Below are 72,089 nucleotides of genomic sequence, written 5' to 3'. Positions count from 1 at the left end.
TAAATTAATCCTACTCCTACTCCTATCTATTAGACAACACAATGAGAATATGCATGAAAGGTAGAGATGCGATAATCCTTGACATGAAATAAATGTGTGGGAAAATAGATAAAATGCGGAGATGTTTTCATTGCAACACTTGAGAGTGATCGCAAGGGCAACTCTTGTCAACACAATCCATGCAATCATGCTACAACCATACACGGCAAGTCATTTTCCAATGGAAATGCAGCTGCTCCTAATTCTTAGGACGCATGTATGAACGCATAGTGTCCATAGAGGCTATTCCTAAGTCTTCTACTCTTGTCCAATGATGATGGATGCAAAATGCATAAAAAGAGTGATCGCATTCAATGTAACTTATCTTAGATGCATGTGATGCGTTATAATAAATAGTGCTCATTCCTAAGCGCACAATCTCGTATTATGATTCTAATCTAGCTCTCCTAGCCTAGATTCTACTGACCTCCAAGCCTAAATCCTCCTAACTACCTCTGAGTTCCTTAATGACGAATGAAAGATACATACAGACAATCACATAACTTCGCGACTAAGATGCTACTATCCTAATGAACAATGCAACCTTGCTTAATGCGTCCAACCACTACCTCTCGGGCAGTTGATATTGTGACTTCACTCATAGACAAGCAATGTATTAGCCCATAGACAGCATGCAGATGCTCACTAAGTAAATAGATACTCGATATACTTGCACAACAATACTCTCGGTGGTTGCTTCATACTCATATTCCTAATCCACATGATTAAGTATGTAATACCCAAGCAATCTCACTTATATTGCATGAAAGTAAGATGCTAAGCAAAGAGGAATGGAGATGAGTCGAAGGAATAGAGAATGATTTGAAAACACATTGTATTAATTTCTTAATTCAAAATGTCATACAATACATATAGGAAAAGAAAGGAAAAGAAATGACAGGTTGGAAGCAAATTTTCTCAGCGGATGTGCATCAAGGATGTCGGTGGGCCTGGATGGTGGAGAAGCTGCACTTTCGAATCTAGCTCCGGTCGAGGCTCAGTCGTCACTTGGAATGGATGAAGGAGGAAGAACCTTCAGCATCTTCTACGCGTTCGTCTGGATCATGGGAAAAATCCCCGGTTGAGGGATAATCTCTGGATAATCGAATTTTAGCCCTTCAGCCTCTATTTATAAAGTTTGGATCGCCAACAGCATTAATTGGACTGCTCTGAGCCTGACGTTCGGCGCGTTAGTCCTTTTCTGAACCTCTGCCACTAATGGCGTGGTAGGTGAAATGTCAACATCAGCTTTGGATTTTCTCGAGGTAGATACGTTGATGCGTTCATTCCACCTACCTTACATTGATCCCATTAGAATGTGTTGTCGCATAGCCGCAATCATTCAATGGCCGCATTCGCTTAACACTGCAACTCTACATGATGATCGCAATCGCTTGACGAGCGCAATTCCCAAGCGATGGACGCGTATGGCTAATTACCGCAACATCCATGCGTTAATCGATGCGTTTGCCTTACGATGGAGTGTTTCTCCGCATGCAGTCGTCTATGCGATGGTCCGGTTTCTGCATTTGTGTTCATTTCCTGCATTGGCTACAAAAATAGATCATTGAACGCATACTTAACACAAAATAACAGGTTAGCTGAGATTCGACATTCTAATCGACGCACGCTCATATTCTTGTGAATTCTTATCATGATCGACGCATATTCTGCCTAACAACCTTCATAATTCTAAGTAAAAGGCCTAATATGGCATGCATTTCTGCATGTCATCAATATCAAAACCTAAAAGGATTCTAAACTATCAAATAATCTTTGGATGCGGCAGGCTGACTGTAGTTGGCTAGGCACCGGGAACTTATTCACTATCTGGGGAAGAAAACATTTTGAAAACATGAGTTAGAAAGCCCAATGAGTGACTGGTTAAGTTTAAATATGCTTGGAAACATTAATAATCATGAGAAACCAAGAATAAGTTTTCAGAACTCAGAGTTTATATATATGCTTGAAAATTAAATGGCTTAGCAAAACCGACAACATCAAAAATCATTTCCATAATATCAAACTAGGAATATCAGAAAAATCCTGAAACATGGAGTATCATGCTTGTAAATCTCATAGTTCATAAAACATACATAAAACTTGTAAATCTTATAATTCATAAAGCATTCATAACACTTGTATCCTAAGCCTTAGTTGAGGTAGAGCAAGCTCAATACACTAAATGTTGACAACCTTAGCTGATGTAGAGTAATCTCAATCCAATCAGGATCGATAACTCTCATACGTGCATGTAGAAGTGCCACCAATTGGCTAAGCATCCTTATGCACGGCCCGAAGCCTATGTGTGTGTCAAGGAGAGTCTCAAAGACCTATATTATATATTTACTAACTTCTCTAGATACCTTCATCTTCTTGAGTATTGATTCCCGGATACCTTCATCTCATTAAGTTTCATTAATCGTTGAGCCAAGGTGCATAAGACAATACCTTGCGAAACCATACTTAAATACAACTCATTTATCATTTCATAAATAATGTAGCTGAGGAATAGGTAATCTTAAACATCATGCTTAAAATCATGCTTGGAATATTCATCATCACTAAAACCATGCTTAAAATATATTACTTGAAGAGAAACATATAAAACTCATGCTAAGTAAATTATTCTCAACATGACTTTTAGTTAAACAACTCACTTAAGAGGAAAATCATGCTTAAACATAACTTCAAAAAGATTTAAGACATCAAACTTTAGTCACATAACTCATATTCTGCACTTATCGGAAGAATCGGTTCTTTTCAAGTAAAATCATGCTTTGAAAACATTCAAGGAAATCATTTTAAATCATTTTATCACTCACTATAACCGATTTGTCCCCTTAGGTTTATATGCTTCACCTATCTTTGTTTGGCTTGAATATTAAATCACAAACCCAAGGTCACTCCCAACACAATTATTCCGCCAATACATTCCATAAATAATCCGTAACTTCAACTAAAACTCCCTCGAATCCCATTTAACTTCAAAATATTCTTAATTTAGGGTTTTAGTACCTATTTTAAAATATCCTAAAATTAGCTTAAGCCCCAAATTTATGCATTTCAATGTCAAAATATCCCAAAAACATCCAAATGCCCCTATAAATTACTTACAAGCTTTAAACAACTCAAATTAGGGCCAATGGGTGTCAAAAATGGTGGTTGGCGTGTGGTTGGGTGTGAGATAGGTGGCAAACCATGCCCACGAGCGTGTCGAGGCGCGCAGATGGACACTAGAGGCACAGCAGACACGTGCGAGGTGGGCAGATGAGGCACTGTAGTGCGCACGCAGAACAACGTATGTGACAGGGCAGGCGCACGCGGTTGGACACCCACTTCAGCCGACAACCTGTTGACCTCCCCTATTTCTCAACAACACACTCACACAATTTCAGCTCCAAATTGTTCGATTTTGAACCAAAGCCACCTTCATTGAAGGAGTTCGCCCAGTTTAGAGAGTTCACCATATAGACGATAGTTAGCCTTGTTCTTACTTTTCTTATATTTAGAAGGCAGAAGCGAGAAAAGGGAGAAGACGCCAGAAGATCATCCTGGTCAGCTCGAGAGAGTGCCAGGGAGCGTGGAAAGCAGAGAGAGGGGCACTCCAAATTTCCTTCATAAAACTTTAAATTCATGTTTTAACTAACTAACCTAAAGATTTGGAGCTCTAGAATTCCTTGGATACCTCAAAATCAACCTTAACAACTCAAAACCTCTAATTCTTGTAGATTCCTAAGCAACCTTTGGTTTTTCATCAAAAACATAAACTTCTTGTACTCCAATTGAACCGGCAACCCACATCGTCTTCCTACCTCAATCCTCTAGGTTTCTATTGAAGAAAATTGAAAATGGCACAGCTAAATTGCAAACATCGACCCTCTTGTCGGGTTAAAAAAAAACCACCAACTGCACCTCTTAAACTTCCAATGATGAGCTTCCACCTTCTACTTCAATGGATAACCCACTAATCTTTGTTTAACAATTTTTCCTTAATTTTCTCTATTTTAAATACTTTAATATGTCCATTTTAAAATTTCTTAAAATTTAATCAAATTAATCCATAAAATCTTCTTAATTTAATTTCTATAGAATTCCACAAATTTTCCTTTAAATTCCACATTTCATTCTTATTTGATCACTGCACTCCTCTAGATACTTAACCATATTCTATCTTCAATTCAATTGGCCAAATAGTAGCACTTAGAAAATTCTTCCCTTGATATTTACTCATTCTCCTACCTTAATTCCAACACTTAGACAATTCAATTTCCAATTTAGTATTTAGATTAACACTTCCTTTTTACTTTAATTTATGACTGATGAAATATAAGAAAAGAGAGACCAAGACACCGTTTACGTAGAAACCCTAGAACAGGGAAAAAAACTATGATACAGATCTTTTTCTTATTATTTTTAATTGATACACTGAATACAAGAGAACAGGGTGAATAAATAGACAGTAGAGAGCCCTAGGGTAGAACACAATTACAATAATACCCCTAGGGAAAAAATCCTACTTTCAACACTCCCCCTCAAGTTGGGGCATAAATATCAATAAGATCCAACTTGTTGATACAGTAGTCAAAATTTGGTCTAAGTAACCCCTTGGTGAGAACATCTGCCACTTGTTAACTTGAGGGAATATAGGGGACGCAAACGCTCCCATTATCCAGTCTTTCTTTAATGAAGTGTCTGTCAATCTCTACATGCTCGGTTTTATCATGCTAGACTGGATTGTTTGCGATGTTTATTGCTGCTTTATTATCACAAAAAAAACTTCATTGGAAGCTCACTATCTTGGTAAAGATCAGACAGCACCACCTTCAACCAGATTTCTTCACATATCCCTAAACTCATTGCCCTGTACTCAGCTTCAGCGCTACTCTTAGCCACCACTCCCTGTTTCTTACTTCGTCAGGTGACAAGGTTATCCCAGACAAAGGTGCAATACCCAGAGGTTGACTTTTTATCAACGACAAAGCCTGCCCAATCAGAATCGGTATATTCTTCAATAGTCTTTTTTTCAGACTTCCTGAACATCAGACCCTTACCAGAAGTCCCCTTCAAGTACCGAAGAATACGCACAACCGCAGTCATATGCTCCTCAAAGGGAGCTTGCATAAATTTGCTTACCACACTTACTACATATGAAATATCTGGTCTTGTATGGGACAGGTAGATCAACTTTCCAACCAACTTCTGATACCTTTCCTTGTTAACAGGAACTTTGTTGTTTATAACTCCAAGTTTTGCATTATACTCCATGGGTTGTCAGTGGGTTTACACCCAGTCATGCTAGTAAGTCCAGTGTATATTTTCGTTGCGATACTGAAATACCTTCTCTTGATCGAGCTACTTCTATTCCAAGGAAGTATCTCAACTTACCAAGGTCTTTAATCTCAAATTCTCTGGCCATTCTTGTTTTGAGCCTTGTAATTTCACCCTCATCATCGCAAGACAGAACAATATCATCAACATACAATATGAGGACGGCAATCTTCCCGGAGTCGGACCTTTTTATAAACAGTGTATGATCTGAGTGCCCTTGTTTGTATCACTGTGCTTTAACAAATGTGGTGAACCTATCAAACCAAGCCCTTAGAGACTGTTTCAGTCCATATAATGACTTTCTCAGTCTACAAACCCTATGCTTGAACTGACTCTCGAATCCAGGAGGAGGGCTCATATTCAAGTTCTCCATTCAGGAATGCACTTTTAACATCTAACTGGTGAAACGGCCAATCTTTGTTTACAGCAATCGACAACAAAACCCGAATAATGTTGAGTTTGGCCATGGGAGAGAATGTTTCAGAGTAATCAACTCTGTAGGTCTGGGTGAAACCTTTAGCAACCAATCTAGCCTTATATCGGTCAATTGTCCCATCTTATTTGTATTTTACAGTGAACACTCATTTACATCCAACTGTCTTGTACCCTTCAGATAAAGGCACCTGTTCCCACGTCCCATTTTTCTCAAAAGCCCTCATTTCTTCCATAACAGTCGTTTTCCATTCAGAACTCTCCATTGCTTCACGAATACTGCTTAGGACCATGATAGTGTCCAAGCTGGTAATGAGAGCTATAAATTCGAGAGACAGATTGCTATATGTCATGTAGCTGTGCATAGAGTACTTCGCACATGAACGAGTACCTTTCCTCAGTGCTATTGGAAGATCAAGAGAGGCATCATGATTTTCCAAATCTCTAGGTTTCTTAGCATGATCGGTCATCTATATATCAAGGATTTCAGTAGTATCTTCCACTTTCTTATCACAAACTGGCATTTTTCCTTTACTGCTATCATTCTTAGTTGTCTCCTCATCTGTCACATTTTCAGTATTGTCACCTCCTTCATTCTTATCTTCCCTGCGCTTGTCAGTCTCCATACATATATCAGCATCATTAATTTTAGGGATACACGTACCTGGACCAGATGCAAGGTCTGATTCATGGACCAAAGCCGGCTATTCATCAGATGGCGTCCCTTCCTTTCTAAGATTCTTCCTATAGTAAGTTATGCATGGAATCTTGTTGATAGGTTGGACAGAAAAGGCTTTTTCAGAACTAGGAGAAGGAATCGGGGCGGATTCCCCTAAAGGGATATCATAGGAGGACCAGTTAGTCTTTTCACGCAAACTCTCCCCCTGAAGATGACTAACGGGGAAGAAAAGCCGATCTTCAATGAAAGTAATGTCCATGCAGATAAAATACTTACGAGAGGACGGATGATAGATTTATACCCACGTTGGTGGAGAGGGTACCCAATAAAAAAACACATTTCTGAGCACGAGGGGTGAATTTTGTGCGATTTGGGCCATAAGAGTGGACACACGCGACACAGCCGAAGACACGGAGGGGTGGATCAGAAATCAGGCGAGTAGTTGAATAGGATTCTTTGAATAGGTCCAAGGGATTATGAAAGTCAAGGACAGGAGGACATGCGATTAATGAGGTGAGCAACAGTAAGAATGGCATCTCCCCACAGATAGGACGAAAGAGTGGTAGAAAACATTAAGAACAAGGAAACTTCCACCAAATGACGATTTTTACGCTCAGCTACTCCTTTCTGTTGGGGAGTATAAGCACACAAGCTCTGGTAGAAAATCCCCTTAGACACAAGAAAGTCATGGAAAGAGGTGTTAAAGAACTCCCATCCATTATCACTCCTCAAAATTCCAATCTTTGCATGGAACTGGGTTTCAACCATGGTATAAAATTGTTGAAAGATGGAAGACACCTCAGACTTATCAGCAAGTAAGAACACCCAAGTGAGACGTGTGTGGTCGTCTATGAAGGTGACGAATCAACGTTTACCAGTGGAGGTAGTAGTAGGTGAGGGTCCTCATACGTCACTATGAATGAGGGAGAAAGGACTGGACGGCTTATAAGGTTGAGAACGAAAAGTAATACGACTTTGTTTGGCACGAATACACAAATCACAATTTAGAGACGCTATATTAATATTGCAGAATAAATGCAGAAATAAATATTTCATATATTGAAAGTTTGAATGTCCTAAACGATAATGCCATAACATAAAGTCATTTTCGGAAGTAGAAAAATTTAAAGACATAAAACCAGTTCTATGATCCTCCCTAGAAGAAGCATCGTCAGAAAGAAAGTAGAGCCCTCTATCATGTCGGGCAGTGCCAATCGTCATCCCCGACTTCTGATCCTGAAACACAATAGAATCTGGTGAGAAAATGGCCTTACAATTCAGATCTCTTGTAATTTTACTAATCGATAAAAGATTATATGAAATTTTAGGCACGTGAAGTGTATCACGTAGTACTAAACCATCAAAAGGAGAGGTATTTCCTTTCCCTGCAACTAGGGAAAAAGACCCGTCTGCAATTCTAATACGTTCATTTCTCGCACTCGGACAGTATGAAACAAACAATTCTGAAGAACTGGTGAGATGATCTGTGGCCCCTGAATCTACAATCTAGGGTTTTTTGCCATTAATGCTAATAAGCCCAAAAGATGGAAATGTACCTAATTGTGCAATGGCACTCACCCCGACAGCAATCAAATTGGTTTTATTATTGGTTGAGGGCTGATGCTGTCTATTCTCATTAACTGAGTCACTTACGAGTGCACGCCCAAAGTTTGATTTGTCATGTGACTGTCGTTGCCTACTGTTTGGGGGCCTGCCGTGCAACTTCCAACATTGGTCCTTCGTATGCCATGGCTTCTTATAATGCTCACAAACAGGTGTGGGCTTTTTATCACTGTCGGCACTGGAAGCCTTTGTAACAAAGGCTAATGCATCAGTGGAAAAAACCACAGGATTATTCATAGCATGTGACCAATCCTCTTCCGGTTGAACCTCTGAACGAACTCCTTTAAAAGAAGGAGTAGGTCATTGACCCAATATGTGACTCTAAATACTGTCAAATTTTGGGATCAATCCAGCCAAACACACATACCTGATCTGCCTTTTCAAGTTTCAAGTACTAGGCCCCATCTTGTGCGTAGTTTCAGACAACCTCTCGGCAAAGGTCCATCTCTTGCCAATACACTGATAATTTATTAAAGTAGAAAGTAACATCCTTGGTCCCTTGTTTGCACTCATGGACCTATTTGTATAATGTGTACAACCGAGATACATTCTGTCGCTTTGAGTATAGATCCTTGGCTGCCTCTCAAATATCTCTAACAGTTGTTGCATACAGTAAGGGTCGGCCAATCTGTGGCTCCATACTACTGATGAGGACAGAACGTAATAGAGAATCTTCCCCTTTCCAGATCCTTTCTTGAGGATCGCCTAGGATAGGTTTCGAAATTTCTCCTGTCAGATACCTGAATTTGTGCCTTCCTTCTAGGGTCGTTCTGATCGACTGGGACCAGAAAAAATAATTCTTCCCATTCAGTTTTTCTCCTACCAGAAATCCTGCAGAATTTCCCATTGAGCCAATTAAGTAAGTTGTATTGGGCAAAATAGAGGACGAATTTATCGGATTCTCTGTGGTGACTAATTGAGGGTTTGGGCCAAGGGCCGTTTCCAAATCTGAAATCTGCATCAAACATTATCAGGGCACTGGGCCAAACCACCATGATTTGGTCCAACTGGAAAAGGGGCTTCGACCGACGGCTGGTTGTGAGAGGAACCAGTTGGGTATGCTGAAATCGGGGCGTCAGCCAGAGAGAGCACGAACTGAGGCTGTGTCTGTTCAGCAGATCAGATCGGCGCTTGGAAAGACTACGACGGCGTCGGGTCGGCAGCTCGGATCCGCACCTGGGAAAACTACAGTTGGATAGAGGCAGATGCGATCGGCTGCATCGGTTCATCTCCTCGGGTCGGCTCCCAAAGCGGTCGCGACTGGGCAGAGATAGGAATGGTCGGCGACTCGTGCAGCATGGTCACCACGAACGAGGGTTTTTGTGGTAGTCTGGGCCCATTCTCACGGTTCTGTCCTTCGAAGGAACCCTCGATCAACGTCGACGGCACCCCTTACGGTGGCTGGACGGCAGCTATGGTGGCTGGAAGAAGTTGCGGTAGGGCAGATTGGAGGTACTCTTTTACAGCTTCTTGGATAACAACTTTCATGTCCATGATTGGAGCTTCGTAGAAGATGTCTATGGTTGGTTCTTGTCAATGACGGCTAAGGTTTCGTCGCCATGCTCTGATACCATGATGAAATATAAGAAAAGAGAAACCAACACACAGTTTACGTGGAAACCCTAGAACAGGGAGAAAAACTACAATACAGATCTTTTTCTTATTATTTTTAATTGATACACTGAATACAAGAGAACAAGGTAAATAAATAGATAGTAGAGAGCCCTAGGGTAGAAGAAAATTATAATAATACCCCTATAGAAAAAACTCTACTTTCAACACTCACAAATTAATTCTAACTTTACCTTACAACACCTTCCTTTCACTTGATCAACACAATTAACAAGACTTAGAAAATTTCAAACTTCTATCTAATTAACCAATTTACACATATTTAGGACATTTTCAATTTAGTTTTAAACCTTTCCAACATTAACAATTCCCTCCAACTTTCATACTTCCAAATTTTCCTCAAACTTCCTTATGTTTAAATTTAGTCACCTACCTCAACCATCCTAAATTTCATTCAAGATACTTAGGTTGTTTAATCCCTAAATAAGACATTGAACATAACTTAAACTCAAAAATAAATATTAAGGATTTAGGGCTTACAGTAGGAATCTTAAGAAAACACCTACCCCCAGAGGATTTTGAGAATGGGGCTCATTTCAAGCACGAAACCCTAATCTTGAGATTGTGACCCAAAAATCGAAAACCCTAGCCCACGAACCCGTGTCATTTTTTTTTTCTTTTTGGCCCCAAAAATGGGTCTAAATGATCCAGGGCGTCTAGCCAAATGGCTTGTAGAGGGATTTCTCATTGGGGCTATTTTCATGTCCTAACGGCTTCTGGTCCCCATCGCAATGTCAGGAAGTCAATTTTTTGTGTGCAAACTTTCTATCTCAAGATTGGCCCGAAATGAACATAGTGGGTCAGAACCTTAAGAAAACACCTAACACTGGAGGATTTTGCAAACAAAGCTCATTTTGAGCACAAAACCCTCATCCCGAGATCGCGACTTAGAAACCAGAAACCCTAAACCCACGAAACGATGCCACTTTTTTTTGCCCCCGAAATGGGTCCACACGATTCTGGGCATCTATTTGGAAGGCATTGTAGGGGGGTTTCTAGTTTCGGGTACTTTTCGTATCCTAACGGCTATTGGTCCCCATCGGGGTGCCTGGAACATCAATTTTCATGCCTAAACTTTCTATCTCGGAATTGGCCCGAAACAAACATAGTGGGTCAGAACCTTAAGAAAACACCTGGCTTCGAAGGATTTTGTAAATAGAGTTCATTTCGAGTACGAAACCCTCATCCCAAGACCATGTCCCAGAAATCGAAAACCTTAAACCCACGAATCCGTTTCACTTTTTTTTTTTTGTCCCCGAAATGGGTCCAAATGATCCAGGACATTTAATGTGAAGGCCTCGTAGAGGGATTTCTCGTTTCGGACTCTTTTTGTGCCCTACCAGCTTCTGGTCCCCACCGAGGTGCTACGACGTCAATTTTCGTGTGCGAACTTTTTCTCCCGGAATTCACCCAAAACGAACACGGTGAGTCAAAATCTTAAGAAAACATCTACTCTTGGAGGATTTTTTCAAACGGAGCTCATTTTGACTACGAAACCCTCATCCCGAGACCGTGACCTAGAAATCGAAAACTCAAAACCCATGAATCTATTCCACTTTTCGTGCACAAACTATATTAGAAGTTATCGGAATGTGGACGAAACCCAAATAAAACCTCGTCTACGCTTATAATAAATAGCATCAACAAAACTATGGATCTCATTTTCATTATACCGATCTCTCCCATGAGAAGTTTCCAAAGTATGAGTAAGTTTCTACCTATAAGGGTTGTTGGATTCCTGCATCAATAACTATGTGTACAATCCGCAATAGCATCAACAAAACTATGGATCTCATTTTCATTATACCGATCTCTCCCATGAGANTGCATCAATAACTATGTGTACAATCCGCAATAGCATCAACAAAACTATGGATCTCATTTTCATTATACCGATCTCTCCCATGAGAAGTTTCCAAAATATGAGTAAGTTTCTACCTATAAGGGTTGTTGGATTCCTGCATCAATAACTATGTGTACAATCCGCAAAGTAAGATCTCTCCCACAAGCATAGTATTTCCTCTAGAGTTCTGAATGCAACTCCAAGTCCTACCTTATCCTCGATCTTCACCGCACCATTGTGAGAGTATTGTGCCATTGTTGATAATTGTCACTCCATGATATAAATGTTGTTTAAGTGGGTAGATTAATTAGATTGTTGATAATTAAAGATTAATTTGTAAGAAACTCAGTGATATAAATGCATCATGAATGTCACACTCCGCACACTAAGATAATGAAACGACATGACATGTGATTTTATTTAGGAGAATGTGGGACCAACAATGGTTTAAAAGTCTCATTAAATTTGGCTCAGTACATTACTTTCCTTATGGCACAGCAATGAAGGAATTATGGCCTTCATATCGGGCCACATGATTTCAAGTCCATACAATTTTAATTTTTCTAACTACTTTCAAACTACACTGTTCTATCATCAAATCATCATAAATTTTAAAGTAATCTTATTCTCTGTTAAATAAAGATAAATGAGTGAACAAACTAAAGATTGTTTCAAACTGCTATTTATAAAAAGAAAATTCATTACTCAATTTATCTTTTACTACCATATCTATATAAGTACGTAATTAAAAGGAATTTTATTTATTGGCATTTTTAGCAAATACACTTTTTTTTAACTTTTATTTATTCTTTTTTATTTAAGGAAGTCTTTCTGCTTTTTTAAATAAATTTTTAGTCTTTTGAATTTTTTTAGAATATGTTAAAAGGTCTTTGAATTAATTTTTTTTAATATTGAAAAAAATATATCTCTTCTCTCTAAATGTTTTTCTTATTTATAACGTCATATAATTACTTTAAAAAAATTTAAAAAGTGTTGCTTCTTGAATCCTCTAAACCTATTTTTAAAAATTTAGAGAATGATCGAAGGTTCATCATTTTGAAAATTCAAGGACTAGACACACTCATTCTTCAAAATTTGGGGCAATGCAAGACAAGGGGATTGGTAGAGCACATATATTCATTCACTCTCAATTATTCTAAATTTGTAATAATTAGGTTCCGTTTGGTGGGAAAATTAAGTCTATTAACATATTTTCACCTTCAAATTTCTTCTTTGTTATCTATTTTTTACCAATAGTTTAAAAATTAAGCAAAATTCTGAAAACTAAAAAAGTAGCTTTTAAAAATTTGTTCTTGTTGTTGGAATTTGGCTAAAAATTCAATCATTTTACTTAATAAAAATGCAAATCTTGATAAGAAATAGGGAGAAAATAGATTTAATTTTCAAAAATTAAAAAAAAAAAAATAGAATGGTTACCAAATGGTGTCGAGAGAGTGTTAATGCGAATTTGTGAAAGTGCAAATCTTTTTTATATTTACAAGAAATGTCTACAGGCCTTGGGAGATGACATATCCACCACTTAAGAGAGTTCAAATGTTGGTCCAAATACAAGGGTAAAATAACAATAGAGAAAGTATTTGATAAATGTAATTCTTGTATGTTTTCATTTGATTCTCACCCTTTTATACATAATACAGAAAGAGTTATATGAAAGAAATACAAGGGAATCAATTTACAATTAAGAACATAAATTAAAGAGATAATTGTATTTACACATAAAGGCATAAATCGAAGAGATGATCAAGGATGGAAGATGTTGGAATATTCTCTAATACCCTCCCTCAAACTGAAGATAGTGGAGAAGTCAAAAGTTTGTCCCACGGAGACAAGAAACTGTGAGATGACAAGGGCTTGGTAAGCAGATCTGCAAGTTGATCTTTAGATGAAATGCAACGAATAGAGATATCCTTGTGAACAACCTTTTCTAGAACAAAATGATAATCAATTTCAATGTGTTTGGTTCGAGCATGGAAGGCGGGGTTTTTTGCCAAAGAAATTGTGGAAATGTTGTCACGTCATAAGATTGGAGGAGTATGTAAACGAACGTGAAGATCATAGAGAAGTTGTTGTCTCCAATAAAGATCTGTAGTTGTTGTGAGGGATTGATATTTTGCTTCAATCGTTGAGCGAGAAACGGTGGGTTGCTTTTTAGTAGATCAGGAGATTGGACTGGATCCAAGGAAGGTAATGAAATCAGAAGTGGAATGACGATTAGATGTGTCGTCAGCCCAATCAAAGTCACAAAAGGCTTTGAGAGACAAATCACCTCTACAAAAAAAATAAACCAAGATGCTTAGTGCCACAAAGATACCGAAGAATGCATTTGAAAGCTGAAAAATGAACAACAATGGGGCAATGTATAAAGTAACTTGATTCACAAAAAAGGCAATGTCAAGACGAGTGAAGGTGAGATACTGTAAAGAACCAACAAGCTGAAGATAAAGTGTTTTGTCAATAAATAAAGGTGGTGATGCATAAAGATCAATTGTTGTGGACATTAGAGTGGAACATGTTTTAGCAAAAGACACTCCAGAGGTAGCAAGGATAATAATGAGATATTTGGCTTGATTGATAAAAATACCAATAGACAAAGAGTGAACTTCCAGGCCAAAGAAATATTTCAATGGTCCTAGATCGGAAATCTAAAATTCAACTGTCAGTCGTTGCTTAAGAACAGAGATATAAAAGGGGCCAAGACCAGTAACAATAATGTCATCCACATACAGCAACAAATAGGTCAAAGAAGATCCAATAGAGCAAATAAATAATGATGAGTCAGCAGCAGAAGCAACAAATCTTAATGTAAATAAATAAGTGGTGAAGTAGTCAAGCACATGCTCCGAGGGCCTGATTGAGGCCATAAAGGCTTTTGTGAAGAAGACATATATGATTAGGAGATGATTTATCCAGAAACCTAAAGGGTTGAGACATATAAACTGTTTCGTGAAGGAGATCATGGAGAAAAGAATTTTTTACATCCAATTGAGTTAAAGGCCAATTTTATTAAGCAACCAAACCAAGTATTGCTCGTATAGTTGGTTTCTTGACTAAGGTACTAAATGTATCCTGAAAATCCAAGCCTTCAACCTAATAGTAACCTTTAGCAACTAATCGAGCTTTATAACGATCCATTGAACCATCCGGATTATATTTGGTTCAAAAGACCCATTTAATGTTGGGTTTTATGTCCTAAAACTCGTGGTTTGTAAACAATAAAATTATTTTGTTAATCAATATAGATGTTATTGAAGTTTGATTCAATAAAATTGTTATTGAATGTTTGAATTGCTCATTTCGTTTTAGAAATAACCTAAATCCAATAAACTAAGATCCATAGCTATTACATGAGTACTTGAACTTTATGTAGAGATATAAGAGTGGATCAAGTTCAAGTAAATAGCCAAAATGGTCTATAGTATACGGATAAAGCTGGGTACCTTATTCTAGGGACACTCTCAGATGCGACCTACTTTGTAGATGTTACTATTGTTGTAAAATGCTACAAATGAAGTGATCTTGATTCATTCATGTGGAGACATACGAGTGAGGACGTCCTATACAAAGAGTTTGTATAAGATCGGACCAAGAAATAAGTCACTCTTACTTTATAATGTTGTTTACTATTTAAGACTTCCTATTTCAAAGCGATGATAGGTAACTTGGCCTTAATCATGGGCTAATTATGAACTCCTGTTTATTCGGGATTATCCTTAATTTTCATGAGTGAGGCTTGGCTCAATAAGCCTTCCATTTCAGAGGTAAGATCGGATAGATAGTTGGGGACATAGGGTGCAAGATGAAATTCGCTCCTACCCACTTTTAGGGATAATAGAGAGGTTGTTTCCTTAAGTGTTGACTCTGGGTCTTCAACAAGGAGCCACAACCTCTCATTGGCCCAAGAAGGAATCGATTGAGTGATTGAATCACAAACCAATTGTTCATTAGAGGATTAGTAGGACTTAAGGAACAAGATGTAATCTCGAGGTAAAACGGCTTTTGACCGAGCCGTTATTACAAACAACCAGTGCAGGGTTGACCCAGTCTTTAGACCCGAAGCCTAACCCGTGACCTAAACCAGATCCAAGATTCCACGTTGAGGATGAAGGAAATCAAACACGAGGATTTCCATGAGCAGCGGAAAGATCATTCCAAATTACAATCATATAGGAACTTTACAATTACAGTCATAAACAGAAACATATGGTTATGCAAACGTTATAGAAATTACAGCATGATACTACAAATAATCAAGGAGAAATGCTACACACATTTGTAAAATCATCGCCAAGGTCCTTGATCACGAACGTTCAAACACAGCAACCTCAAACACTCGTCCAACATGACCGCTACACTGCACGAACACCGCGCACTCGAACTCAAATATCACCTCGATCACGAACACCCCAACAGCACGAACAGCTTCCAGAGAACCTCGACGGTATCGAGTTGAGTATGACACCACCAAGAGGGCTACCTTGGTATTCTCAGCATGAGAATCCAGAGGGTGAGCTCTGTGTGGACTTGGTTTGAGGTAAAAGACGGAGGAAACAATAATCGTGTAAACGATTGAGCAAGTGGGAGAAGGCTGAACCTATCATATAGGTCGATGCCCAATCGTTTAGTAAAAACTAAGCGATCGTTTAGCTCATCACTTAGTTGTGTATCTGTCACCTACAAATACTACACGATCGTTTAGCTCGCTCCAAGTTGTCTCTTAGTAAATCCTATTTACTTGACAACTTCCATGAGATTATTTTCCGAGAGAGAAAATCTCAAATTCACAAAATTTAACATTACTAAAATTAGGAAAATAATTTTTCTTTTATCTCACGGTTACCATGAAACCACCAATAACCTCCCACTCAATTGGTTATTAGAGAAAAAGATTTAATTATCGTATAATTAATATTATTATATATATAAATGATAACCAACTTATAATACTATATTTATAACCTATAGTTTTAATATTTCATCTCATGAAACATATAAACCATGGATCTTTTTCTATTCCATGGTACTTAATGTAAATCTCATTTACATTAATTCTCCACTAGATGTATCTCATACATCATACCGATCATATCATAAATAAACGAATTATCTCTTGTCAATTTGAACATTTCAAATCAACACCAAGAATTGAGCCTCAACTGTCCATTGAGCTACCAATGGGACCTTATGGACCTGTAGCTCAAAGCTCCAACGATATGTGAATAATTAACTAAACTCTTTAGTCACGGGATCCACCATCCGTTAACTATCAAGCACTCCACTAAAGACCAACAGCTGAACTCTCCTTACTACAGATATATTATGTGTCTATCTTAACCAATCAGTAATGCGACAACCTTTCACAGATCGCTCGTAAGTACAGCTCGGCCAATAACCTTTATGCCCCTGTAGTTACATCTAACTCCTTAAGTACCACCGATCCCTCTAATAAACATAGTCATAGTCCTACTATGACTGAATCCTCTCTTCCAAAGAGAAGTTGTGGTCACTATGTTCAAGCCCCGAAATCAACCCTTAAGGGAGCAATCTCTCTACTTATCCCTACTATGGAAAAGGAGTGAATTCCATCTTGTGGGTTTAGTTCCCAGCTCCTAGATCAGACAAGTCCCTAAAAAGGTAGACATGTTGAGTTGGCAATCTGGCCACTCTCACCCATACTAATCAAAAGACCGCCCTCAAAAGCAAGAGTTCCCAAAATACTCAGGATTGAGATTGTGTCACCAATGGTCGTTTAGGTGCGATGTAAATCTCTAGTATCAACGGTGTTATATACAGAGTCTAATCATCTCGTAGTCCAGTCTTATACAAACTCTTTGTATAGGATAGCCCAGCTCGTACGTCTCCACATAAACGGTCAAGATCTACCATTTGTAGTAGCTTACAACATTTGCAAACCTCTACAAAGCGGGATGTATCCGTAGTGTCACAAGGATTAGGTATGTAAACCCCGAACTCTAAGTTTCCTAGATAAGCATGATTAGCCAAGGAAATGTTATATTAAATATTTAACAAGTGGAAATCTATGTTTATTAATAGGAGTTATGGAGGAAGGAAAGGAGAAACACGTTAAATGAGAAAGCTCACAAATTAGCTTCCCTGGAGGCACTAAGTATGGGGTGACGTGGCGGTTTAATCTTTGAACTCGGGAGGCAGCAGGAAGATTAAAAGGAAGAGGAACTTCAAAAGCTTGGTTTCGGCAATTAGCATAAGCAAATTTAGTGAAATCAGTGCCATTTGAAAGGTAGGAGAGTCTAGTTTTCGAGGTTGTCTTACTAGAGAAAGATTTTAGGAGAAGAAGAACAAAAAGTGAAGAATTTGTAGAAGAGGCAGAATCTCGGATTAATCAAGGCTCGAGGTGAAGATTGGAAGCTCCAGGCCAAACTACAAAGAATTTTCGGCTGCTATTTTAAGGTAAGAAAGCTAACTCAATTCTAAACAAGTTTGTAGAAGGATGTTTCTTGAAAAGAGTTATGAATTTTTGAAATTGAAACAGAGAATCTGTGCATAAGCAGACAGCTGCTCAGGAAGAACAAGCAAACCGCTCACCGTAGAGAGCGAGAGCGAGATAAGGAGGATGTGAATCTCGCTCAGGATGATAACATTGCTGATTTTTGTGCTAAATCTCACTCAAGAAGGAAATCTCGCTGGAAACTTGGGCTGAATCTCATTGGTGAGGAAGCAAAGCTTACTAGAAGAGGTAAGTATCGCTAGGTTGAAGTTTTGCTAGGAAAAAGCTTATCTCGCTCATGAGGATGAATTCACTCATGATGATTATCTCGCTAGTAATGTTGTTTTTGTTGATGAAAATTCCATTAGTGAACGAGCTATCTGGGTTATTTTGCTAAGAATTCTAAGGAATTTAACCGAGAATTATGTCCTTTCAGGCCGAGAAGATCTAGGAGAGGCGTATAAATCGTTAAGAGCAACGACGAGCTGTGAGTGACTAAATGAACTTAATATTTTCAATACTTATGCATATAAGGCCAAGTAAGTTATAGTGATGTTGAAGATAAATTTATACTTCCTCAAGCAACAAATGGTTAATGAATAGCTTAACGTATCTTCGCCGGCTTGTATTTGTTTTAAGGCAGGGCAAGGTATGTTGTGAAATCATTACAAAAGTTAAGTTTCTAATGTTGAAATATGCTTTCTAGAGGAAGGCTATGATAGAATGAGTCCTTGTCTAAATGACATGCAATGAAACTTAATTTGATGCTATGAAATAACCCGATACTGAAGGGCATGGAGAAGGTATCTGGGTAATAGTACCTAAGGTATTAACGGTACTTAGAAAACTCCACGTGTACGTAGGTAGTTCTGAATGAGAGGCCGAAGTATGAGTCTCCTTGCCGGTAACAGACGTTGGGAGCTAGAGCGTTGTAGGCTCGTTCTCAACTAAGGAATAATGATGTTTAATGATGTCTAAGAATGGTTCTTAATGTTTATATTTAGAGAAAGTTGCTTGAGATGCTCATCGGTATATTTACATGTTTATAATGATGTAATGCATGGTGTAATATGATTATATAGTCACTCACTGGGCTACTAGCTCACAGATTTTCTATGTTTTCCATTTACAAGTAGCGGTCAGATTCCTCAAGGTTGATCCTGCTGCTGCTTGCCACTTGAAGGCTCGGCTTATTAAGAAGACTTAAGTTGATGATCTGTTTATGTATACATGTTTGGAGATGGACTAGGGCTTTGTTAGAGATGTTTGGGCCCAACTGTGAATATTTTTTTCCGTAGATGTTATGTCATGTTTGTATGCATGTGTTTATATAATCTTATGTAGAACCTTAAGGAGGCATGTTGTATGCGTACATTATTAATGTTTTAACAGGTTGGTATTTACATTAGAAAGCTAAGGTGGTGAGTGCTGGCAGTAAGGCTAGTAACTACCATGGTCATATTCTCTTCCAGATTAAGAGGGTAATCTGGGAAGGGGTGTGACAAGTTGGTATCAGAGCATAAAGTTTTGGGAATAGAAGGGAAAGTTCATGCATAAATCTAAGTCCCTAAAGTGTGAGTTCCTAACATGTGTACATTGTAATAGGTGAAATACCAAGGGAAAGTGGCAGACAGAGTAAGCAAATAGAAGGCAGGAATACTGACCCTACCGAGGCCCGGGGGTTAGAAAGAACCCACCGGGTGGGAAAAAGAAGGTGAATGATCCAGTGGGTCAAGAAACAACGTCTAAGGGAGAATCTAGTACTCTCCAGGAAGGGCAGATTCTCAGCTAGAAGATGTAGTTTTTGATAGGATAGTGCAGAGGTTAGCAGTCAGTGTGGGGTCAATACGAGCCAACCCAGAGAAGAAATATGGTATTGATAGGTTTAAAGCCTTAGGGGCTGTGACATTCGAAGGTACAGCTAACCCAGCTGTAGCCGAGTTATGGCTAGATGTAGTTGAAAAATGTTTCAATGTTATGAGCTATCTAGAGGATAGGAAAGTAGGGCTAGCCACCTTTCTACTACAGAAAGGAGCAGAGAAATGGTGGAAAGTGATATCCGCCAGACGAGTCAGTACCGATGCGATGTTATGCCTGAGTTCAGGAAGGCCTTTGAAGACAAGTATTACCCCAACTCGTTCCGAGATACGAAAAGGGATGAGTTTCCTAGACTAACGCAGGGAACAATGTCAGTGGTAGAATATGAGTAGAAATTTACAGAGTTATCGCAGTATGCTCTGCCAATTATTGCTGAAGAAAGAGATAGATGTAGAAAGTTTGAACAAGGTTTGAGGAAAGAAATTAGAACTCCGGTGACATCTACGGCTAATTGGCTAGACTTTAACCAGTTAGTAGAAACGGCGACACGAGTCGAGCGGAGTTTGGCAGATGATGAACAGTTGCCAAGGGACAGTGAGGCAGTAATAGGCCTAGAGACAAGGGATCCCGAACTCCAGTTGCAACTCAGACTAGTGGAAGCCAATTCAAGGGTACAGTTTGGTAGGGATCCAAGAAAAAGAAATCGAGACCCTCAGGCAGTGCAGTTAGCCGACCAGAGATGACACGAGCTAGTGAGTCGATAGCCAACACAAACAAGAAACCGGCGGGCCCTAGTTGTGGCAAGAGGCATCTTGGAGTATGCTAAAGTGGCAGAGGCGTATGTTTCCAATGCGGACAAGCAGGGCATTTCAAGAAGGATTGTCCCCAGGTGAACAAGGACGCCCCAATAGCACAACAGACAACCTTTCAGACAGTTAACCAACCAAAGGGCACTGGAAATCGAGGCGAAGGGTCAAGTGGTGCCAAGCAGAAGAATGTGGTAGGTCGACCCCAGCAATTGGGGCAAGTGTATGCCGTGACACACCAGGAGAACAGACAACCTCTCAGACAGTTAACCAACCAAAGGGCACTGGAAATCGAGGCGAAGGGTCAAGTGGTGCCAAGCAGAAGGGTGTCGTAGGTCGACCCAAGCAATAGGGGTGAGTGTATGTCGTGACACACCAGGAGGCAGCGGAGTCTCCAAATGTTGTGACCGGTAATGTCATATTATGTGGACNCACCAGGAGGCAGCAGAGTCTCCAGATGTTGTGACCGGTAATGTCATATTATTTGGACAGTCTGCATATATTTTATTTGACCCTACTGCTACACATTCATTTATATCTAGCATGTTTGCATCTAATATAGATAGGTTGGTTGAGCCTATGCCTGAAGAGCTATATATCGCTACCCCTTTGGGAGATGTGATAATAGTAGATAAATGTTATAATCATTGTGACATGTTGATCAATGGTCAAGACTTTTATGTTAATTTACTTCCCTTGGAGCTGTTGGAGTTTGATGCTATCCTAGGGATGGATTTTCTAAGTAAGTATTGTGCTAAAGTGGATTGCTACAAAAAGGAAGTAGTGCTCAGAAAATCAAATGGCCAGGATGCAATGCTGGCAGGAATCAAAAGATTAACTGCAGGGAATCTGATATCAGCAGTGAAAGCTAGGAAGCTGCTGAACAAGGGATGTAAAGCCTATCTGGCTCACGTAGTGGTTGCTCAAGGGAAAGAGCTGAACCCAAAAGATTTCCCTGTGGTAAATGAGTTTTGGGATGTATTTCCTGAGGAATTATCAGGATTGCCACCCGACAAAGAGGTGGAGTTCACTATTAACTTAATTCCAGGAACAACTCCTATATCGCAGGCACCGTATAGAATGGTGCCAACTAAGTTAAAAGAATTAAAGGTTTAGCTGCAAGAGTTAATTGACAAGGGATACATTCGACCTAGTGTATCGCCTTGGGGAGCTCCGGTATTGTTTGTAAGGAAGAAAGACGGTACACTTAGATTGTGTATCGACTATAGGTAGCTAATAAGGTAAGGATTAAGAATAAATATCTGTTACCATGAATTGACGATCTGTTTGATAGGCTAAGAGGAGCCACAGTGTTTTCAAAGATAGACCTGAGATCGGGTTATCATCAATTGAAGGTGAAGGAAGCTGACATTCCTAAAACCGCATTTAAAACAAGATATAGACATTATGAATTTCTAGTAATGCCATTCGAACTGACACATGCCCCTGCGGTATTCATGGATCTTATGAATAGGATATTTCATCCCTACTTGGACCAGTTCGTGATAGTATTCATTGATGATATATTGGTATATTCTTGCAGTAGGGAGGATCATATAACCAACATGAGGATAGTATTGAAGACGCTGCGAGATAGGCAGTTGTATGCTAAGTTTAGTAAATGTGATTTTTGGTTAGATCGGGTTGTATTTCTTGTGTATGTTGTTTTAGCGGATGGTATCAGTGTAGATTCCCAGAAGACGGAAGCAATAGTTAATTAGGAATGACCCACGACTGTTTCAGAGATACACAATTTCTTAGGTTTGGCAGGTTATTACCAGAGGTTTGTAGAGGGTTTCTCTAAGATAGCCCTTCCATTTATAGGCCAGCCGCAGCATCGCAATGCTAGGGAGATTTGCAACGCTCGGTTGCGCCGCGCGTGCTGAGGGATTTACGTCAAACTTTGGAGTGTTGCAACGTTGATGCTTCGATCTTACAGCGTTAGGCTTCAGCGTTAGAGTGTGTTGCAACGCTGGCGTCCTTGAGTTTCCGAAGCGTTGCAACGCTGCCCTACGTCCAGGCATTCTTCCTTTTCTGGTCATTTGATCGATTCAGCTTCTAATTTTGATATTTTAGCGCTTTTAAGTCCAACGCTTGATCCAAGTGCTTGTACACTCGAGTCCTATAAAATAAACAATTAAACCAAATTAAGTAGCAAAACAACCCTGAGTTAAGTAGAAGAAAATAGCACATTTCAAGTGCTATCAGATAGCTCTGATACCATAAAATAACAATGGAGAAATTATTTGATAAATGTAATTCCACTCACCCTTCTATACATAATATAGGAAGAGTTATATGAAAAAAAAATACAAGAGAATCAATTTATTATTAAGAGTACAAATTAAGGAGATAATTGTATTTACAAATAAAAGCATAAATAGAGGAGATGATCAAGGATGGAAGATGTTGGAATATTCTTTAAGGGAGCTTGTGTTTAAAAAGATTCAATCCACGGAGGAGTCGACTAACCATTACAACATGATTTAAGAAGGAAGTTCTTCTATGCATAGGTCAATATTGATAGTAAATTGTACTTGAACGTGGTCTTGTGGAGCATGTTGAAAAATCGAACCACGTTAAAAAGTCTTGACTTGTCTCTATTGAATTGTTTTAATCTTTTAATTCATTGTTACATTCGATAAATATTTTTAATATTCTTTAATAAAGTTGATAAAACTTAATTCAACATTTTAACACCTAATTAAATCCTTCCGAGTAACTTAACATGGGTGGAATTATGCTCATCAGGGATATTTTGTTTCAAGGGTTTGGATTTGATGGATTAGGCATTCTAAGTCCAACCCTTGTTTGGAGCAAGGTTCTACTGCCTTCCTACACCCTTTTCTCATGGGTTAAATAGTAAAAACTGTTCAAATTCATGGGTTATCCTTTTTTTTCTTTTTCTTTTTTTTTCTAATTTAATCCAGGAAGTTCGTCGGCCAACTTCCGAACACCACCTTCGGTGACCGACATTGGCCAATTCCGACTATCACCTTCAACAACCGTCGTCGGTCAAACTCCAATCACCAACTTCGGTGACCGCCTCCGGCCGCCACTTCCAACGACTCTACTAGCGACATTTTTTTTAAGTCATTCTAAATAGGCCCTTAGTTTAGTTACAAAGATATTTTTTTAAAAATTCTCTTTCTTTTAATTATTTTTTCTTTTAGAGTTTTTTTAATAATTATTATTATTAGATTATCTTTTTTAATTCTCTCTCCTTCCTTCTATGTTTAAAATTAATGTTTCCTTCATTTTAGAAGATTTCATTTATTTTCTATTTTTCCTAGTTGAAAATCAATCACCTACCTAATAAGATCTCAAATATATGTCGAATATACTAGTAATATAATGAAAAATGTAAACATTCATCGCATATACCATAGTTTTTTTTTTTTTTTTTTTGTATGTTTAGAAATATACTAAAAACTGTAAATATACATCGAATATATTGTTTGGTATATAAGCCAATATAAATTGTATTATTCATGCACTTATCCAATATACATTGATTTATTTATAGAAAATTCAAATAGTGCTATATATATTAAATATACTTGGTTTTCTCTTTTAAAACTTCTTATCGATTCTTTCTTTCATTTATAAGGGCAACAATGTTGGATTTTTTGAGATATTTTCTTTACCTGTATAGGTACTAAAAAGAGAACTATTTTGGAAATTTCATAACCACAAGAAACTTTCCTTACATGTTAGAGTTAAAAAAAGTAAATTGGGTTATATTTTTGTGTAAAATAATAACTCATTAGACTGGAATTATATAATTAATTATATTTATTTAGGCTATATGTATAGAAAGCCCTAATTTAATTTAGGAAAATTATTTCAAATGTAAAACTGTTGAAAATATTTACAAGATATAGCAAAATTTTAGAACTATTAGTGTCTATCATTGATAGTTCTAAAATTTTGCTATATCTTGTAAATATTTTGATTTATTTTTCTATATTTAAAAACAACCCTATAATTTAATATTTTCATTTTTTTCGTTGGTAAATTTAATTAGCTTGAAGATTTAGAATTATCTTTTAAACGTAAATGAGTAAAATGTTGGTAACAACTTAGCACCAAATAAAAATTAAAACTCAAACTTTATCATTTTTTTATTATTATTTCTCAAACCTAATTTGATAAAAATATATATATGATTTTTAAATAATTAGATTTAAAACTAAAATACTAGTTTATTTCAATTTAAAGTTAGCATATTACAGTAAAAAAAAAAAAAAAAAAAAAAAAAAAAAATCGATCATTCTCAAATTAGTTAAAGTGACAAAAGTCTATGAAGTTTTATCTCAAAATCTAGTAAAATAAAAATACCAAATTATAAAATAATAAATTAAGATGACAAGTTTGTATTAATCTAAAATATAACCACCAATTAAATACAAGAAAATATTCCACACGCTCAAGATTTATAAATCTGCACTTCATTCCCAGGTTATCTAAACTCACACTCCAAACACAAGTTTCTTAAACCTAGACTTTTAAATCCTACAGTCCAAACACAGTTTTTTAAAACTTAGGCTACTTAAACCTCCCGGTGTAATCCTCGTATAAAATTTCCAGACTTAAGATTTCAAACCTATGCACCAAACGTCATTTAGTAGTTGAAGGAGTAGTATTGTTATGAGACAAATCTTCCACCACAATTTAGAATGGATCTATGTGAACTCCTAACTAATTCAGGTACTATTTTTACAAGGTTAAATACTTTATGGCTAGCATGATATTTAGGATAAATTCTCACCTATTTATTCGGTGTAGTAAGTCCATCATATCTTTACTATAATAGAAAAAGTACTAATTTACACAATGTTCTTGTTATATGTTTTAAGTCTCAATAAGACAGTCGGTTGAAATATTTTCATGTGGCTTTATCAATTATAGAATATAATCATCATACTATATATATATATGATAAGAAAATGAATATCTTTGTCCACCTTTAACATTGATATGTTCTACCTTGCAATTGAAGTCAACTTTGGGAGACGTCATTTGATTCCCCACCCACGAGCCAACAAAGCAAAAAGGCCTCAATCATTTAAGCTAAGCCAATTACTTGCTTTTTCTTTTTTCTCGGTCCAAAGTCTAAAGGAACCACGCGTCCTAAAAAGGAAAGTTAAATCTTCTAATTCTAAATTAATCAGTCGAGTCGAAAAAATTATACTAATCGATAAATAATCAAGTTGAATTCAACCTTGCTATTTTGTAACATTCTTCGATTCATAGGTTTCAAAATGTTACAATTTTATCTTTGAGATTTGTATTTTGTTTCAATTTGGTTTTTAGGTTTCAAGATTTACACATTTACATTTGATTTTTCTACTAAATACTCACTTCCAGTCTTCAGTGTTATTATCTATTAAATAATTTTAAATAATTATAATTATTATAATTAATTAAATTTCACTATTTTTCATCACTATTAAAATTTCACTTCATAATTATTTTAAATCAATTGTCGCTACTTTTCATCACTATTGAAACTTCACTTCAAAACTTTTAATTAATTAATGCAAAAGGGAGATCAAATTGAAACAACAATCAAATCTCAAGAGTAAAATTGTAAACATTTGAAACTTAGAACCTATTTGGTAGTAATTTGAAAACAAAGGATTCAATGAAATAGAGTTGTATTTCATAATTTTCATATATGTGTTTGGCGGAGATTCAAAATTGGATTATAATTTAAACAATTGTTAAAAATGTGTTTGATATTATATGTTTATAAATCATAAAACTAGTTTGCTACTTACTAATATTAGTTGACAATACACTATTATTAATTTATTTATGAATATGATTTATGTTAAAAAAATTTATAGAATTATTATTTTATAATATAGCAAAATGTCACTGCCTATCTGTATAGATAATGAGATTTTGCTATATTTGTAAATAAAATTGATTCATATTTCTATTGAAAATAATCTTTTGATATTATATAATTATAATACATATTAATTTTAAAAAATAAAATTAAGTTTATAACAGGATATATTGTATTTCTAAAAAAAAAAATATCTTTATTAATACAATTCTAATATTTTAAAATTCGAATTCTAGATACAATGAAAATATAAAAAAATGGAATTTTAAAAAAATTTCAGTGTTTGGACACAGAATCTAAAAATAGTTTTCATAAATAGAATTCAGTCAAACGCATATTTGCTTATCTTAATGAATCTAAAAATATAAAATAAAATACTAAATATAATCTTAATGAAATTTAAAATCTAATAAGAAATTAAATAAAATATGAAAATGATGAGGATGGACAAAGAAGTTATTTCGGAGGGAAAAAAAGTCGTAATGAAATAATCAAATCATGAAAAAGTGGTCCAAAAAGGACTTATGCAAAACTATTTTCATGCAAATAATAATAATGATAATAAATTTTAATGATTTGTCGATGCTTTTTTCTCCACCAATTTCTGGTCCCAATTCCAACAGTTTGTTGCGATCCAATCAAAATTATTACATCCATCTTAAGAATATCTTAATTTAACTCCAGTCCGGTTTATCATCTTTGTGCATTCCACAATAATATTTAAAGAAAGTTATCCACATGATATACATTTTTTAAATGATTTTAAAAAAAAAAAGTATGCGGAGTATAAAATAAAATATGGTGATGACTGCATCTAATCATTCCTTTATTTTAGAGATCATACCCTCATAACTTTAATTAATGAGTTATTTATATTTAGTTTTTGGAAATATGAATCTAACTTTCAAATTTTAATCTTAAAAAAAAACACTTGCAAATTTTAATAGACGTTATTAATATCTTCGTCAATTAACATATATATTTTAGAAGTGAATAAAAACTATCTACAAATGTTAAAAAAAAAAAAAAAAAAAAAAAAAAAAAAAAAAAAAAAAAAATCTTTGAGTAGACTTTTGTAGTTGTCAACTTATAAAACAAAACTTAACGCGAATAAATTAGGTCTGTTTGAAAATCATTTTGTTTTTTGAAATTAAGCGTATGAACACTACTTTGACGTCTAAATTTCTTCTTTTGTTATCCACTTTTCACAAGCAAATTTTGAGAACTAAAAAATGTAGCTTTCAAAAAGTTTTTGTTTTTAAAATTTGACTAATAATTCAACCATTATATTTAAGAAAGTACAAATCATTATAAGAAATGTGGATAAATAGAGTTAATTTTCAAAAATAAAAATAAAAAATCAAATAGTTATCAAACGAGACATTAATTAAAGTCCCATAAATGCAAAGAATGATTAGGAAAATTAATGGTCAAACTTGGTCAACACTAGTCAACAATCATAGTCATGGGTTAGTAATTATTATGTATATGGATGCATTGTGTATCTACGTCTATGTCACAAGGTTGTGCAAGCTTCATTTTTTGACATGCATGATACTTTAAAGCACACTTTGTACTTTACACATATCTATGAAAGGTTTGAATAAAAAACATAGTCAATTCTCGATGTAACATATCACAAGAGCGCCTAGTTAGATGTGCATGCCCATCATGGTATTTTAAAACTATTTATTATATTATATATTTTTGTCAATATTTTTAAATTTTAATGAATTCGATATTGACATAAAGAAATGAATTGATATTCCCATTTTTTAATATAAAAAATTCACAAAACAAACGTGTGAAGATGATATAAATAAAAAATATTTTAACTAGTTTTAAAGACGTAAAAATGCTTGTTTACTAATTTAATTTGTTTTTTAATTTACTAAAAGTTAAATCACTTATCTTGTTTTAAAAGTTTGTAGATTTGTTAACATTATTTGATTTGATTAACAAGTTTTTTTTACTTGATTTCATAAGCAAAGTTAGAAAAATAAAACGGATAGGATTGGTATCGTTTACCTCTTCGTTGTATACGATAGAGTCAGGGAGCTAAACGATGGAAAGTATATCTTATTGTTTACCTCGTCGTTCTACACGATGGAGCCTCAAAACTAAATAATAGTGAAATGGTTGATCGTTTACCTTTTCATTGTGCACAACAGAATTCGGGAGCTACGCGATAGAGGCTATCGTTTACCTCTTTGTTGTACACGATGGATGCTCAGCGCTAAATGATGAATGGAATATTGAATCGTTTAGCTATTCGTTGTACACGATAGGACTAAAATACTAAACGATAGACAGAGAACTTTTCCACTTGCCTCTTCGTATTCTTTTCTTGCATTAGAAAGGAGCAACCTGCTCGATTTATACATTTTTCCCTATTTTAAGGATCCAAAGAATTAAAAAATTATATAACGAATAACTAATGAAATGAGGACACATGATTGATAACGGGCAGAAATACATGTTATCATAGTGCTAAGTTCTTAAACAATGTTGGCTTACGTTGATAAAACATGTTAAATTCCGTCCAAAAAGCATCAAATTCATAATATTGCGGTCGCATGCGTTCATCACATAGGAACAGTTGATTTTTGTATTTTTGTACGGAAAATACGTTGACGCAAGGCAGAAATTGCGATCATAGGAAATCATTGGTCGAGTGCAGCATTACCGCAAGGCTTTGCAGTGATCGTGTTCGTAAACATTTGCTCGAGAAGGATTGCTGCAACTTGGTCGGCACATCTAGATGAAAGGCATAATTAATCACGATGGGACAGAAAGCTGATGGCGGTCAAATCTGAATAAAGTTGACAGTCACTAACGATAACAAGTACACTCAGCTTTTCGGTGACAAATATTCGGCGCATCAGTCAGGAAATTAAAGCCATCTCATCTGTGCAATCATGAGAGAGAAGCCACCCTTCACCCCGAAGCTCTATAAATACCAAAGGCATCCTTCAAAAAAGGGGTTTGGTTCATTTAGCTCAGAACGTTTTTGTCCATAGTTTTTCTTTATTTTTAAGGCAGAGCAAGGGAAGAGTAGAGACGCCGGAAGATCGCTCAGGACAACTCGAGAGAAAACCTTGAGGCGTAAAAGCAGAGAGTGGGCCGACTATTGCGAGAGCGAGAATATCTTTTAAACACGAGTAGAAAGACGGTGTAAAAGGTCTGGGACGCAAGAGATTGCTACCATGCTCTTTATTCTTTCCTTGCATTTTTATTTTGTACTTCAACTTTATATTTATACAATGGAAGTTCTCATTCTACATCTGTTCACTCTATTAGCACGTATGAGTAGCTAAACTAATAGAATGGGTTGAGAAGAACTAAGCTAACATGACCTAAGATCTTCAATGCATGCGATTGTCTTGTTTTGTGTTGTGCCCAACACCCCTTTAGAGCTACTCGAGAGAGAGTCTAAAGAAAGAACCTAATGATTCAAGAGAGCTAGATTAGAATCTAGACTTAAGAGAGTGAGATTAGATTGGCATAAGCAAGAAATAGAGACTTAGAAATAAGCTCTGTTTGTCAACATTGCATCGCATCCACCCTAGACATAGGTATGATATTAAGTGGTCGCATATTTGTGTGAATGTCATTTTGTCATCGAATAAATAGGAATAGAGGCTTATGTGTAGGCCCTGTAGACTTATCGCATATATCGCATGCGTTCTAGTATTAGAAGCCGTAGCATTCGCACCGAAAGGTGGTTTACTATTGTATGTGTGTTGCATGATCGCATAGCATGAACGTATTCTAGGAAGTTTTAGCCAAAACCCTTCTCAACCCGTTCACCACATACTCATCGCATCTTCTGTTTTGTCGACTCTTTTCAAACTCCGCTGCATTTGTTTATTTCCATTACCGCAAACAACAATCACAACAACTTATTTATTTATTTGGTTACCACAAAGTTTTTTAAAAATTACCACCGCAACTTGTTTTCCCAAGTCTCTGAGTTCGACCCTAGACTTACCAGGAAACTAAGTGGGGTTTACATTTGGATTTCGCTAAGAAAACTTGAGTGTTCAACGCAACTCCATCAACACATTTCATCCATAATTCCACATCATAAAATAACACATCAATGATCAATACATGGAGAAAGAATATTTGTTTGTTATCACACAATCCTAACAGAAATCTGGAGCACTCAGGGAATAATCCTTCATGACTCACCACAGTGACATGGCATTCTTCAGCTAATATGTTTTCTTGACTCTTCCTTGGTAGCTAATGTGGCATATTCTCTAACATCTTCCCTCAAACTTGTGAGGAGTTCAACTATCCCAAGTTTGGATTGTAAGTTGAAAAATTGAGAGTGTGTCAATAGTTTTGTGAGATAGTCAACTAACTGATCTGATAAAGGAACATACTTGATTCCAAGTTTCCCTTTAAGGACTAGATCTCTGACAAAGTGGACATTTATTTCAATATGTTTGGTTCGAGCATGGAAGACAGAGTTATTGGCTAATGCCCCTGTACTCACATTGTCACACCAGATTATTGGTTTGGATGAATGAAGACAGTAGCTGCTGAAGCCAAACAATTTCTGAGGTCGTGTATGGAAGAGCTCAATACTTGATCGAGCTACTGCTGTTTGTTTCTTTGAAAACCAGGAGACAAGATTTCCACCAACAAAGACACAATACACAGCTAATGACTTTCGGTCATTAATGTTTGCCGCCTAATCTGCATCTGAATAGGCTGAAACTTCAAGTGAGGGGCTTGGTTGAAACAGTACTCCATAGTTCTTGGTACCACTGATGTACCGAAGAACTCTTTTTGTTGCTTGCCAATGAGCATCTATAGGAGCGTTGAGAAATTGGCTAAGATGATTCACCATATATGTGATGTTCGGACGAATGTGAGTTAGATGTTGAAGTGCTCCGATTATACTTCTATGTAAGAATGGATCAGTTTGAGGAACTCCATCAGTAATAGACAAGTGTTTGCCTAAGTAGCTAGGTGAGGTTGCAGGTTTCAGATCTGAAAAACCAATCCTTTGTAATAGATCATCAACATACTTTGACTTATTCGATATAAAGCCATCATCCAAATACTGAACTTGAATACCTAAGAAGTAATTCAACTTGCCTAGGTCTTGAGAGCAAATATGCTATCCAAAGTGGCTACTAAACGAGAGATCAAGTTGTTGTTGTTGCCTTTTACTATTACATACTTCGACTTTTCGAGGACAGCAGCTCAGACTGCATATCTAGTCAGGAGATCTCAGGTTTGCTTTAGATAACAACCACCACAGGATTATACTCCTCATCTAGCCAAAGCGTACCTAAGACACTAGGTTACGTGTAAACATTGGGCTGCCAGCTTGAGCCAGGTTATCAGAGTGAAGCTTCATAAGTTTCAAATATTCAGACATTGACATGTTACCTTTACGAGTTTGTTGGAAAACTTGGCGAAGATAAACTTCTTCTGCCCTTGACTAATCTCCAAACAGTGAATGAATGGCATCCCATAGACTCTTAGCACTTTCGTACCCCATTAGCTGTACAGCAACTTCAAGAGTCATGGAGTTGTATAACCACCCTAACAATAGTTGGTCTGCTGTAACTCAAGCTTCATGCAGTGGGTTCAGGGACTTCACGCTGGTGGAGCTCAAAGCTCCTTCTGAAGCTTGAGAATCTACTTCACCAGGTTCAGCAGCTGATGAAGTAGCAATAATGAACATAGGAGGGCATACCTTAGTTCTGGACAGATGACCTTCAAGTCTGTATCCTTTTAGGATTGGAAGAGCTAACGTCTTTTATAGCATAAAGTTTCTTCTCTCTAACTTGATGCTAGCTATTTGATTTAGCAGTTGATTAAGAGGATGTGTGCCGAACTTCGAAGATTTAGTAGTCGCGTTGGATCCTGTGACACTGGCGTTTGCCATAGATGCTCTGATACCAAGTTAGAAAATAAAATGGATGGGATTGGTATCATTTACCTCTTTGTTGTGCACGATAAAGTCAGGGAGCTAAATGATGGAAAGTATATCTTATCATTTACCTCATCAGTCTACACGATGGAGCCTCGAAACTAAACGATAGTGAAATGATTGATCGTTTACCTCTTCGTTGTGCACGACAGAATTCGGGAGCTACGTGATAGAGACTATCGTTTACCTCTTTGTTATACACGATGGATGCTCAGCGTTAAACGATGAATGGAATATTGAATCGTTTAGCTATTCGTTGTACAAGATTGGACTAAAATACTAAACAATAGACAGAGAACTTTTTCACTTGCCTCTTCGTATTCTTTTCTTGCATTGGAAAGGGGCAACCTGCCCAATTTATACACTATTCCCTATTTTAGAGATCTAAAGAATTAAAAAATTATATAACGAATAACTAATGAAATGAGGACACATGGTCCAATACATGGAGAAAGAATATTTGTTTGTTATCACTCAATCCTAACAGAAATCTTGAGCATTCAGGGAATAATTCTTCATGACTCATCTCAGTGACATGACATTCTTCAACTGATATATTTTCTTGACTTTTTCTTGGTAGCTGATGTGACATATTCTCTAACAAATTTCCTAGGATTTGAAGCAGAACACATTTAGGTTGTGTTTGAGATTGATTATGAGAGAAATAAAAGAACCTTAATAGTTTTTTTGTATTTGATAAAATAAATTATGATTAAATCTTATAAAAATCAATTCTAAATCACACGTTCATTTCACATCCTTTTTGGAAATCAATTATTATTATTAGCTTTTAGATTCTCTTAAAACTAGTGTAATTCTTAATAAAATTTAATTTTAAATTTTATCATTTAAAATTAAAATTAATTTTTTTTATCTACTTTAAACAATTATTTGATAATTATAAATTAGAAAAATAAAAGAACACAATTATAATTTTGTATTTATTTACCTAACACTTGTAACCAACTTGTGCTAGTATAAAGCTAAAATTTACCAAATATTAATATGGTTAATATTACAGCTAATTTTACAAAAAGAACACAGTTATCCTACAACATTCTCAAACGAAGCCTTAATCCATATATTTTTATACTGGAACATTTTAGTTTTATTATTTGGTCATTTATGCAATAAAAAAAGTATTTTAGACGTTTATTAAAACATCTAATTTATTGTAATCATTCTTCTTGTTAACTCTATCTCAATACAAAAAATGTCTCTCATTTTATCAATATGAAATTCACACCAAACTTTTTGTATAAATGTTTCTAAAAAATTGATATTTTGAATCATGTCATCTTTAGAATTTTTTTTCTTATTTATTATTTTTTAAAGAAATTATTAACAAGAACATCTTTTCTTTCTCATCCTTTTTTTCAATCTGAGAACGACATCCTTAGAAAAAAAAATCATTATTATTAATTAAAAGTGATGGGCTTTTTTAAACAATTACGATTATATAAATAGATTGTAAAGTTTCAAACGTAACCGACCTTAGCTCAGTTGGTAGAGCGGAGGACTGTAGTACGATTTGCAGCTTAATCCTTAGGTCGCTGGTTCGAATCCGGCAGGTCGGAATTTTTATTTTTTTTCATTTCCTTTTTTTTTTCCTTCCCTTTTTTTAATTTATTAAAAATACAATTTTGAATCTGAAGATTTAAAATTTAGTTTCTATATTCTTTCAAAAATAAATTTAGTTTCTATTATGGCCCTAACACTTCTGATTTTTAAATTTTAATTTAACTTTCATTTTATCATATAAGAGGTAAAAAGTGATTTGTTTAATTTTACTCTAATTAGTGTGTAAGGCTCAATTTAATGAATATTTTGTTTTTTGTTTTTTTTTTTTTAAGAAAATTAAGTATATGAACACTACTTTCATCCCCAAACTTTGAACACTACTTTCATTTCCAAATTTCTTCATCTTTTATCTACTTTCACCAATAGTTTAAAAAACGAAGCCAAATTTTGAAAACAAAAAAAGAGTAACTTTCAAAAAGTTGTTTTTATTTTTTAAATTTAAATATGCAAATTAAGAAACGTGGATTTTAATTTTCAAAAAAATAAATAAATGCTTACAAAGTGGGGCCTAAATTTTGAAATTAATTTATAAATGATCTCCAAGTAGAATTGACGATTTATTGTTATAATAGAATGACTAAATTGGTTAAAATGTGTCAAACTAGACTTTGTTAAAATATATGTTTCAAATGAGTTTAAAATTTTGCTCTTTGTTTATTTTCTATATTTAGAGGTTGATTAGAGGGAAATAAAAACTTTCGATCTTCGAGGACCAATTAGCAACAAAATTTAAACTCAAAGACGAGAATATAAACCACTTTAAAAACTAAATAAAAATTAAAATAAGTCATCAATAGAAGAAAATTAATTTTCAAATAGAAACTAAATTTAAATTTCAAGGACAAAAAAAAAATATATTTTACTGTATTATTTTAAAATATCTACACTCCACTCTACTTGAACCTTTTATTGGGAGGAAAAACTATAAACTTGTGAAAATGTATTGATATTATCCTAACTTATAATTTCATTGAAATGCAACTCAAAATTTAGGTAAGTGTTTATGGATCTTGTTCTTTAACTTTACAACTACTTGTAATTTACACCCACTTGATAAGTTTTTGTTCCAATAAACCAAATATTCTTATATGCATTTAATAAATCATAAATAAAAATAAAAATTAACATATCTCTCCAACAAATTTCCTCTCCTAACTTTTTTTTCTCTATACAATATTTATTCTCTCTCTAAAATTTTTAACATTTCATTAATATTTTTTATTTTCTTAAAATTTTCATTTCTACTTCTCTTCTTAGTTATAAGTTTGTACCATACATTTCCAATTTCTTTCTCTATGAATCAAATATTTTTCTCCAATATTTTCTAACTGTTCTGTTTCCTCCAAGTTATTCTTTTTGTCAAATTAACATTTTTATGAAGCTCAACTAATATTCTCTCCACATGTTTTTTCATGTCTCTAGATTTACCATGTTTCACTTTTCTCTCAATATTTGTATGTGTGTCAATTTTATTTACACATGTCTTCGCAATTTTTCATTTGTAAAATATCTCGTGATCAAACATATTTAGACATCGTTCAATAATCATTTCAACTTCAAATTTTTCAAGTGATATTTTTTTTATCATAATTTTTTATTCGTCGTTTTCATTTTTTTAAAGTAAATATTTGAATATTTAGTCAAATTATAAAAACAAAAGTATTTTTTTTTATAAGTTTTTCAAAATCTGGTTTGAAGTTTAAATATGCATGCTCTTAAAATGTTTGCAACCAAATAAAGAAACCAATAGGTTGAAGCAACATTTCTAGACTTAACTAGCTTTTTAAAAAAAGAAGAAAAAAAAATCAAATGGTTGATTTTAGTTTTCCATTTAAAAAAAACAATTATAAAACAAATATGGTCTTAAAAAAAATAGAAAGAAAAACTTGAAATAGATATCAAATAGTGTAAATTTATAAAACCCAAAAAATTATAATAATAAAAAATTACACGTTGAAAAACCAAAATGAGATGTATACCTCTTCACCAAAGCACATAATTTAAAGTTTTTGTCCCAAAATAATATTAGTAATAGAGGGTTTGAGTGAAGTTCGTTAAAATCCGCCACTCAATGTAGAGTCTAAAGCTTTAGATCTTATAAATCGGTTTAATTCTAAGAAGTCTAACTTATTAAACTGGATATTTTTCGATGAAATTATTTTTATTGTATTCTCCGAAAATGTTAGGCAAGTTTGTTTCTCTTGTAGAGAGAATAAAGTTGCGCACTCTAGTAAACTTGGACATCATTTCTTAAAGACTCTTTTTGGAGATAATTTTTTTACTATATCATCTCCATCATTAATGGAGAGTTGCTACCATAGTTTGGGTAGATGTTCTGTATGTCTACAATAATAATAATAAATAAATAAATAATATCAAAATTCAATGATAACACTCAAAAATTAAATTTGATGAAAAGTTGAAAATAGAAAGAAACAGACAAAACAAAAAAGTTTTAAAGTGAGATTATTAGTATGAGCTATCTTCATCCACCCACATCCAACTCTCCTCCTCCATCTTCCCCTCCTCTGTTTCAGTCATGTACGGCCTCAAAAACAGAGCTCAAATCCCTTCAAATCCCACCTCCATTTCCACCATTTCCACCTTCTTCTTCATCTTCTTCTTCTTCTCCTTCAAGCCTATTTCTTCAAATCCCCAAATCCACCAAACCGCTCGATCCCTTTGCAATGGCACTCTGTTCCCACACCTCTGTTTCTCAAAACTCTCCTCTTTTCCCCAATTAGCCTCCCTCTCGCCGGAAAAGCTCGCCGGCAGCGCCATCAACTTTACTACCCGCGAGGTCCTCGGTGCCTACGCCAATTGCACCAAGCTCAAGACTATCCTTTACGGTGGCCTGAATCCCACCGACCGCCGTGCCCTCGACGACTGTCTTGAGCTTCTCGACAGCAGCATTGCCGAGCTCCAAGCTTCGATTTGCGATCTGGCGCCGCCGCAGTCCGCCGCCCGTCATTCCCATGATCTGTTGACATTGATCAGCGCCGCCATGACCAACCACCGGACTTGTGTCGATGGGTTTTATAATAGTTCCGGGACTGTGAGGAGCAGGGTGGAGCTGTATTTGGGGAAAATTGGACAGCATTTAAGTATTGATTTGGCGATGTTGAAGAAAATCCCTGGAGTTAATAGGGCTCCGGCGGCGGGGGAGGTGTTGCCGGAGTATGGGGCGGTGAAAGGTGGGTTTCCGAACTGGGTTTCGGTTAAGGATAGGAGATTGTTGCAGGCGGCGGTGAATGAGACGAAGTTCAATTTGGTGGTGGCGAAGGATGGCTCCGGGAATTTCACCACTGTCGGCGAGGCCGTCGCCGCCGCTCCGAATTCCAGCACCACCAGGTTTTGTGGAACTGAACTCTTGAATTTCTTTTATTAAAAAAAACTATTAAGTGAAGTCACCCTCACCCTAATAGAAACTGAACTCTTGAAAATGTTTTTTAAAAAAAAATGATTAAACCAAATTGCTACAATTTGACTTTATTTCATTTTTTAACCTTTGATTGAGTGAGGTGAAATTTAATTTTTCGTTTAAATAATACTTTCTTCTCTATATACATATATTTGTTTTTTTTTTTTTTTTTCATTTGTATTTTCAACTTTCATACATTTTGATTCTTAAATTTTTAAATATCGACCATTTTGATTCCTTAAAAAAAAATGAATGGATTAAAATAGTCACTTTTTAAAAAAATATGAAGATCAAAATGAAAAAATATATATTTGAAAAGTATAGGGATCAAAATAAACAAAAAGTTATAAATACAATGACCAAAATTAACATTTTGAGGGCACATGAACCAAAATAATATTTAAATCTTAATTTTTATAATAATTTCTTATCCAATTGAAGTAATTAACAAGGGTGTTTCCTTTAAACTATTAATGTTATATTAGTAAAAATAAATAAATAAATAAAGTATATTTTGTAATGTATATCTTGTATTTATTTAAAGGTGCAAAACTACATTTGTATGAATTCTTTTAATAACTTCTTAGTCATATGATTTTGTTTTTAATGAGAAGAACATTTTACTGTCAACCAATTGTTTTGAAAGAGAAATGATTACAGAAAAAAATGACTTTTTTATTAGATTTAAAAAAAAAATTAATGCCATAAAGGTGGAGAAATTCGAATCGGATTATACATATTTTTTTTATGTTATTTTATTTTAGCGTTTAATTATTTTTAAAAAATAGTTATGTTGGTAAGTGTTTGGTCAGTTACAGCCTAGCTCAACTGCTTGTTTAATACGCCTATTCAAACACCATGCTTATATATCTATTTAAATAATAGATGATAGATTTTGTTTTCAAAAAGTTTGCTACTAAAATAAATATTTAGGGAACATGTGGGGCAAGAACTATACTAAGACTATAATAACTAGTTAATACTATTTCAAAACTCCCCATTAGTTACTTTCAAAACTCCTATTTATTACCGTATTTACTATTTGCTACAATTTTTACTATTTTACATTCATCATTTCTTTGTTACAGTGTTTACTATTTCTTTTGCAAATTAAAATAATTTATACCTCAAATATAAATTATTATAACCCAACTATAATAATCTAGCACTATAATAACTTATTCTTTACCTCTAAACATCAATTTAGTAATTTAAATAAAAAAATTAAATTAAATTTATTTATCAGAGTAGTACTTTAATCAATAAAATATTTGAAAGTTTGAAGAAGAAAAGATAGAATATTTTCTTAAAAAAATTTAAAATGAACCATAGCCAACTTTTATACTCTTATCTCTGAAAAAAAAAAAAGAAAGGAAAAAAATAAAGGAAAAAGTAAAGTTAAAAATCACTTTTGATTCTCAAATTTCTATGAAAATTAATTTTGCTTCTAAATCTTAATTTCTAATGATTTAGTTCATACACTCTTAATTATATAATAATATAGTTACACTTTAATGTATAATAATTTATAAATATATATATTTTATAATGTGTAATGATTGAATCTTTCTAAAATTTTTCTTAAGATTTAATAAATTTTCATACCTAAATATATCTTCAATAAACTAATTAGGTACTCAATATCTTTATAAACTACCGAGTCTAAATCATTTGATAATACATATTGATATTTAACAATGCTAGAATTTTTACGACATAGATGAAATTGTTATAAATATGAAATGATATAATCAAGTATAGACATTAAATTATTACAGATGAAAGTTTACGAAATAAATTGTTATTAACCTAAAAATAATCTAAAAGACAAAAATTAATTAAAGATACCAAGATTAGATTTATAATCATAAGATGATGATAAAGAGAAAATGTGAATTTCTTATGGGACAGGTTTGTAATATACATAAAAGCAGGGGCGTATTTTGAGAACGTGGAAATAGAAAGGAGAAAGACAAACTTGATGTTTGTCGGCGACGGGATCGGAAAGACGCTGATAAAGGCGGACCGGAACGTCGTCGACGGCTGGACTACTTTCCGATCAGCCACCGTGGGTAAGTTCTCTTTTTAACTAATTTATTTTAAGCAAAAGAAATTTTTAATAACGATTATTACTAAAATGATGAAACCACCTGATAAAGATCAGATCTTGCCACTGAAATGATTTATTTAAGTTGGTAGTTTAATTGTTATTTAATAGCACAATCTTGGAAAGATTCTATCAGCTGAAGACAATTTTGGATCTGTTTTAATATTTTATATTTAGAAAACATTTCTTTAGAAACCTTCTAATAACGATGCTTGTTAATTAATTGTAATTTTTACATACCTTAATTCACAGGCAATTTTTTAAAGTTCTTTTTTAAAAAAAAAGAAAAAAAAAAGAAAAAGAAAAAGGAGAATATAATCTAATTTGATTTTTTTTAATTGTGTTAATGTTTTTTCACAATTTCTTAACTACAGTTTTCGTCTTTGCATAAGCATTGAATTATTAGACTAACTTCAAAATAATAATAATAATAATAATTACTTTTTTAGTTATGTTTGGTACTAATATGATTTTAGAAAGTAGATAACAAATTAAGAAATTTATTGGTAAAATAGGTATTTATGAACTTAATTTTCAAAAGTTAAAAATTAAAAACTAAGACTCTACCATTTCGTTTTTTGTTTTATGTTTTGGAAAATTAGGCCTATAGACACTATTTTCACTCCAAATTTCTTATTCTTTTATCTATTTTTTACTAATGATTTAAAAAATCAAACCAAATTTTGAAAAACTAAAAAATAGCTTTTGAAAACCTGTTTTTGTTTTTGGAATTTGACTAAAAAATATACAAATAATTATAAGAAATATAAAAAATAGATTTGATTTTCAAAAATAAAAAACATAAAAATAAAATAATAACCAAATGGGTCCTAAATTATTGACAAGCGAGATCTTAGTTTTCAAATTTTTACTTTAATTTTGAAAATATTCTTTAGAAGTATGCAACAGTATAAAGGAATCACCCATAAGTAGAAATAGTGTAAACTTCATTTTCAAAAATAAAAACTTAATAGTTGTTAAAAAGGGTCTATTTTTTTAATCATTGAAGTTTATTTGGTTTTATAAATATAAATAGAAAATAGATAGTAAAATATACAAATTTATGGGTGAAAATATTGTTTATAGTAACTTCTAATTTTGTGTCTAATATTTTTAGGAATTATAAAACTTTTCAAAACATGTCAACAACTTAATCAATAGTTTAACGATTTATTTAACATAAAACTTAAATTTCACTTTTAAAAATCAAGGAACAAAATAAACTAAAATTAAAATTTCAAGAATTAAATTTATAAATATTTATTAATTTTTAGTATTGGAAACTTTGTAAATGTTAAATCAACCCTTCAAAGAAAGTAAAAATAATAAAAATAAATAAATGCAGCCTCCCCTCTCTTTATACATAAAGAAACATTTTAAAAAATCATAATTGAAAAATAAAAGTATCACGTGGCGCAAAATCTCCAACAAATTTTTTCCAAAAAAATAATAATAAATAAATAAAAGGAAAACCTTTCAAGGACGTACATCTCTAGAATATTTATTTCGTAGCAATATTTTTACACATATTTAGAAATATTTTAATAACTGTCTTTATTTCGTAGAATTTATATGACTATTTATTATTTTATAATTAATTTTATATAATTTAAACTTATATAAATATTTCTTTTCATCAATTTTAATTTCTTTTAAAACTAATACAATTTATATTATTTTTACATGTTATTTTTCTCAACAAAATAATATATCATAATTTAATATTTTTTATAAAATAAATACTAATTTAAATTTAAATTTAANTTTATATTATTTTTCTCCAGAAAATAATATATCATAATTTAATATTTTTTATAAAATAAATACTAATTTAAATTTAAATTTAAATATATTGCTAAAAAATCATAAAAATTATGATATAATTAAAATATATGATATACATGATTGACATTAATAATGCAAATAAAGATATATATATATAAAATAAAACGGAACGACAAAAAAGTAAAATGGATATGCCCTCAACTCGAGAATCTAAAAAATCCAAATTTCACAAGGACATCTAAACTTTTTAGATGTCTTCTGTCTAGACATTCAAAATCTTCAGATGTCGGAGATAATATCAAAACAAATATGATAATCTAGATGTTCACTCCATCAAACCCGGTGTCTCATACCATAGGGATAAGAATAATGGGAAGGCGAGTAGAGTGGGATCCAGAGGGTACAAAAAGGCCTCGAAAATGATCAAACCGCGTGTCGGGTGGATAAGATTAGTAATTACTCGGAGAAAAGGGTCGTTTGCCTTTTCCATTATTTTCTATGTTTTCAACCTCCAAATTTTTCGGAAATATATCTTTCCAAATTCTAATTTCCAACCCTAGGTTTCCAAACAAATTTTGATTTGGGCTAGTTTGGATTCACTTAAAACAAAAATAAATAATTAGTTAATTAAAAATTCATTTTTATAAAAATAGATTAAAATACACTTAAAATTATTTTGAGGCTTTGTTAAATATTCCATTTTTTTCTAAAATAACTTATTTTTTAAACTAAATACTTGAAAATGTATTCTAAACACACTTTTAGTCATTTTATTTTTTAGTAGAAATAAATATAGTAATTATATTCAAAATATTAATAAATATAATACAACTTAAAAAAATTTACAGATATAACAAAATTTAAATTTAGCTTTTGAAGTCTTTCAATAATAGACTATATTACTGTTGGTAGGACTCTATCAGTGATAAAATGTATTACTACGTAGTTAATTATATCTTTAACTAATTTCAATTTGATTTTTAATTTTTATAAAATGTTACATTTTTACTCTTAAATTTTGAGTTTAGTTTTTGTCTGGTCCTTATTTTTCTATTTTGCATGTTTTACCTTCAAGTTTTCACGATGCTTACCTTTGGCATTTGTTATTAACTTTTAGGCAATTAATTTTAAATCGTTATGATGTCAATTTTTTTTTATAAATTTTAATAATGATAGAAAGATAGTGGAAATTAATTTAATTATAGTTAGTCTAATTATTTTAAATTAATTAATAGACATTAACAATAAAGATTAAAGGTGAGTATTTAATTTAGTATAGAAATCAATAATGAAAATATAAATCTTGAAACTTATGGATTAAATAAAAACAAAATTCAAGGATAAAAATTTTAAATTTTGAAACCTATCGACCAAAGGGAAGTTACTCAAAACTCATACCTAAATGAAAGCTAAGAACCCAACATAAACTAAACTAACTTCTTTTAATACATTAATGGCTCATATTTGTGATTACCAAACTTTTAATCTTGTATTTAATAAGTTCTTAAAATTTAAATTATTAAATAGATTTTGTGTAGATTTTCTTTTAAAAAAATTAAGGTTTATTAAAATATCAAACTTATATCGTTGGTTCCGTAAATTTTAAAAACATCGAATAAATCGAAATCAGTTAAAACACAAAATCGAAAATTGTGGTGAGTTCAAGGACATTAAATCTTGTAGCAATAAGTTGGACATGAGCATATTTAAATATATTCACAGTTGTTTGGTATTATAATTTAAAATTAACAAAAGGATATTTAAATTAAAGTTTCAAAATGTATTAATTGATTAGAAATAACGCGAGTTGGTTTATTTTGCAGCGGTGGTTGGCAACGGGTTCATAGCAAAAGGCATAACATTCGAAAACTACGCGGGTCCAAGCAAGCACCAAGCCGTAGCCTTACGAAGCAACTCTGATTTCTCTGCATTTTACCAGTGCAGCTTCGTCGGCTATCAAGACACTCTCTACGTCCACTCCCTCCGTCAATTCTACCGCGACTGCGATATCTACGGTACCATCGACTTCATTTTCGGCAACGCTGCTGTCGTCTTCCAAAATTGCAACCTCTACGCTCGAAAACCCAACTCAAATCAACGCAACATATTCACTGCCCAAGGTCGCGAGGACCCCAACCAAAACACCGGAATCTCAATCCTCAATTGTAAGGTTGAAGCCGCCTCCGACCTAATCCCGGTTCTTTCCTCGTTCAGAACTTACTTGGGCCGGCCTTGGAAGTTGTACTCGAGGACGGTTTTTCTTCGGTCGTTTATCGGGCAGTTGGTCGACCCGGCTGGGTGGCTTGAGTGGAACGGGACGTTCGCATTGGATACTTTGTATTATGGGGAGTATATGAACCGAGGGCCCGGTTCGAATACAACTGGACGAGTTACTTGGCCGGGGTATCGGGTCATTACTAATGCGTCGGAAGCGAGTCAATTTACGGTTGAGGGGTTTATACAGGGCAGCTCATGGCTGAACTCGACCGGGATTCCCTTTTTCTCTGGTTTGGCTTGACCGACAAACCGGAGAGAAGGTTATTCAAGATTTGGGTTCTTTTTTGTTTTTGTATTTTTTGTAAGGACTAAGATGCTTTGATAGTTTGATGTGGAACTAGGGAGAGTACTGGCTAATCCATGGTCCACAAATGGACTGTTATGTGATCATAATGCAATCGCTATTATCCGTTGCCATTTTAATCGAATATTATATATCTAAGTTTGAAGTAATATATAATGTGTTATTTTAGATGATATAACCTGCTTAAATACTTGTAATGATTTCGTTAATATTTATCATGGTTAACTTACTCAAAATTTAAAAAACGACTTTAAAAATTCAGAAAGAAATTTAAATGATGAAAATCATGGTAAAGAAATAGTAAGAAAAAAATGATATTAAAAAAAAAAAAATCCAAATAACAAGATTTGGATCGAAGCCTTAAAGTGTAATTATCAATACATTTTTATGTGAAACTTCTATCATATTAATTCAAACAAATTCTCCTTCAACCAAATAATAATAATAATAACAACAACCTAGGCCTTCATTTATATAGTCATTTATCCATCTACTCTCAACCATATTGGGAGCTTCAGCTTACTTTTATAAATTTATATAAACTCATTTTATATGAAGAAATATTATAGGTTTAAGAAAACTCAACTATAATTACATATATTAGATAATTGGTATTAACATGTTTAGTATTACCGATCATTTTAAGGAGGATAATATACCATCAAAAAATGAAAGGGGAATAGTTGTTAATTAATTATATAAAAACAAATTATAATTTTTTTAAAATAAATAAGTGGAATCTTCACCAATTTGAACATAGTTCATTCGATAAGATACTAATTATAATATTTCAATTTCTTCGTCCACAATTATTGAACTCAAACAAGAGAAAAAATATGTTTGAAAGTTAATGGACTTTTAAATCTTGGTATGTTGTAATGGGTTAAACTTTAGGCTCGAATTCGGCCCATTATAAAAACTAAATCTTTGATCCAATAAGCAACTCGATATAGGGATTTTGGAGTAGGTAGCTAAAATTAAAGTATACTTTTGAACAAATATGCTCACTTATTTTAAAAAATGTGCCCTTCGTGTATGAATTTACTTATTACTATTACATGGTTTTAGCATTTTTATTTACAAACAAATTTTAATAAACAAATGCTAGTTCCTTTTGTTAGTTTAGTTTGATCAGTTCATTTTGTATAGATTTTATTAGTTTGATGACCAATTTTATCAGTTTCGACTAAGTTTTGGTCGATTTAATAATGACTTTGATGCACTATATATATATATTGAAAATGATCATAAAACTAAACAAAGCCAGATACACAAACCTCTTTCCATATAACAAAAGTAACTAGATAATTCGATAAAATCTCTGACAACTTGTTCAAAGAAGAAAGATTTGCAAAACTAACCTCAAAATTATCGAAAGAGACGGGTATATGGGTAGTTTAACCTTCATCTTTTAATTAAAATGGGGAAAAACATGAATAGGCAATATGGAGTGTGAAGTTTTGATTGGAAGAAGTGGATATGGGGAGAGTGAGTGAACCATATCTCATATCATATCATATCAAGTCTATAATAGAGGAAGTATGAAGATGAATAGAATTAGGTTTGCATGTGGAATTGGCAGAAGAGAGGGAAGTGATGTATGATTGGTTAATATTATTAATAAGGGCCCCACCCATCCTCCAATCAAACATCCACCTTTGCCCAAATGGTCAAAACTTTGGCCCATCAATTTCTGACTTTTTAACTTCATCATATCACACATGTCCTTCTTTCCTTTTTGCTCCCCACTTTCTTCCCTAAACAAATTTTCATTTTATTTCCTATCTTCATACTATTTATTAAAAATAAATAAATAAATAAAATTTAAAACCTTTTTTTTTTAAAGGTTACCACATGCAATACGTATCTCAACGACTCTCACAAGACAATCGTTCCATCTTTTTTATCAACTTTATACTATTAACTAGTTGAATTATGCTAGTAACTACTTGCAATTGTATAAGGTCTTGCAGTACTTGAAAAATTGCTATACAACCAATTCTCCGTACTTTCTAAAATTATTGCTTTAAAGTTGTTGCTATTGTATAACAACTGCATCAATTGAGAAACATTTACAAATTAATTTGTTGCAATAGACACAATTGTAGCGGTTTTTTAAAAATTTTGTTTTAAAATTGTTATAGTTGTATAACACTTTGCAACATTTCATAAACTGTTGCTATAAATTCTTATAGTTGCTCAAGTAAGACAACTATCTCATTTGACGTAACAAAGCATTAAAGGTATTGATTTTTTGTAATTAGTGATGAGATTTGAGAGTGTTCCTTAAAATCCCTTCATTATTTCATGTGTTGAGATTTTTTAAGTCTTTATGATCACTACGGGGATCAATAACAGTTTGATTTTTTAAAATTGTACTTGTGTTGATCTCACAATTTACGATAGTTTTCATTCTTTCTAAGAAAATATTGAATATTTGGCTAAATTTCAAAAAAAAAAAAAATAATAAGTTATTGAGATTTACTTTTTAGTTTTAAATTTTGGTTTGGATTTTGAAATAATCCTTACATAGACAACTAAATAAAGAAAGTCATACTGAGAAGTAGTGTTTATAATTTTAATTTTCAAAAAATTAAAAACTATCAAATGGGCCCTAAAATAAGCAAATTTATGTTAGATTATAAAAATATTTTCTCCACATTTAATTTTAAGAATGGTATCCATTTTATATTTGGTTAATCTTTTCAACAATATTTTTTAGTTCTACTTGTTTATAGTCACTATCATTAATAGTGATATATAGAATATTGATAGGGACACTTCATTAGATTAGACGACATAATTTGAGAACCTAAAATTCAACACGTAGAATAAGTTATTCATATCTTTAAAGTCGGTGATATATGTCTTAATCACTGTGTACTCTAACTAAATATTCGTTAACATAATAGCACTAGTTTTAGGCTACCAAATTCTACTCCCAGCTCCAATTCATCGTTCACTATTACAATGAATTCATATTCTTAACGATTCCATGCAAAAAAAAGGGGNGGGGGGGGGGAACTAAGATCTTGCTAAACAACATCCAATATCATCAAAAGATCAACAAAGATCCACCACTAATAATATTATGATCTAGCTAAAAGAACTTACGTGACAAACATATCTTTTTATAAAAAATAATTGATCTATGACATTAATTTGTCCATTTGTTTTTTAGTACAATTGAGGTAAGAGGATCGAACTACAGATCTTGTGGTTACTAGCATATTCGTATGTCAATTGAGTTATGTTTGTATTAACAGTTTATTCATTCAGTTTACTAAAAAAAATTGTTCACTTAATTTACTAAAAATGTTCATTTAATGAAATTAAAGCTTTTAACAATAGGTTTGAACTCAAACAACTAAGACCACGTTTATCAAACCGTAATAAAATTTGATGTATTCGGAATGATTTCATTGATGGATGCGTAATAGGCATGAATTGCCAACACAATTGGATTACTTTGATTGCGTTTATCTATAATTATGAATTTGTCACATTTTACTGTTATTGTTACTATTATCGTTACTGTTTGACCTTAATGGTAACGACAGTCGTAACAGTAACGATAAAGGTAACAATAAATGTGACAAATTCATAACTTTCATACTGTCACAGTAACAATATTTTTAACGGTAATGGTAAAGGTAAAGGTAGTGAGTCCCACATAATTTTCAACCGCAATCAGACTGAACATTTTTTATTCCTCCATCGATTACACGATTTGATTACAAATTTCAAGGTGAGCCCTACATCTCATTACAATTATGAAAAACAGGTAAACAACAATAGAAGTAATCAACTAGAGTCCCCTTTTTACGTTACCATTGATGGATTACTTTTCAACTAATGTAAACATGGCCTAAGTGTAACAAGAAATCTCATTACAATCATGAAAAACAGGTAAACAACAACCGAAATAATCAACTAGAATCCCCTTTTTACGTTACCATTGATGGATTACTTTTCAACTAGTGTAAACGTGGCCTAAGTGTAACAAGTTTTCTCTTTCAAGTACAAGAAATGTGTATTTGATAAAAAAAAAAAAAAAAACAAGAAATACGAGAATAAAGATTTGAACCTCGAACTAACGTTAAAGTCAAAAATGAAAAATGAAAAAGAAAATCAGTAAAAATAAAATATTTTTGGAGGAAGAAAAAAACCACTTAAAAGAAAAACCAATCTTGAGAAAGGGGTTGAATTAGTCAAACAAGAATGGTTGCATTTACATGGGAATGAGAGCGTTTTGGTCTTCATTTTAGACACATTGAGCAGTGAATTAATAATATAAAAGGAAGCCTTGTAAAAAGCAAAGCCAAAATGATGAGGTTTGTAGTAGTCTACTTGGATGATAAATATGGTAAAAATAAATAAATATAGAATAGTCCAATCATTAAAGTTAAAAAATTAGAAAGAAAGAAAATAAACAAAATAATTGTTCTTTTCACAGTCTCCAAGTCTTTGAGAATTTTGATTTGCCCACTGCCTTTTTTGATTCTTTGTTGACTACTCACCCATGCCAAGTTGCCCTAACAGCTTTTTCAGACCTAAATAATTAGAGACTACTTCCTAAAAAATGGGTGTCTTCACATACTATAATATATTTTTTTCAAGTGCCACATTGTAAGTTTTTAATATTATTAAACTACTTATGAGCTATTTTAAAACATTACAAATCACCTTGTATTTTAAATTTTCGAGAAAGTAACAATTTAATCTGAGTTAATTAAATTTTATTTAAATTAGGTAAAAGGGATAGTTTTCAACTTATTTAGATAAAAATAATGTTTTTTTACTGGATTATTTTATTTTATTTTTTCAATTCACTAAAAAAAAAAGGTCTAAATGTCTGTTCAACAGATGCATTCTGACTCCACTTTTGTCTTCTTCTGTTCCACTTTTATCTTCATCCCCTTCATTTCTAACTTAAAACCCCTAAACAAACTTCATTTCTTCATCTTCTTCCTTTACAAACAACAAACACCTTAATTCTATTTTTTTCCCCTTCATTTCTTTATCTTCTTCTTTTACAAACAACAAACACCCAAATCATATTTTCTTCCCTTCATTTCTTCACCTTCTTCATTTATTTTCAAATACCGATCATCTTCTGTCTTCATTTTCAAACACCCAAGAATCAAACTTTCATCTTCATATTTTCTCCATATATTTTCTTTCATTTCAAATTTAACTACCATCGCAATTTCCACCTTCGTATTATTAATATGTATAAGTGTAGTATTTTATTTGGTAAGTTGATATATTTTTGTTAACAAAAAATTAAGTTTTCGATAATCTTTACTGTTTTTTAATGTTTATTTTGTTTACAGTGAATATTATATTGAAGAAAAATTCTACAAACTATCGTTCAAAGTTTTTTTTTGGTAAGGTGCAATATTTTTCTTTTAATAAGTTGATATATTTTTTTTAGTGAGTTAATTTCTTTTGTATTGATTCTCATAATTTTTTTATATTGGTTTAATTTCTTAGATTTTCATAAGGGAGAATTATATGTGATTAACATTGTGTTATATATGTTTAGGTTAACTATTAAAAATAGGTTATTAGACTTCTAAATGATTCTAGATTTTTTTAAAAAAATTACTAAGTCAATGACCTAATAAATTCAAAATCAAATGTACTAATGGGTTAATTGGAAAAATAAAGTACTTTACAAAGATAATTAGATAAAAAAGACATTTTTAAAACTATTTAGATAAATAGGGTATTGTTTTTGTTCACATTGAAATGATTAGTTTTGAAAGAGAAAAACTTTACATTTGAAATCATTAATAATTTATTTTTCTCTTATTTTTTAGCATCATACATAAGAGAAAAAAAAAAAAAAACACATTTTTCATATCTTTTAACATCACATGTAAAATGAGAGATTTTTTTACAAAAAAAAAATCACATTTTCTTCATACTTTTAGTAAAAATAATCTAACTCAAATTTTAAAAAATCAAAATTTATCTTTAATTCACGTTCAAAGAAAAAAACTAATGTTATCTAAAAATCTATCATTCACATCAAATATCTATCTATATCTATCACACATAAAATAAAAAGGTTTGCGATTAGGAGCATAATCAAACATTTTTTTTATTTTGTCAAAATTTTAAAATTTATTAGTAGTTTTAAATGTAAAATTAAGAATATGTTCCCAATGGAAAAAAAATAGTGATATTACTTTATTTTGAGGAGAAAAGAAAAAAAAACTAAAACCAATGATATACCTTTTTTATAAAAAGAATTAAAGAAAGAAAATGAAATCTAAAAATAGGTATTTAAATAAGAATTTAAAGTTGATAAGGGTATTGGTGTAAATTACATCCCTTATTTGTTTACCTGATGAGTAAATGTTAATATCTTATAACTATTATTCAAAGTAATGTAATAAATCAAGCACTAAATTCTACACAAACCTATGCTATTAAATGTTTAATGATACAGAGGATTACATATATGGGTGTCTCTCTTGGTTCATTGCCTGTTAGGTATCTGGGTTTACCTTTATTGATAGATCGGTTGAGGGCTGTAGATTGTGCGCCTTTGATACAGAGGATTACAGCTCGTATTAGAAACTGGGCAGCAAGGTCACTCTCCTTTGCTGGGAGGTTGCAGCTTGTTAGGTCTGTTTTACAGTACTTTCAGGTTTTTTGGTGTAACATATTCGTGTTGCCTGCGTGTGTAACTCATTAGGTTGATCGTCTGTTACGTAGTTATTTATGGAAGGGTAGTGTGGTGAGCCGGGGTGGTGCACGGGTGGCGTGGGATGAGGTGTGCTTGCCGTTGGGAGAGGGGGGTTGGGTGTGAAGCATGTGGCCTCTTAGAACCAGGCTGTTATTATGAAGCTGCTCTGGCTTCTCTTAATTAAATCGGGGTCACTATGGGTGGCGTGGGTGGAGAAGTATGTTTTGTGTGGGCAGTCATTGTGGGCTGTTCGGAGTGAGGTTGGGAGGTCTTGGTTCTTGAGGGCTATCTTGCGAAGTAGAGATAGATTCAAGCATCTAGTTCGTTTGATGATTGGCAATAGACGGTCTTGTTTTGTTTGGTGGGATCCTTAGCTGTCGAAGGGCACGATTTTGGAGGTCTACGGTGGTTTATGATGCAAGGAGTAGTTTAGAAGCGCAGTTGTCGGAGTTCTTGGATGGTAAGGGAGGTTGGAGGTGGCCTATAGTGTCTTGGGAGCTGCTTGAGATCTGGGATCTTATCCAGGCACTGGGGTCTAGGGTGAGGGGAGAGGATTATTAGGTTTGGGTGTCAAATGCTAGTAGTCAGTTTTCTATCGCTAGTGCTTGGGAGAGTATACGTCCTCGTCGTCTTAGGGTGTCCTGAGCTGGTATTTTATGGGCGGAGGGTGGTATTCTGTGTCACTCCTTCTGTGCGTGGTTAGCAGTGAGAGACAAGTTGTGTATGTGGAATTGGTTGAGGAGTTGGGGTATGTTGTCAGAGGGGGGAGAAGGTGTCTTCTGTTTGGGGGAGGTGTGGAGTCGCGGGATCATTTATTTTTTGAGTGTGAGTTTGGGAGAGAGGTGTGGTCTAGTGTATTGCATCAGTTGGGTTTGACGCATCGGGTGGCTGGTTGGGATGTAGAGTTGAGTTGGTTGTGCCATGTGGGGTTGGGTAACGTGGTGCGTAGTAAGTTATTCCGTATTTTCTGGTGTGCGTCCATATACTACATTTGGCAGAAGTGTAATCGGCGACTATATGGAGGTCAACCGAGGTCGGTGTCTGCTCTGGTTCACCTTATGGTCTCTACGGTTCGTGCTCGTGCTACTTCCTGGCGGGTTGACCTTCTTGGTCTTATCTAGTGTGTGTATGGATGTTTTTTCCTTTTGAACTTCACGTGCTATCTGTTTTGTTGTAGCATCTAGTTGGTGGGGTTTTGGGTTCTTTTCTCTGCCTTTCTTCTTGGTGGTTTGCGAGTTTGCGTCTATGTGTTGGTTTTATTCTGGTCTTATCCTGTTGGTTTTGTTGCCCTGTCTTTTCCTATGTTTTGTTGCTTTGATGCCTTGATCTCAGGCTGTGGGATCCTCTTTGTTGTTATATAATAATATCATCTATTCTAAAAAAAAATGTTTAATGATAAATGGATTAAAATAAAAATAAATATGGAATAGGATTTTAACGTCAAATTTGTATCTTCAATTTTCTAGAGTCTATATTATTGAAAAGAGATTAGATGATATTGAACAAATCTAAAAATTAAAAATTAGTGAAATCCCATGTGACTAACTTAGGAAAATTAAAAAAAATGCATACATACATATAAATGTTTTATTTTATAATGGATTAATTGGAAAATTTATTTTATAGTGGATTAATTGGAGAATTTATTTTATAGTCGGTTAATTGGATGTTTTATTTATCAAATGAAACAAAAATGTAAAATGTTCATAATTTTGTATTGATTTTTTTTTTATTTTGTTTACAATGGCTATTATTTCTGAGAAATACTCTACAATCAAGTCATTCAAAGATTATGTATATAGTTATTTACTATTATTTAGAATGATGTATTGATGATTGAATATTGAATGTTTGAATGTTAATGTTAATTTATTGTTAGTATTATTGTTGTTGTTATGTTTATTATTGTTGTTGTTATGATTAAAAAACAAAGATTCATGTCAATATAAAAGAATATTTATCATTGATTTATGGTTATTAGATGATGCATGTTTTTAGTAACAATATTTATCATTATTTTGTACCTACTTTTTATTATTATTTTGTTTGAAGATGAATATTATTTTTTTTAAAAAAACATTCCTTTATAAAAATCGTAATAACACATTAATATAGTTGGCCTAATATCTACGAGCTGCAGGATTTTACGGAGTTTCTTCTATCAAATTTATACAACTAGACTGGCATCTGATAACGATATTAGTGGAACGATGGCAGCAGGAGACACACACTTTCCACATGTTGTATGGAGAATGTACGATTACACTTCAAGATGTAGCTATCCAATTTGGACTCTCGATTAATGGAAGACCATTGATCGGGTCACCAGATTATGATTGGGAACAACTTTGTGCCTTTCTTTTAGGCGTAACCACGAATGACGTTGTTCTTAAGGGAGGTCGTCTTAGCCTGCCATGGTTAGCCGATCAATTCGATAACTTTGCCCATCTACTAGATAATGCAGATGAAGAGGAACTGCAACGATATGCTCGAGCATATATTCTCACGTTGATTGGAGGATTGGTATTTCCCAACAAATCCAACAGTAGAGTGCACCTAATGTATCTTCCTCTCTTAATAGATTTTGATGTTACCGAGACTTACAGTTGGGGGGCTGGATGTCTTGCATGGTTATATAAGCAACTATGCAAGAGTGCAGTTATAGATGGCAAAGACATTGTAGGCCCACTTCTATTGCTGCATATTTGGGCATGGGATCGATTTTCTCTTTTAGCGCCTCGACGACTCCATCCATATGAGAACAACTTAAGTGACAGACCACTTGCAGTACGTTAAGCATATTTACCTGATTATTATTGTGTTCATTATGAAATACTAATAGCTAAAATTCAACTTGTGATTGTTGTAGATGGAATGACAACTATTATGTAATTAGAGCACCGACGCATGTTCTAGTACAATATAGGTACATACTGGATACGCATATGCCTAACCAGGTAATATTTTATTCATTCATATATCATATATTGATAATGTTTCAATCTTATGGTTCATTCATATTTTGATACATATGCACGCAGATTATTTGGGAGTCATACAATCATTTCATCCAACTATTGTTGCCATATTGTCTTGATGGTAATGAGATATGGACATCCAGTTGTCCACTCATATGTTTTTTCGTTGTGGAGTAGCATCACCCAAATCGTGTGATGCATCAATTTGGGATGTTGCAACAAACCTTACAATACAGAGACCTGACTCCATTCACACGATCTAAGGGGCAAGCATGAGGGAGACTGGATTGCATATTTGACTCCTCAAATTTCAATATGGTAAAATCATCAAAGTTTGGTTATTAATGGACCTCCTATTAACAACGGTGTAAATACTGGGTCTAGATATATTGAATGGTATTCCACTGTGAGCAGACGATACATAACGAAAGTAGGAGCATCCTATCACTTATTGGTATGAGTTTATTGTTTACTAGGATTATTTGATTTTATTTCTTCATTGCACACCAAAATAAATTTTAAAGTCATTAACTTGTTATTCAATTATTTTTCAGGCCGAGCTTCCAAATTTGACATTATCGACTAAAAGAACCTTGCGTAGACTCACCTCCATATATCGAGTGTGATATTTTGATGGTGATGTTCCAATGGAAGAACAAGGTGATCCAACAAGACATCAGGATGTTCCTATTCAGCCTAATGTTCGGAATGAATATCTAGCAACTCCACTCGATCATTTTACACATACTTCCATGATGTCCTCTCTCTCAACATTTGAATTTTTTCCAACAACCCTTGGTACACTAAGTATGGAAGAAGGAAAAACTTCACATGTCCATGACCAGTATGTGACATACCAACGTCGTGGTGAGGGTATACACTTTACAGAGGAAAGCCAACCATCAAGTGTAAGAGATCGGGGCGATCGTGGACACTATGTGACTCAACATGATCGATCTAGGCGTAATAGAGGATCCTCTTCTAGTCGTGAATAAAGAAAATTATACATATAATTAAATTTATTAATGAAATTCAAACACAAAAATGCACTTGCAGTCTACAACACATTCTAAAGAACCTTGAATATTATTTACAATAGTCAAAAGTTAATATCTATATTTTTGCATGAGTTTCTAACAACTTTAAACAAAAATAATAATTTGAAATTAAAAATTAATATTGAATATATCAAATCAACCATAGAAATTTCTTAATCTCAAAATAATATTATTGTTTATACTGTTAAAAAAAAAAACTAGTAATATTACTATTAAAATAAAAAACAAGATTAGTGAGATAGTTGATTTTAGGTAACAATGATTTAGAATTAAACAAATGAAATATTATTAATAGTAAAAAAAAAAACATAAGTAATGAAAGAGTTGATTTTAGGGTTGTTAAAAGAATGAAAAAAATAAAAGCAAAAATATATTTTTTTTAATGAATGCATCTCTTCAAGAGACGCATTCTTATTTTATTTATTTATTTTTTTTAATGAATGTGTCTCTTCAAGAGACGCATTTGTGCGTAGAGATAAAAAAAAAATCCAAAATGCATCTCTTCGGACAAAGACAAAAAAAAAAAAAAAAAAAAGAAAACTATCCCTTTTACCTAATTAAAATAAAATTCTTACACTTTGAGATTAACAAATTGATCGAGAATCAATTTATTTTATAAATTGTAAAGATTAAGTCGATACATATTAAAATTGACATTTAATTATGAAGAGCTTTTTTTTTTTTTTTTTTTTTTTTCCATAATAGGGAGTAAATTGTTATAAGTTTCAAAGTATAGAGACTAAATTGTTGCTTATTTGTTTAGGGTCTATATTGTTACAAATTTGAGAGTGCACGGACTAAATCATTATCAATTAAAATTCAATGACTAAATTGTTATTCCTATGAAAATACATGACCAAAATTGTTTTTAATCTAAAAAAAAAATATTTGAAAAGATGTTTTCTAATGCCTATGTTTTTTTTTTGTTTTTTTTTTTTTTATTTTAAATTTAAGGTGCGTTTACTTGTCCAATAATGAATCTTGGCTATAATCCATTTTCTATATGGAATGATAATGAAATATGTATGTTAACCAAGGTTCAAAATATCGATGTCGATGAAAATATTGAGGTCCCGATTTTACGGAAATATCGATGAAAATTTCTGAAAACTTTATGAAAATTGTTTGAAATTATTATAATTAGTTAATGAAACTTTGATTGCGATTGAATTAAACTATAATTGACAATTTTTAATCATCATTATTTCTACAAAGTGAGACAACATTTAAATATATATTGTAAAATATTTATGTAAATGTCGATGCACTAGCATAAATTTTAAAAAGAAATGGAAAAATAGTTACAAAATTAAATAATATGAAATATTTGCATATGAAATAATTGTAAATTGTTTATTATAAAATGAAGTAGATAACATAATAAGGATAGAAAAATCATAACATTAATCATAGGAGGGATGTAAAAAGCATAACACAATAGAATGGAAAAGAAAAATCTAGAAGTAGATAGAGCTTGAGAGAAAATGAAAGGAATGTTAGAAAACTCACATCAATTTAAGTTTGAGGTGAAATGATATGAAAATTCAACGAAAAAAATCTGAATGAAAATATGTGATTTCTTGAAAATAAAAATTTTTTAGGCTAAAAGAGAAAGCATAGCTCTCACTCTTTCTCCGCAAACTCGGAATATAGATGGAAACCTCGAAATGTAGATGGAAATTTCAAGAAATTAGGGGAAATTGAAATTCAGATTTCGACCCATTTTTAAACTATCATTGATAACTAAAATGACCTTTTAAATTTATAATTTATTCAACTAATGCTACATAAATTAAAATATACTTTTTTTAAAAAAAATTTTATTTACATATTCAAAATATAATACTTGCAAAATATCTAATACCCGAATATAAAAGATACAAAATTTAAAAAATAAAATAGTAATTATTTTGATTATACTCATCTAATCCAATTTCAATTTGGTTATAGTTTTTTTTTTTCCCTTTTTTGAATATAAATAAATGGATTCTTTCTTGCTAAATTATGATTGGTAGACAATTAAAATCTGAATTTACAAATTTGATTTAATTAGATAATGGTTTTTTTTTTTTTTTAAAAAAAAAATATAAAGTTAGAATGATCACATTAAAATAAAAATCTTCAAAATCTATCATTGTCTCTTCATCTCGCTATCACTAACAAAAAAGGGGTTACCGTGATACAATTTCAAATCATGCTATCGCTAAAATTGCAAGTTGTGCTTTTGTTGCAAAATGTGTGTATATATATATTATATATATATATAGAGGACTATTATTGTATTTGTGAGACACAATTCATAATTTTAATTCAAATCATGCTTTTGCTAAATATATTATCTATAAATGGATTAATATATATATATATATATTCCTTGAGCGAGAAACAATTTTTTTTTTTTTTACCAAACATGAGGAGGAGGAAGATGATGATGCTGCTTAAAAACGAAGACAAAAAATACAATAACCATAGCTTTGTTCTCACATTTTTTGCGGTATGCTTTTTCAATCTTACATTTTACCCTTCCTGTTAAGTTTTGGTATTGTCTATATTTTTTGAGGATGTTGTAGATATTGTCTCTTAAGATGTTTGTCATTTTTTTTTTCTATGTTATTCAAGAGAATGTCTCTCCTAAATTTGATACTGGCTGAATATTTTTTTTATTATCTGAAAAATTCTGGGTGTTTATTCCTAAGGATTATTTCCTTCTCTGTGCTCGACTGGCTATGACCCTAATCTATTTATCCTTTTTGTCGTACATATATATGAGACTGTTTTATGCCTTTTACGGCTACAACTTTGGTGGCATCTTTGAGCCATTTTTGTGTTGTTATGAAAAGAAGATTATTGTGAAGCTTTTGCTATTGTCGATCTTGAATGGTTCTCTAGATTATCTTGAAACGTCTATTGCAACTTGAGAAGAGATTCTCATGTTTAGGGGAGCTAAGTATTCCAAGTGAAAGGCTATTCATTTGAAGTTGGAGATATTGAAGTTATCATTGAGAGGGAGTTTCACACTTGGGGGCATAAGTTTTCTTTCACCATGTTAGGATGTGTGTGTCACTGTAAATGCCTTTGACAGATAATTACAACATTTTAATTACTTAACTTTTTAATTAGTGCAAATATCTTTTCATGGGCACACTGTCTCCTAGACGTAAGTACTATTATAATGAACTGAAATATCAAACTTTGTGTTCTATTCTATGGCTTTATTATCTGTATTTATTTTGATGTCATTAGAATTGTTGTAACTTATTACATGTTGTGTTAGGTAACTCTTCTTTCACACCCCTTAAAACTCTCTTCCTCTATCTTCAATTCTATTAAAAATATTAGTTGATCAGTACACATTATTAGAGATGTCCAATTTTTCTACGGGGACAGACCCCATGGGAATTCCCCAATTAGGCAGGAAATGGGAAAGGGAGTGGGAATTTTTTTTTTCCCGTAAGCTAAATGAGAGCATTCCCCGTCCCCGACACCGTCTCAATTAGCTTTTACATATTTATTTAGTATAATTATCTAATGTTATGTTATTATTATTATTACATAAATATTACATTTAAATTTCAAATTTGATTATTTATTGGGAAACATAATGAATATGTTTAAATTTATATTATATATGTGAATAATTTGATTTTTATTTATTTATTTCTACTAAAAAATTAATTAGCTTTTTTTTATGCCAAAATTTGAGTAATTTATTTTTAAATTCAAATTGTCATATAAAACTAACGATAATAAACAATTTAGTGATAACGTTAATTATTTAATTAAAATTTTCTCACATTGGTGATTTAAATTAATTGGTTTTTTACAAAAACAAAAAAAAATAGCAGAGAAAAATTCCCCAGGAACTCGATCCCCGTGGAAAATTTCACGGAAATGGAGAATGAAATGGGGAGCGGGGACGGGATGGAAAATGACATCCCGACCCGGTCCCATCCCGTAAACATGTCTATGCATCATCTGAGTTTGATAAATTGTCTAAATTTTCTTGGATTTTTTCTCGGACTGCAGAAATTGGGGCCAGGGGAAAATATGGAGAGAGGAGAGATCTTCTATTTATATGAGTCTTGTGGGTTTTCATCAATCTTGTGTTTTTTGGGTTTTTTTTTTTTTTTTTTTCTTCTTCTTCTAAATTGCAGAAGAGAAAGTATGAGTTTGGTTAAAAAAAATTGGTACGAGAGAGGGAGAAGTAGATCTAAAGCCTGTGAGGCGTAGAAAAAAAAATTTATGGATGTTTGGATCAAGAAGTTGGAAAGTAGACTTTTTGTTTTGCCTAAGAAATCTGTGGGCACATCTAAAACACATCAATTTTATGCCTTATTAATTCCTTATACCATAGGCCCCTAGAGTTCAAAACTCTCCAAATTCCATAATTTCATGGAGTTCACAACTCCATCCCGTGCTCCAAACACTCCTTAGATCAAAGGAAAGAGAATCTAAAAATGATATAGGGTAGAAAAAAATTAATGTGAGGGTCCTAGATAATAAGTAAGACAATTTTCATTAAGGATTGGTAAACGTGACTTTAAATTCAAAAGAATAAATAGTACAATAACGTCTTAAAGATGAGAAAAAGTCAAATTTAAAATTTTGAAACTATGTTAAAGAGGATTATACACCATAAATGTTTTGATGCTTTCTAAAAAAAAATAAATAAATAAAAAAAGAAGTATAGATCAATTATCGTTAAATTATTTTATTTGGATGTCAAATAAATAAACTATGTACAATAACGTTGGATTTTTAATGGTGGTAAACGTTAAGGAGAGAATATTTTCCTTTTTATGAAGATAATACCTACTTGCTCATAATTCATAAGTCAATACGTATCTACTATGTAATACATACATCCAAAGATGTAAAGTAGTGAAACTCTTTGTAATACTATATAATCATAATCTCCTTTTAAAGAAGTCGATTTATTGTCAAATGAAACAAATATAACTGACATATAATATAGATTGACCAAAAATATGTGATTCAAAATTTTCAAATATATTGTACCAAAAAAAATCAAATAACATAAATAATATTTTTTTTCAAATAACATTAAAAATAGCAAAAAAGAAATGGCAAGAATGCTTGCCTGGTCACAAACTCATTAATTCTCTGTTGTGATTCCAATTTTCGGGGCAAAGGGAACTTCCCAACACCACAGAAACAAACTCCTCCAACTCACTTCAACACTCAAATCACTTTAAAGAAAGAAGAAAAAAAAAACAATAAAATATATCTTGGTGGTTGTACAACTTGTACTCAATTTTCAAATTTATCTATACACTCTTATTCGTAGCAACGTTTAGAGTACAAAGTTGAGTTAGTAATTATTATACGAGAAGGGTAATAGGAGAGTTGAAGCCAATAACAAGATGAGATATGTAAATTAATGCAAATATCAAGATAATAAACATATTTAATTATTAAGGAATCAAAGGATGAGCGAGTTTTTTAATCCAGCCAACCCAACCTAACTTGGGGGCCAAATACCCTTCATAGTTAAGTCTTTTTTTTTTTTTTATTTATTTTTATAAATCAATTTTAACAAAAAAAGGGATTAACTTTAAAAGTTAAAATTTAAAATTTATTTAAGGTCCAAAACTAATTTTAGGATAGACAAATTACAAAAACTACTCTTAAAATATGGTGATAGTTGTAATTATACTTTAAACTTTCAATCGTAAATATTGGATTCTTAAACTTTTGTAACGGGTAGAATTAGACCTTCAAACATACATTAGTGGTAGAAATTGTAAGTCCGAATGATAAAAATTAAACTCTTAAACTTATACAATTGTTACAATTTCTTCGATTATCTAAGTTTAAAGATTCAATTTAGAGAGTATAATTGTAACTTAGATTTATGTAATTTGTCTTTTTAAAATGTATTGAAAGTATGTAAACAAAAATATTAATTTAACCTTAAATTGAACTGAATTCCTTCCTTCAAACTTTCAAAGCATGTTTCTTTAACAATAATAATTATGTCTTCCCTCAAATCCCGTTTCACTTTCCAACATTAAACCCCCTTCTTCCTTTTCCTTTATAAATATACTCATCAGTAGCAGAGAAAGCTGCTCCTCAGCCTTTCCCTCAGAGCTCCCATCAATGGCTGCCCTCAGAGCTCTGTTTTTTCTCCTCCTCTGCTTCTTCCCCTGCAACAATGGCTTCCCTTTTCACCGTCATCCTCGTTCTGCCCACCATAACTACAGAGACGCCCTCACCAAATCCATCCTCTTCTTTGAAGGCCAAAGGTCCGGCAGGCTCCCGCCTAACCAGAGAATGTCATGGCGGCGGAACTCCGGCCTCTCCGACGGCGCTGCCATGAAGGTACTTAACACACACACACAGACACATTCCCACTTAACCATTTTTGTTATGATTATTTGCTTGAACTCATAATGTGAACTTCTGAAAGTGGGTTCTTGACAATGTAGGTTGATTTAGTCGGTGGCTACTACGACGCCGGCGACAATGTGAAGTTTGGGTTTCCAATGGCTTTCACCACCACCATGCTTTCATGGAGTGTTCTCGAGTTTGGTGGATTGATGAAAGGAGAGCTTCAGAATGCTAAACAAGCCATTCGTTGGGCCCCTGATTATCTCCTCAAAGCCACCGTTCACCCCGACACTATTTATGTTCAAGTCGGAGACGCTAACAAAGACCATGCCTGCTGGGAAAGGCCAGAGGATATGGACACTCCCCGGAGTGTTTTCAAAGTGGATAAAAACAACCCTGGCTCCGAGGTCGCTGCCGAGACCGCCGCCGCACTTGCTGCCGCATCACTGGTTTTCCGCCGAAGTGATCCCATCTACTCAAAGATTCTAGTCAGAAGAGCCATGAGAGTATGTAAAAAACTAACCTTCATAGCTTTAGAGAAACAGAGTAAAACAGAGCACTTTGATGAAAGTTCTATTCTTTTATCATTTTTCTTTTGTGTGTGAAGGTCTTTGAGTTTGCTGATAAGTATAGAGGGTCTTACAGCACTGGATTGAAGAAATACGTGTGCCCATTTTACTGTTCTTACTCTGGATATCAGGTAAAACACAAAAATACAAAACCATTCCATTTGAATGAGAACAATAAAAAGAGAGGTTTTAAGAAAATGTGTTGCGTTGCAGGATGAGCTTCTGTGGGGTGCTGCTTGGCTTCAGAGAGCTACCAAAAACCCCAAATACCTCAACTACATTCAAGTAAATGGACAGACACTCGGTGCCGGCGAGTACGATAACACTTTCGGCTGGGATAACAAGCACGTTGGAGCGAGAATCCTTCTCTCCAAGGTCGACAAATAGAATGACATTGTTCCCTTCCAGTCTAAACAATTCTGTTTTGTTAGTAACAAAATTTTGTTGTTTGATGTGCTTACAGGCTTTTTTGGTGCAAAAGATGAAATCTCTCCATGATTACAAAGGGCATGCTGATAATTTCATTTGCTCTCTCATTCCTGGAGCTTCTTTCTCCTCTACCAAATACACTCCAGGTTTTCTTTTTTGATTTTGATGATTAACGGCTACTTTTTTTCATTTTATTTTAGGTATAATAGTAGGAAAAAAAAAAAAAAAAGACAAAAAGTTCAAAATTTTCTTTTTACCGTTTGTGAAGGAGGGTTGCTGTTCAAAATGAACGACAGTAATATGCAATATGTAACATCCACTTCATTCCTCCTCTTAACTTATGCCAAATACTTGACCTCCGCCCATATGGTTGCTAACTGCGCCGGCACCACCATCACCCCCAAAACCCTCCGCTCCATTGCCAAGAAACAGGTATTTTCCGAATCTCCAGCGATACTATTTTAGTTGGTACTCATTCTTTTAGTAACTATTTGATTTCTTTTTTCTTTTTTCTTTTTAATTGTCAAAAATTTTAATTCTTCGTTGAAACATTGGTAGAAAGTAAGTTTGTTTAGTTTTTTTTAAAATATTGGTACAAAGTAGATATAAAACTAAATATATTAGATATAAAATGAATATAATAGACTTAATTTTTTTAAAAAAAACAAAAAAATCACAAAATATCTTGGAAATTCAACTCATTTCATGTGAGTCTTTTTTAATACACCATAACAAAGTTGAGGGTGAAATTATTGCAACATTCTATTTGGTAAGAGTAAAATTAATATTTTTTTTCTTATTACTTTTTTGATGTTAAAAAATCACTCTGAAAATGATTAAAAATCGGATTGTAATGATTTTAACAATTTTATAATTAATCTGAAACTGGGCTTTAATATCAATTTTATGAGTTATTTTTTTATAATTTGAGTGGTATAGGTGGACTATCTTCTTGGGGACAACCCTGTAAAGATGTCGTACATGGTGGGGTATGGAACAAGGTACCCAAAAAGGATCCATCACAGGGGATCATCACTACCGTCGATTGGAGCTCATCCAACGAAGATCCAATGCTCAGCAGGGTTCAGTGTAATGAACTCGGCAGCACCGAATCCAAACCTGCTGATTGGAGCAGTAGTGGGTGGGCCCGATCAGAACGACAGGTTCCCAGATCAACGGTCGGATTACGAGCAGTCTGAGCCTGCCACGTATATTAATGCACCACTTGTGGGGTCACTTGCTTACCTGGCTCACTCTTTTGGCCAGCTCTAACTGGAACGACACTTTCCCTCTAAATGGAGGGGGGGGCACCCCTTTGGGCTTATTTTCTATTTAAAAAATGAAAAAGAAAAAAAAAAGCCTTTTTTTTTTTAAAAAAAAAAAAATCTTTTTTAGTTTTTATTTTTAAAGAAAAACGTGAGGGCACATGACTAAAAGGGCTGCTCGAAGCCCCTACATTATTAACTTGGATGGGTGGGGAGTGGTTTTTTCCATTTTTTTTTTTTGGTATTAAAGTTAAATTATTTAAGCTTTAAAGGGAAATGTTTTTTGGGGCAAAGTTTGTAAGGTGTCTCCTAAGGTTATGGATTTTATTAGATGAAAAAATGTCAAGTTGTAATGTTTATGAATATAGCTTTTGGCAATGGTAATGGGTTATTAATGTTACTTTTGTTGTTCATCTAAGTATGGCCGACAAGAGCGTAATTCAACTGGTATTATTTTTGTACTATAGACCTCGAGGTTTGAGATTCGATTCTCTCATCTACACTTTAATTACAATACCTTTCAAAAAAGTATGGTCTCTTAGTTAATTTCAAAAAATAAAAAATGAAAAGTAGGGAAAATTTTAATTTATACTATTAAACTTTAGACGTTGTATTAATTTAAACTTTGAACTTTTATAAGTATGTATTAACATACTTTAAACTCTAAACTTTCATAATTATATCAATTTAACATTTTTTCAGATTTAGTTTGAAAAATATCACACAAAACATAATGAAGGGTTTAATTTGATACAACTTTTAAAATTTAGGGTTTAAATTGATACGATTATTAATTTAGGATTTAAATCGATACAATTCACAAAGTTCAAGGTTTAAGTCAATACAATTATTTATTAGTTTAGAGTTTTTGATACAACCTTCAAAGTTTATAGATTTAAATTGATATTTGTCTTAAAAAGTATATCTCTTCTTTACCTCTTCCTAAAAAAGGTATAAGTCTCTTCCATGGGTTATTTATATATTTTTTAGAAAAATATGTTAAGAAATTGTGATACAAAAGTGAGAAGGGAGATAAACATATTAAGGGAGAGGATTAGCTCTCAACCTAACATATTGAGGTTGAATGTTTCATATATACATATATAACTAAGAGGAGATTTACGAGGGTAATTGGAATATGTAATATTTTTAGGACTAATAATTAAGTGTATAATAATATTTTTAAAGAATTGTAAACATAGTAAAAATCTATTAGTGATAGATTCTTTATAACTATGTAGTCCGTCACTAATAGACTTCGAAGATTGGATTTAAATTTTGCTATATCTACTAATATTTTGGGTGCAATTGAAAGACCTAATTATTATATTTGCAACTATTTATAAAAGATTTTTGATGGATAGACTTGTATATTGGCAATAAACTTTCAATCATAAAAGCCTAAAAAGCAAAATTCATGAAGAGAACAACTAAAAAAAGAGGAAAAAGAAATAATAAAGAAAGAAAGAAGAAAAAGAATGTAAGATGCTCCTTGCTTAAAGGGTAAAGCAATAACCCAAAGCCAAAAGAACATGTAGTGAATAACCACTTTTGAAGTTAATTAATTCTATGAATAATCACTTTTAAGAAAGGATTATGGACATATGCTACCAATGTGTGGGCACCTTTTATTTTACGATGTCTAGTTTTCTTTTTAACCAAACTTGGTTCTTGTGATCAAGTTTCTTATCAGGGTATCAAAATTTCGTCGATATGTCAAAATTTTTATCGATAATTTCATATTTTTATGAGTCTAATCAACATGAGAAGTAAATCGACATTTCTATTATCTCGTAAAAAAATCTACGAATCATAAAAAATAAGGAACAAAAAATCACTAAGATAAATATAACACAAATAATAAACATGATAACTTAATTTTAAAAAAATAAAATTTTTAATTATCAATCAAAATTTTTTTTTCTTGATTTTCTTTTTTGTTTTTATAATTTTTCAGAAATGTCCATTCACATTTTAAACCTTATTTTCCCTATGTTTCAAGTTATTAAAAATCAATTACAATGGACTTCTTCTTCTTCTTCTTATTTTTTATCAACAACTTCTTACCTTTAAATTTTAATTTAGTAAGATTAAGTAGTGTTCCAATCCCTATAGATTGATTTGTGACATAGAACATCTCACAAAAAAAAAAAAACATAAAAAGACTTCAAAAGAAAAAGTCCAACTCCATGGCTCAAACTAGGGCCGTCCTACACGTTGTATAGGACTGTGTTATATCTAAGAGAGGTTATCTTTTTGTATTAATGGAAAATTCTTCTAATATTTCCACAGTACATTGTTATAACATATACAAAATCCACAAGCAAAAACTTGAATAGTAAAGAACGATACAGAAACTTACGTGATCACTAACAGTGTGTGTTAGCGTTGCCCTCGAATTCTCACTAGAGGGTGTCATCCTTAGACCTCGACTTGTTGGCTGGTCAGCGAGGTTCCCGTTATTTAGTCGTTTGAAGTGCCAAATAACATATTCAAAGTATTACAACATATATATCCTCTATAGAATTTGTTGGTTATTATTGTTGGATTATATCTATTTTTTTTAAAAATAATATTGACGTACCTTTCGATGTATGAAAACAATACACATACTACAATACTATAGACAATTTTCTGAGGAGTGATTTTTATTTTATTTTAATTTTGTCCTTTTATCCTTCCTCAAAATAAGGAGAGAGATGGGGGGAAGTCCAAAATTCCATGCACAAATTTCTATAGGTAGGCATAGGAAAAGCTTCCTCATCTAAACTAAAAATAATCCATAACAAACAATGGAATCCTACTGTTTATGAACATTACATTGGACAAATATCATATAGGTAAGGTATAGTACAAACATAGGCAGACAAAAAAAAGATATCAAATTTATCTATCAAGATACAAATTGGTGCTTTTAGTTCCTTTTTTCTTTTTTATTATTATTATAATTACCCAAATGGTTATAGTACTTTGAATAATTCCCAAATCTTTGATTAGGCCATAGGCTGGTGGGGACATTGGGTTTCCTTCTCAAGCTAAGTCTTTCCCAAAAACTTGTTCTGTGTCATCTTCTGATTGGACTTTCATGTCTATCTCCAAAACAACCAAAAGTAAGTTTCAAACAACACTTCTCAAATTACATATTAATGAGACAACACCACCCAAGTTTTTAGGGCAAATGTCAATTTACACTCATGAATTTTGATTATGGTATCAATTTAAGCTCTAAATTAATAATTGTATCAATTTAAATATTAAATTTTGGGGATTATATCAATTTAAACCCTAAACTAATAACTGTATCAATTTAAACTATAAACTTTTATAAATGTATCAACTTAAACCTTGACCTTTTATGATTTTATCAACTTAAGCCTTCCATTATGTTTTATTTAGATACTTATTAGTTTAGGGTTTAAATTGATACAAATCTGAAAGTTCAAGGATTAAATTGATACAACCAAAAAAGTTTAAGGTTTAAATTGATATAATTCTCAAAGTTTAGGGGTATAAATTGATATTTACCCTTTTTTAAAATAAAAACTAAATATATTAACAAAAACTAGACTAAATACAGATAAGATCCTTAGATAAAACAAATGACATTATGTCTAGAAACCAAACATCCTAACACCCCTCAGTAGGGAAAGAGACACTACAAAAAATATGACGGAAAAGCCATGTTTCCACAGTCACAAAAGCATGAACAACCCTGATCTTAAATCCTATTGTAAAAAGAAAGCCTTGGAACATTCACATGAGCGGTGATGAAAAGTTGTAAATACCATGTATTGATCTATTTAAATTTATAGAAAACAAACTTTATATAGATAATGTTCCTTACTCTTATATCTATTGTGTTTTTTTATTTATATAATGATTTATTAGGAGAAACAGAAATTATATAGTTCAGACCTCTATCTAAGTAAAAAAAAAAGAAAAAAGAAAAAAAGAAAAGAAAGAAAGATATCACATAAATAAACAAAGACTTAGACTTATAAAGTAGAATTTAAAAGTATAGGTTACAAATATGCTATTCTTGAAAGGTAAAGAAACCGTCCACACAATTGTTGGTTGGAAAATAATTGTAAGGAATCTAAAGTAGGGCAAAGAAGAGGGTATGAATTGGTTGTGAAAAAATGGTCTTTTGACCAAAAGTAGAGAGTAGAAAAGGATATTTCTTTTTCTTGTAGGGTACCATTATGTTCTAACCATATTATATCATCTATCCCATCTTACCATAAACAAAGCTACTAAAAACTCCACTAAAAAGTTTCAATCGGGATAGAAGGAGGGGACAATTGTCATCTATATTTTTACTGTCATGATTTGAAAAAAATTAATGTCATGAACAATTAAGATATTGATATATTTTAATTTTGTGATAATATCGATAATGAACATATCGAACAAATGCTGATGTCAATGAATATTTTTGGTAAAATATTAAAAATAGAAAAGAGAGAACAAAAAAATGATTTATATACTTGGAACATTGTAAATTGAATAAATTAAAACCCTAAACTAATAATGGAATATATTAAGAAAAAAAAATCTAAATTTTCAAAAGTAAAAAATCTAAATTTTCAAAAGTGAATTAATCTAAATTCTCCACTAGGATTTCATTTTACAATTGTTATTACATAATTTTCACATTGTTCCTAAAAGTTTTTAGGGTGTGTTTGCCTTAAGGAGTTGAGAAGTGGACGTTTACAAGTTGTGAACTCCATTCTTTATTTGATCCTAGAAGTTTGTGAGTCTCATTACTAAAAAAACATCAATTTTATCCATTATTAGTTCTTTAACCTGCTCTATACATAACTCTTTCGAATTCACTATTCCATTCCCCCCCAAATACTCCTTTAAACGTAGCAATTTATCTAATATTATTAGGTAAAGGAAAGTCGAAATAAACATTGGAAGTAGTGATATTTATTAATATGAAGGGTTTGTTCTTCTCTTTCTCCTTTTTTTTCTCTATTTACTTGAGAAGAGTTGTGTGATAGCTTCTTCCTACTTTAAATAGATTTTTGGGAGAAGAATAATATTATTTACATAATTTGAAAATCAAGTGAAAGTTAAATAGAATCACTAACCAAAGTTCTTAATATTGATTCATTATATAGATATTTAGAAATACATTGATACAATATTATTAATTTAAAATTTAAACTGATATAATCTTATAAAATTTAAACATATAAATTGATTTTTTTCTCGTAGCCTAAGAGTAATTAAGAAATAGTTAAATTAACAATGTATATCGATTTGGTAACATAAATGTATAATATATGGAGATTAATTAAATTATAGAGACCAAATTTTAATCTTTGAAATGATGGAGACCGAATTAAAGATAAGTTCACAACTATAGATTTTGAATCAAAACTTTAAAATATTAGTCTGAAATCAAAATTAAGCTCAAATAATAAAATTAAAATTGATAATTTAATAATGTTTTTATAAAGAATAATTATTTTAAATAACAAAATTGCTAGAAATATTTACAAATATAGCAAAACGTCATTGTCTAATATCAGTGATAGACGGTGATAGACACTGGTACACATCTATCAGTATCTATCATTGATGCTGATAAATGTCTATCAGTATCTATTCGTATCTATCACTGATAGAGAGTAATATTTTACTATATTTATAAATAAGTTGATTCATTTTTCTATATTTGAAAACAATATTATTATAAATTTAGATCCTTAATTTAAAAATTTCCGACTATGGCACTAAAAATAAAAATTCAGTAGAAATGGTGGCTCATCAAGAGTAGCTTCTTTCTTATTTTCATCTCACCTTATTTAATATCCAAGGTTTGCCTTCAAGTAGATTTATTTTTAAATTCCATTATCACTCCACTTTTCCAATTAAAAATAAAATAGAATATAGTTTCTTAGTATAAAGGAGAATCTATTTCTCAAAAAAATAAAATAGAAATAAAAAAATAAAATGGAGGAAAACCTTAACAAACAATGTTTGAATTCAATTCAAGAAAGATATATTATAAACAAAGCGACTATAGAATATATTCAGAATATTAAATATATATTATCATTTAAATTTTTTAAATTTAACTTAAATTTCATATTTGGTACGGGTGAATTTGAACTAAGGTAAAATAAGAAGAAGTAAAAATCACTTGGGCTCGAAACGAACGAAACGAGGTGGTGGTAGTAGTAGTAGTAGTACTACTACTACTACTACTACTACTAATAATAATAATAATAATTATTATTATTATTATTATATAATTATATAATATATTCATCGGGGCGAGGAACCGAGAACAGGAATGAGGTATATAATCCTGTCTCTTATACACATCTAGATGTGTATAAGAGACAGGGTGGGTGTCTTGGCCTGAAGGTGTTCAACAATTCACACACCTATAGCTCAAGAGTCAAGATTATGTTTGGAAATGGAGATTTAACCCAAAAGATCCTAATTCGAAGAGGAAAAGGAGAAACCTTAGGTTATTCTCCTATATATACATACATCATTATAACAACATAAGACGTAATTTAATTATCTAAAACACTTATTACATCTTAAACCTCTTAGACTAACTTAGATATCAATGGCATATCCGAATTATTTTGGTTTGCAGTCACATCTTCCCTAATCAATAAATAATTCACAGTTGAAGCATGTGCAGTTTAAGTGAGATTTTTCTTGCCTAGATTTATCCATCAAATATCAACAAATATTGGTCTATAAAATCTTGAATTCATTTTGGTCTATACTTTTTAAATTTGGTTTCATTTTCTTCTATAATAAAATTTTCAAAATATCTATTTAGATAATAAAATTAAAAAGAAAAACCATTTCTAACCATTGCGGTTGTTCTTCTACCTAATTTGAGCAAATCTATGTGATCCAATATATGTTCATATCACCATGTTATTGCACATATACGAACCCGAAATATCTATTTACTACACCATTAATTACAAAATAATAAGAACTTTGTAGGAATGAAATAAACAATTTTAGAGTTGAGATATTTATGTCTTAAATTATGTATTATGCATATATTTAAGCTTTAGATTAGGAAATTAATTAATTGTTCTTTTTGTATAAATTCCTTATGGAAATCTCAAATGAATATAAAAAATATTCATTTAAATATTATTTCCACATGGTATCAGAGTCCAATCGCTAAGGTTTTCTATTTTTCAGTCGCTGCTGTTGTTCGATCTCTACCTCCATCGACGGAGGCAGATCTACGTACTAATCCATCTCCGCTTCGCTCCAATTTTGTTGTTTAGATTCTTCAGACGTGAACCTCCAACTGTTCCAGCCACGGAGATTGATCAAATCTACAGATTTGTCTCAGTCCTTAAGTCATCAACCATCGATCTGCACGTGAACAACCCCAAAATCATCATGATCCGTGCTAATCAACTTCCATCCTGTCCAAATCTTGCCATTCGTGACCTTCATTCTTCAGGCTTCAGATCCGTTCAGATCCGGGTGCTGTCTGTTCATGTCCGACGAACTTCATTCGTCTACCCTCTATCAGAAGTTCAGCGACCTCCTAACCATTCAGATCTGTGACCTTCTTTTGATGCCCAGACTAGATTCGCACCACCTTTTCCAAATCCGACATTCTACCGATTAGATCTGCATTGTCTCGCCTCCTAGCCCAGTCATCATCCTCCATTAGCCTAGATGCGCGAGCAAAAAACCCCAAATCTACTCGAAGGCTTCATAGATCTGTTCGAGAACTATGTTGGTTCTTTGGCCGCTCTGCTCCATTAACGCCACCGTTGCTTAGATCTGAAAGTCTCATGTCCGCCATGTTCATGGTACACTTTAATATTGTTGAGGCTTATCCGATGATAGATGAGATAAGTCAAGTAAGTATGATATTGAAATCTCTCCTGGAGAGTTATTTGCCTTTCAGAACCAATGCTGTTATGAACAAAATTACTTATAATTTGACCACGTTGTTGAATGAGTTACAGACATATCAGTCTATGATGAAACTTAAGGCAAAAGAAGTAAATGTTATTTCTAAACCTAAGAAGTTTTTTAAGGGGTCGTCGTTTGGAACAAGACCCACTGATAAAAAAAGTCCGTTCCTTCTTCTTCAAAAGATAAGTATATTCAAATGAAGAAAAAGGGTAAAGGGAATAAGAAAACCACTGCTAAGAAAAACAAAAACAAAAACAAAACTCCCAAAGAAAAGTGTTTTCATTGTAGAGAGGATGGGCACTAGAAACGTAACTGCCCAAAGTATTTGGTTGAGAAGAAAGCGGAAAAGGCGAAACAAGGCAAATCAGATTTACTAGTAGTTGAAACATGTCTAGTGGAGAATACTCACCTAACTTGGATATTAGATTCAGACGCCGCTAATCATGTTTGCATTATTCTACAGGAAACTAGTTCTTGGAGAGAACTTTCTGAATAAGAAATGACTTTCAAGGTGGGAACAACTGAAGTCATTTTAGCTCATGCAGTGGGAGATATCAAGCTATTTTTTGGAGAGTCTTTTATCTTACTTAGGAATGTGTATTATGTACCTAAAATGAAAAGAAATTTAATCTCCATTTCCTGTCTGCTAGAACATATGTATAGAATATCTTTTGAATCTAATGAAGTGTTTGTTTTTTTCAAGAGGTATTCATATTTGTTTTGCAAGACTAAAAAATAACTTATATATATTAAAACCAACTGAAGCAAAAGCCATTCTAAATATAAAGATGTTTAAAATGGCTGAGACTCAAAATAAAAAACGGAAAATTTC

At 32.7% G+C, this 72,089-nt stretch overlaps 3 protein-coding genes and 1 non-coding gene across 4 annotated transcripts; all 4 read left to right on the top strand.

The window, feature by feature from the left end:
- Nucleotides 1–33,988: 33,988 nt before the first annotated feature.
- Nucleotides 33,989–34,077, top strand: TRNAY-GUA. The gene is given in 2 exon segments: nt 33,989–34,025; nt 34,042–34,077. It is a non-coding gene; the product is annotated as a tRNA-Tyr (tRNA).
- A 2,482-nt stretch (nt 34,078–36,559) lies between these two features.
- On the top strand, nt 36,560–44,111 carry LOC120085116 (pectinesterase-like). Its single transcript, XM_039040976.1, has 3 exons — nt 36,560–37,432; nt 39,414–39,574; nt 43,218–44,111. The coding sequence occupies exons 1-3, from the start codon at nt 36,621–36,623 to the stop codon at nt 43,910–43,912; spliced, it is 1,668 nt and encodes a 555-aa protein (XP_038896904.1). The 5' UTR covers nt 36,560–36,620; the 3' UTR covers nt 43,913–44,111.
- Nucleotides 44,112–52,913: 8,802 nt separating this feature from the next.
- LOC120084604 (protein MAIN-LIKE 2-like) lies at nt 52,914–53,471 on the top strand. The gene has a single exon (XM_039040412.1). The coding sequence runs from the start codon at nt 52,914–52,916 to the stop codon at nt 53,469–53,471; it is 558 nt and encodes a 185-aa protein (XP_038896340.1).
- Nucleotides 53,472–60,774: 7,303 nt separating this feature from the next.
- LOC120085280 (endoglucanase 17-like) lies at nt 60,775–63,487 on the top strand. The gene is made up of 7 exons (XM_039041189.1): nt 60,775–61,053; nt 61,161–61,568; nt 61,670–61,762; nt 61,845–62,006; nt 62,095–62,206; nt 62,329–62,492; nt 63,000–63,487. The coding sequence occupies exons 1-7, from the start codon at nt 60,832–60,834 to the stop codon at nt 63,330–63,332; spliced, it is 1,494 nt and encodes a 497-aa protein (XP_038897117.1). The 5' UTR covers nt 60,775–60,831; the 3' UTR covers nt 63,333–63,487.
- Nucleotides 63,488–72,089: the final 8,602 nt, after the last annotated feature.

Source organism: Benincasa hispida, chromosome 9 (genome assembly GCF_009727055.1).
Source record: "Benincasa hispida cultivar B227 chromosome 9, ASM972705v1, whole genome shotgun sequence".
Lineage (NCBI taxonomy): Eukaryota > Viridiplantae > Streptophyta > Magnoliopsida > Cucurbitales > Cucurbitaceae > Benincasa > Benincasa hispida.
The sequence above is the reverse complement of the archived record's forward strand: the minus strand, read 5'-3'. Positions and strand labels throughout refer to the sequence as shown.

Coding starts and splice junctions, on each gene's coding strand:
- LOC120085116 (XM_039040976.1), top strand. CDS start 36,621: ATGTACGGCCTCAAAAACAGAGCTCAAATCCCTTCAAATCCCACCTCC. Junction 37,433..39,413: donor CCGAATTCCAGCACCACCAG/GTTTTGTGGAAC, acceptor CTTATGGGACAG/GTTTGTAATATACATAAAAG. Junction 39,575..43,217: donor TTTCCGATCAGCCACCGTGG/GTAAGTTCTCTT, acceptor TTTATTTTGCAG/CGGTGGTTGGCAACGGGTTC.
- LOC120084604 (XM_039040412.1), top strand. CDS start 52,914: ATGTTGTATGGAGAATGTACGATTACACTTCAAGATGTAGCTATCCAA.
- LOC120085280 (XM_039041189.1), top strand. CDS start 60,832: ATGGCTGCCCTCAGAGCTCTGTTTTTTCTCCTCCTCTGCTTCTTCCCC. Junction 62,207..62,328: donor CTCTACCAAATACACTCCAG/GTTTTCTTTTTT, acceptor CCGTTTGTGAAG/GAGGGTTGCTGTTCAAAATG. Junction 62,493..62,999: donor GCTCCATTGCCAAGAAACAG/GTATTTTCCGAA, acceptor TGAGTGGTATAG/GTGGACTATCTTCTTGGGGA.